The sequence below is a fragment of the Alligator mississippiensis genome, chromosome 7 (genome assembly GCF_030867095.1).
Source record: "Alligator mississippiensis isolate rAllMis1 chromosome 7, rAllMis1, whole genome shotgun sequence".
Lineage (NCBI taxonomy): Eukaryota > Metazoa > Chordata > Crocodylia > Alligatoridae > Alligator > Alligator mississippiensis.
This window is the reverse complement of record NC_081830.1, coordinates 28,282,158-28,340,245: the sequence shown is the minus strand read 5'-3', so window position 1 is coordinate 28,340,245 and position 58,088 is coordinate 28,282,158. Positions and strand designations below refer to the sequence as shown.

At 45.9% G+C, this 58,088-nt stretch overlaps 1 protein-coding gene and 3 pseudogenes across 1 annotated transcript; all 4 read right to left on the bottom strand.

The window, feature by feature from the left end:
• Positions 1-19,558: 19,558 nt before the first annotated feature.
• Positions 19,559-20,509, bottom strand: LOC132251905 (olfactory receptor 9S13-like; annotated as a pseudogene).
• A 3,177-nt stretch (positions 20,510-23,686) lies between these two features.
• Positions 23,687-24,639, bottom strand: LOC132251904 (olfactory receptor 9S13-like; annotated as a pseudogene).
• Positions 24,640-32,833: 8,194 nt separating this feature from the next.
• LOC102572353 (olfactory receptor 5I1-like) lies at positions 32,834-37,036 on the bottom strand. Its single transcript, XM_014597748.2, has 2 exons — positions 36,112-37,036; positions 32,834-32,910 (listed from the first exon to the last, which is right to left on the bottom strand). Exons 1-2 carry the CDS (start codon positions 37,034-37,036, stop codon positions 32,834-32,836), a joined length of 1,002 nt encoding a protein of 333 aa, XP_014453234.2.
• An 11,680-nt stretch (positions 37,037-48,716) lies between these two features.
• On the bottom strand, positions 48,717-49,664 carry LOC102572585 (olfactory receptor 9S13-like; annotated as a pseudogene).
• Positions 49,665-58,088: the final 8,424 nt, after the last annotated feature.

Genomic DNA, 58,088 nt, shown 5'->3' with positions numbered 1-58,088 from the left:
GTTTTGGGGAATTCCTGCAGTTTTTCAAAACAGAATATTGGGTTTATAATTAGATAACTATTTTTACATACATTTCTGGATTTGTACCATTATGGAAATAGAAACATAGATAATGGAAATAGTAAGATACATAAATAAATGCATAAACCACAAACAGAACCAAAAGAAAATTAAGACCATGGAACTTAAGGAAAACACTAGTTTTTTTTCAATATCATAAAGTATTTGTCTGTGAAATGTTAGTTTTTCAATGAAGATAGAAATTTTCCCTGAAAAAATATGACCAGCTCTTTTACCAAAATTAAACAATACAAAAGTACCCCAGTTAGGTCAGCACACATCTACCTACCAAGCCTTTTGGTACTGAAATGAGAAGTTGAATGAAATGTCTTATGTCACCTTTTCCTCATCCACAGCACTATCAATGACACACTGAAAAGTTTCCCAATGTCTCCGCATCTCGATCTAACAGGTACCTGAAAGCAAGACTTCCCCCAGCTTCATTCCAATTAGTTTCTTTTGGAACCTTCTGAAACCACCTCAGATGTGCTTGTTTCCATGGGTCGGCACCTTTCCCTGCCCCCTAATCCAAGGATTTTGGTAGTAAATTTGCTTTAGCATTGCTGTATGACCTAGGATCTTTACTGCCCTGAGATTCTCTTCTTTTAGGCACTGGCACTCATTTTCCCTGGAGCTATTCAGGTGCAGTGCTTGGACATTTTGGTAGTGATAGCCCTGTTCCAGATGACCGCATGCTTGGCTTTGGTGGTTGGAGGAGTTATATTGAAGGGAATGGAATTCAATCTGGCTAAAAGGCAGAAATTGTGTAGGCAGAGGGGACTGGTGCTTTCCTATTCACAAAGGGCCTTGAGGTCTCCACAGGCAAGGTGCTATGAGATCAATTGGGATTACAGTGAGCTTCTCCCTGGTGACAGAAATGTGTTTTCAGTTCCAGCCCTGTGGACCTGTGCAGGAGAGACCTAGAGAGGCACTAGGTAGAAGTCCCTGGATGAATGCAATGAAAATATCTCATTTACATCAACAGCGTTTAGACAAAGGTGTCATAAGGTCTCTGGTGTGATGTTATTCCCTTTCCTCCACTCTTTGTCTTTCTGCTTGCCTGCCTCTGTTTCAGGCCCTGCTTGACCCTGAATCTATGAGATTTTGGGGACATGGACTGGAGAAGGATGTGGGGAGCATAGCGTATGTGCCAGGGTAGAACAGCATTGTGCTGGAGTGGGCTCTGGGCTGTTCATGTCCTGGAAGTAGATGAACCGGATTTGTTTACAGCTGTTTTCCTTATTTATTTGTTTAGGCTATTCTCTGGCTGGAAAAGGCCCTCAAGAGTCTCTTGTCACCTCTTGTTTTATTCCATTTTGCAGGGAGAATCCTCAACTCCTCAGGGCCTTTCTCACAAGCAGGCATATCTGCCATTGTACATCCTAAGGCAGCCTGCACATCTGGCCCACTACACAGAAGACCAGATACTTCTCAACCCAAGACTGAGAGCAGAGCCTGTCTGTCCCCAGGGCCTCTCTTTCCCAGCAAGATGCTGCTGGAGGAGAGAAGGCAGCTGCCAGTGGAGAAGGGGCTAAAGAAAACTGTGAGATCCTGGAGGGGGAAAGCCAGGTGTGGAGTGGGCAATGGGTAGAAGGAGAAGAGGTCAGAGCTGAACAGTAAAGAAAGGAGAGAGGAATTCTGGTTGGGAAGAAAAGAGATCAGAGACTGTGACACTATCTTTGGTGCCCCCTGCCACAACATTCAGCACCCTTCCTGCCCTCTTTTCACCCAGAGTGACAACATTTGCAGTTACAGCTCTGGCAACACCCAAGACAGACTGATAAATTGAAGTATTGCCCATGTCTAATGGGTGAGGAGACACAGCTGGACACCAAGGCAGATGGGCTTTAGGCCCATCGACAGGCAAGGTGAGTTAATCATAAGGTGAGCCCAGTATTCTCTCCTGCCCATGGCAGGGGGTTGGACTTGATGATCTACTTAGGTCCCTTCTGAACCTACCAACTGTGAATCTATGAATCTTTATAGCCTAGGCTGGCCCTGGGTGTGTAGGAGCTGAAGGATCTCGGAGTCAGTTGGTAGATAATTATGTTCAGGCTGAAATGGATCAAGTGCTGGGATGAATTGTGGCCAGACTAGCGGCCCTTCTTGGTGGAAAAAGGGAAAACACTGACCAATGAACTCTATAATGTGGGACAAAATGTGTCATGGGTATTAGTATGAACCCAAACCAAAGTGGCTTGAATGTTGATGAGAGGCAGAGTTTGTAAAAATGAGAAAAAGCCAAGAGTATGGATGGCCAAATCCATGGGGGGTAACCCAGTTAGGTCTGTCTTCCCTGACACCTTGTGAATTTTATACTCAGGTCCACTGGGAAGGAAAACAAGAGATTTCTCCATTTGTTCCTATTGGATGGGTGCTTATCTGGTCTGAATTAGAGCTTAAGAAAGGGCAGAAATGGCTTTTTAACCAAGACCCTGTGTGAAGACCAGTTCATTATGAGCCAGATGAGCACATGGAAGCATTTGCCATCCTGCTCAGTTTGTGCTGGGTGCATCAGCAGCAGTGTGCTGTAATCAGAAAGTATTGTGTCATAATGAGTATTTTATGTAGGGACAGGTTGAATATGATTTTATTTAGTCTCTCAACAAGATGTTGAATATGTAACTGTGATGGAAAGTGAAGAGATTGAGAGAGTATTGGTTTAGGCATTGGTGAAGATAGTCCAAAGTTGCTTGGTATGTTTACCACCAGACATGTAAATCACATACTGTATTAATAAGGAAAACCCTGTTGAGTTGACAGTAAAACATGTAAATGAAGAGGTCAGAAGTATTTGTGACTAAAATGTAAAACTATTCTGAATGAAGGTGTTGAGAGCCTGTGTTTGGATGGTCAGCTTGTGTCCCTTGCATGTTTAATTGGATGTTGTATCTTATCTTTCTGAATTTTGCAAGGCTGATATTGCTTTGGAGCCTTCTGTTTGCAATGTGGTGTTGGCTAGACAGGCTGTGATTTGTTAGAATGGCAACGGAAAAAGCAGCAGCTTGCACAGTGATTGCTGTAGCCCAGTTGGGGCAAGACTGGATATGCCCTCTGCTTTGCCATCAAGAACTTACTTGGCTGCTTGCTGAAACCTGGTTGGTCTTGAGCACAGATGAAAGACATGGTGGCACCAGAGCAGTGACATGACTACAGTGGGACAATGGGCAACCACTCCAGATGCCAACAAGGATGAGAGGGAAAAAATGGCTTTTTTGCTGCTCCATAATTGTGATTAGGAGGCAGCAGCTTCCCCAAACTTCCTCAGTCCTGATCCGCTGAGCAGGGACCCCCTAGCCCTGACCTCCTACATCCCAGTCATGCCTCTGACACTTAGCCTCTTTAATAGCACTACCATCAGAGCATTGTTGTAAAAAATGTGATGCCTAACTACTTCCAGCATGGGGATACAGGCTGGGAAGAGGGCACCACTGCCTAAACACCTGGTAATGTAAGGGACAATTTGTTAATTTGGTTGTAAAACAAACAAAAAACTCCAAACTTTTTAAAACATTGTAAATATCCAAGTAGTGTGTTCTGGGCTCTTGCCACAACTAGACCTGGGTGCCATGAATGGATCTGATGCAGTTAGGAAATCCAGTACAGGCAAACCCAGGTAGAAGAAGTCCTGCTGTGGAAAAGTGCATGAACCATACTGCCAGCATTTTCTAAATGGCAGAGTACATGATCTAAATGGCCAGTTAAGCTGTGGACTTAACCATGCTTAAGTAGTTAGCAAGAAGCTAGAGGCTGGAGACTATCAAACATTTTGAGATGTCACATGACAAGTTCTATCCACTTCTCAATTGTTTGGGGTAGCCTCATGCTGGGGACTTGCCCCTCGAATAATGGGGCCAGGTCATCACAGATCTCAAGGAGCTGTCCAACCCAGAGTTGTGCTGTCACATTTTATCATTCCAGGTCCTCAGAACTGTCCATTCCCACCAGAGACTGCTCATCTCCTGGACCTAGAAATGGCAGTAAATGGTCTGCAGAAAATCCCTGAACAGGCCATTTTCCGTGGTATGTATCATCTCTCCCTCTTTAGGCATGACACTCATAGGCTTGCCAAGCACATAACACAGATTAAGAAGCTTCCTTTCAAGTGCCACGCTTATGAAGTCTTGAGCAATCAGAGTGTGGCAAATCATTTAGCAAAACTTATGCCGCTGAATTTTCTTGCTAATCCAATGCTTCAGGCCAGTCACCTGAATTTCTGTCAACGTACCCATTCAGGGGGAGGACAGGAGAGGGAGAAGGGGAAGGCATATGCTCTGTGCATTGAGTTTATTTCAATGGGAATCTTGGCTTGTGTAGGTTCATCTCTAGGTGAGAATCATCTTTGCATACCTAATAGTGCTAATATTACATGGCAACCTTGACAAAATCTCAAGGTAACCCAGGGTGCTTTGCCATGATTGCTGAGCATCACTGTCCCAGTGTAAACAACGTAGCACAAACCATGAAATTCCATCTTCTTGCTTCTATTAAAGTAATTTATGAATAAGCTGTATCTACCAGAAGGGCACCCATTATGGATTTAAGACTCCCATAGTGGGAGAAACTATCCTTTCCTCTGGTAGCTGCTTTTAATGGTTATTTTTTCTCATTTTTAACCATATGCATATTATTTTTAATTAGAATTGATTTGGAGTTAATTTATCACTAGTCACTTTTGCTATGTCTCTGGTTTTCTTTCCTTGTCTCAGCTATTTTATATCGAACCAATGATAGATGAATGATTTCTGTGTATTCATATGAAGAGTATAAACAGCTTTATGTAGGCTTCATGAGGAAGTACAGTACTGATCATGCATATTGCCAGGTCCAGAGTTGTTAAATTATTTCAGAACTAGCCAATTGCTCACCAATAATCATAGGGGGGGTGGGGGTTCAGGTGGGGTGCTTTTTACCCACTCATCCAAGCCACTGATGAAGATGTTGAACAGTGCAGGCCTGAGGACAGCCCTGGGGGATACCACTGCCCACATCACTCCAGGTCGAAGAAGGCACATCCACCACCACTCTCTGGGTGTGGCCCTCCAGCCAAGTTGCGACCCATCTGACTGTGTAGGCATTGACGCCAAAGTCACCTAATTTCTTAATGAGAATGGGGTGAGACAGTGTCGAAGGCTTTCCTAAAGTCCAGAAAGACTACGTCCACCACGACACCTGCATCCAAGGATTTTGTGACCTGTTCATAGAAGGCCACAAGGTTGGTCTGACAGGACCTGCCTGAAATGAACACATATTGGTTGCCCCTAAGCATGTTCTGCCCTTGTCGTTCCTCACAGATGTGCTCCTGGATAATTTTCTCAAACAGCTTCCCCAGGACTAAGGTAAGACTAACGGTTCTATAGTTTCCTGGGTCCTCCTTCCTCCCTTTTTTGAAAATGGGGACCATATTGGCCCTTTTCCAGTCCTCCAGCACCTCACCAGAGCACCACAAGTGCTCATAAAGCTGTGTCAGGGGTCCGGCAATGACCTCTGCTAATTGCCTCAGCAGTCTTGGGTGGAGATCATCAGGACCAGCTGACTTGAACACGTTTATACCCACCAGAAGTTCTCTGACTAGGTCCTCATTGACCCTGGGCCTGGCAGTGCCTCCCCTGGGTCCATCAGGGATCCAAGTGTGGGGGATGCCCTGGTCTCTGCTCAAAAAGATGGAGGCAAAGAAATTGTTAAAGAGGTTAGCTTTGGCATCTGGTGTAACCACCAGATTTCCTAGCATATCCTGCAGAGGTCCTACATTACCTGGTACCTTTTTTTTACCCACTACGTATTTAAAAAGGACTTGTTGTCCTTGATCTGGGTCGCTAGTCCCAGTTCCATATCTGCCTTAGCCTTCCTGCAATCTCCCTACAAAAAAGCTTTCCTTCTGTGGATGGTTGCAGAGGAGATGAAGTGACATGGTCATGTCTCCCTTTGGCTGTGTGCACCATGCCCAGTGAGAACTTGGAGCTCACCAGCAAATCGATGCAGCTCCTGCTGTGAGCTCAGCATATGAGGTGAGGCCTATGAGCTCACGGGCTGGTATGCCCAAAGCCCCTGCTTTCCAGTGGCTCTGCAGCCAGGTTGCACTTGTTTTTTTTTTCCCCCTCCTCACCAGGTTCAGTAGCAGAAAGAAGGAGGGGACGAGGGGCAGTTGCAGTGATGGTTAGCCCCTGCTTTCTTGGAGCTGTGGGGCAGTGAACCACTGATGCTCATCCCCTCTTTTCCCATCCTGATGAATTTTAAGGGGTTAGTGGCAGAAGGGGGAAGGGGAAGAACAAACAGAAGTAGCCTGTGGAGCTGTTTGAAAGCAAGGACTCTAGCAGCCCCTGCCCTGGGAAATTCAGATTGCATGCAGAGCTCCACTGACATGCTGGTGATCTCTGAGAGCTCACTGCCATCCAGGAACTGGATGGCACAGATGCTGTGTGGCACAGGTGCAAAAAGGGATCTTCACTGTGTGTCCCAACCAAAGGATTGTGGCTGCGCCCCTGTTGCATCAATCCTGTAACTGCCCATGGATGAGCCCTTACAGTTTCTACTATCAAGCTTTCTTCTCCAACCAGGAGAGCAGTCATCTGAGCTGAGTGCCAAATGTTCCCAGTGGCTGGAGAAACTTCAATGAAGATAATGGTTCAAATCCTCCCAATTGCCACTGTGAACAGTAAACCACAAGGTTTGGATCTAAAAGTGTGAGCCCCTTCTGAAGAACCAGAAGTGGTGGCACACTTGCATACTTCTTGAAATGAATGGGTTTTTGGCTGGCAAGAAATAACCACACTACAGAAGCATTCATGAGAGGCAGAGCTGGTTGGAAATGGGTGGCTGTGTCTACTCAGAAAACTCCTTTTCCATGAAAATCAGTTTCATCCTGTAATCACACTGGCTAAATGCTTTAATTGAAAGAGTCTTTAACTGCTATTACAGCTACTTGAAAAAGGTGGGCACAGCTCTGATCTTGGCCAATAGCTGTCCTATTCTCCTGTGTGTGGCAAGAGGTGCAAGTGACTGGAGGGAAAGAGGGCTATATCCTCTCCCATTTTTGTGCCTAAATGGGCACTATTTTCTGACTCCAGGTTTGGCACTTGTGGATCATTTGTAACTCAATTTCCGCCATGGCAAAATAAATTCATCCTACTCGGTACCTGCTTGTAGTAGTGCTGCTCTCCACCTTCTCTGTTTGAAGTGCTGACTTGGAGGGAGGGTGGAAAAAGAGCAGCTGCCCCTGCAACTACACAGCCATGCTGGAGACACCAGCGGGCACAGGTTGTTGCTGACCCAATGTGTCATTGTTATGCCTCAGGGCTCACTTTTCCTCCAGTTACTAATTCTGGAACAAAGCACAGTTCATATTTGCCAGCAGCACTTACTTTCCTTTGAAAACTGAGTAACTAACTCACATGGGAAAACCTGAAATACCAGCTGAAGAATTCAAATGGTTTTGGTTGACATAAACTATATACCTGGTGTCACTAGTAAAACTGTAGTAGACTGTGAGAATGAATGGTTTTGCTAATTCCTTCTGAAGTCCCTTATGAAATAGCAGAGTCTTTAGGTGTGGAGTCAGCAATTACAAGAAGATGGCCACACATGCAAGTAATTTCACCTAACCATGGAAAGGGAAATACATTTGGATTCCAGAATGTGGATCAGCATTGTCTTGTGAGGATTTCAGGGGTGGTGAGAAATGTGTTCAGCTAACAAATGTTCCTTAACACTCAAGGAAGTTTGGATTCACAGTTTGGGTAAGACGTACTTTTTAAGGCAAGTGAATGGATTAAAAATGTGAAAGAAAATATTTAAAAAAAATGGGGGGTCACTTTCAGGAATAGGACATTCAGTCTTATAATGACTCAATATAATGTTAGGAGTGTGGCAGAATGCTGCCTCTGTCTCTCCCCAAAAAGTCTGCTCTGTGACACTTTGGTTAGTATGGGCCTTTGTGAGAGTCCAGAGGACACTCACCTAGGGTGCGTCCCCAACCAGGAGCATGAACCGTGACACATCACAATGTCCCCGCTGAGATTGGTGCTAATCCTCAGTGGGGGCAATATCCGGAGGCCAGGGGTGGAACCCCAGAGAGGCAGAGAAGGATGACTGAAGAACAGGAGAGAGAAGCCGGGGAGCTGGAAAAGCGGGGTGAAGACAGGGATGATTGGGTAAGTCTGTGGTTGGACCCTGAAGATTCAGTGGCACTCTTGCAGTGGGGGTGAAGAGGAGGGTGGAAGAGGCAAGGCGGCGGAAGGCGGGCCAGGAAAAGACCTTCAGAGGGGGCAGAGATAGCCCAGCTGCTGATACCCACCCAGTTTAGACTTCCCCTCCTAAAGTTAGCACACGGAAACCCGCTATGGAGACATATGGGGCACCGTAAAACGAAAGCTAGATTAACTAGGTGGTTCTTCTGGGCCGGGGTGTATGAGCAGGTTGAGAAGTTTTACCATGCTTACCCTGCATGCCAAATGATAAGAGGGAACTGGCTAGCATGAGCCCCATTACAGCCCATGCCAATAATCAAGGTCTTTTTTTCATGCATTGCAATGAACATAGTAGGTCCCCTCTCCAAGAGCTCAGCAGGCCACCAGTATCTGCTGGTCATTGTAGACTATGCAACCAGGTTCCCAGAAGCAGTCCCAATGTGGTCAGTCACAGGGCCCTGGGTAGCAGAAGAGATTATGAGGTGGATTGCCTGGGTGGGCATCCCAAAAGAAATCACCACCGATCAGGGGTCAAACTTTATTTCGAACATCATCTGTGGTCTGTGCAAGGTGCTGCATATTAAACAGCTCTGCACAACTGTCTACCACCCACAGACTAATGGGGTGGTAGAGAGGTTTAACTAGACCCTAAAGAATATGCTGAGGCAGTGTGTGCAGACAGAACCCCTCCAGTAGGACCTGATGGTCCCTCCCTTGTTATTTGTGGCACAGGAGGCCCCTCAGTCATTGTTAGGGTGTGCCCTGTTTGACCTAATGTATGGGTACCTGTCTCGAGGCCTGCTGGATCTAGTTAAGGAAGGATGGGAGACCAGACAGGAGGAAGAGTTAAGCTCCTCTGTATATGTGCAGAACATGCAGCAACGTCTATGGAGGGTGGGAGCATTGGCTCATGAGTGCCTGAAAGCAGCCCAACAATCACAAAAGGCTGTATATGATAAAAGGGCCCAGGAAAGGGGCCTCCGGGCAGGTCAAAAGGTCTTGGTGTTACTCCCCAACACTGAGATCAAACTTATGAAGTGCTGGCAGGGACCTTTTGTGATAACTCACCAAATGGGCCCCATAGACTATGAGATTGTTAAGCTGGGGTCATGCAGGGAGAAGGAAATTTACCATGTCAACCTAGTTAAAGAATGGCGGGAGCAGGAAGGCCTATTAATTATCCCTTTGCCTCTGGAGGATGAGTTTGGCTGAGAGCTCAGTTCAAGGGCTGGGTTAGAGACCAAAGATCTAGTTGTCCCAGTGGGACCCGAACTTGATCCTGGACAACGGTGCCAGGTAGAGGCCCTTGTGAAAGAATTTTGCGATGTCTTTAGTGAAAACCCCAGGTGTGCATTGCATAATTACACCCCCTGGACAAGTTGTCAGGGAAAAATGCAGGAGGATTCCCCACTGCCAGCACAAGGCCATTCACACTGAGCTGGCCAGGATGCTGGAACAGGGAATAATGCAGGAATCACGTAGCCCTTGGCGGAGTCCCGTTGTGGTGGTTACCAAGCTCGATGGGTCTTTATGGCTATGGATCGATTTTTAGGAAGGTGAACGCTATTTCCAAGTTTGATGCTTTCCCAATGCCCCCGGTCAGTGAGTGTCTTGAGAGGGTGGGGCAAGCCCGATTTATCTCCATGTTAGATCTGTCAAAGGGGTATTGGCAGGTGCCATTATGAAGGGAAGACAGGGCTAAGACATCCCATGGGGCTTATATAAGTTCAGAAAAATGCCCTTTGGTCTGCACGGAGCAGCCGCTACTTTCCAACAGTTAGTTGAGTGGGTGGTAGCCCCGCACCAACAATACACAGCTGCCTATATAGACATCATTATCTATACCCAGGGGTGGGAAGAACACCTCAGGATGGTGAGGGCAGTGCTGCGTGAGCTACACCAAGTTGGTCAGACAGCCAACCCAAGAAAATGCATTGCCCATGACGCAGAGACCAAATACCTGGGATTTTTGCTATGAAGAGGCCAAGTCCAACCATTAGCTGACAAGGTAGAGGCCTTACACCAATTCAAGCCACCACTGAGGGCTTTCCTGGGGTTACCAGGTTATTATAGGTGATTTATAACCAAGTTCACTGACATCACTGGCATCACCGCACCCCTCACCGACCTGTTAAGAGGAAAGAGGCGGGTCTCTCTTATGGAACCCAGAAAGCACACTCACCTTTGAAAGCATCAAGAGGACCCTCTGCCAGGAGGCGGTATTAGACACCCCATACTTCAAGTTGCCTTTCACCTTACAGACAGACGCTTCAGAGCGGGCATTAGGTGCCGTGCTGTCCCAGGAAGTCTAGGGAGCCTCCCGACCCATAGCCTACACCTGTTGAAAACTAAATACACAAGAAAGAAGGTATGCTACAATTGAACGTGAGTGCCTCGCCATTAAGTGGGGAATCCAGTACTTCCTGTACTACTTACTGGGGCAGGAGTTCACCCTTATAACTTATCATGCTCCCTTAAGGTGGCTGAATATTAAACAAACAGACTATGGATGCATTACCTGATGGGCTTTGGCCTTGCAAACTTTTAATTTTAAGATCACATACAGGCCAGGCAAAACTAATACAGTTACTGATTTCCTGTTAAGATGTCACGAGAATGAAGACAGAAAAGAGCATGGGGCAACAAAAGCAGATCTTGTTGCACCGAAACCCCAGGACATAAGTACGCCTGATGTCAAGTTAAGGGGGGATGCATGTGAAAGTCCGGAGGGCGTCCCCAATCAGGGGTCTGAACCATGACACATCACAACGTCCCTGCTGCGATGGGAGCTCCCCATCCACACCTGCTCGGCTTTACCCCCTTGGCAGCTGAAGCAGATTGGTGCTAATCCGCAGCAGGGGCAATATCCGGAGGCCGGGGTGGAACCCCAGAGAGGCTGAGAAGGACAATGGAAGAACAGGAGAGAGAAGCCAGGGAGCTGGAAATGAAGGGTGAAGATGGGGAAGATTGGTTAAGCTTGTGGTTGGACCTTGAAGACGTGTTGGCACGCTCACTGTCGGAGTGAAGAGGAGGGTAGAAGAGGCAAGGTGGCAGAAGGTCACCAGGGAGAGACCTTAGGAGTGGCATAGGTGGTGAATCCACCTGAATTGTTCACTCTGGGGATTTTTTTCTTTCCCCCCCGCACCCATCTCCTTGCTGCCTCCCTGCCGGGTAGAGAGTCCAGATCAGGGCCAGACATTCTCTCAAGAAGAAGAGGATAGCAGGCACCCAGAGGATCCTCACCACTGGACCAGGAGCGGGCAGAGAACCCCAACCTGTGAGGACTGTGCCCCTGCCCAGCTGATCGCCCCAGTGGGGATTCCCCTCCTCATTAAGCAATGCGCACCATCAATTAAGCCTGGCATGCTGTCAATTAAGCCAGAAAGGACCTGATACAAGCTATCTGGGAGGAATTCAGAGTGGGGAAAGTAAGCTGCTGAAGACTCCTGGAGAGGGGGTTACCGACCTTAAGTGCAGGAACCAGACTTAGACAACGTCCAGAACATGAGCAGGACAAAGGTCATAAGATTTCAGTGAACCCGAAAGAAATAAAGTGAACACAAGTAAAGAGATTGATTTATGTTGGTTCTTCCTGAGCATGCATTTTTAGACTCCGGGCACTGGGGCAGCCCCTCCCATCAATCCGGGTGTGGGATGGGTAGTCACCACCTCCCTTTTCATAAAACTTGTTCTTATCATCAAAGTTGTGGCAGGAGGGAAAAGAAAGGGCATCAGACCCCACCCAAATTGACTATAAGGGATGCAGCCACCTTGAGGGGCCATTGAATGCCAGCAGGGTGAAGGGGTACACCTTGGTATCTGGAGACTACCCAACAGCCTTGCAGAGGGTACATACCCTACCCTATCTCTTTAGGTAACCTGAGTTGGATACATTCCTGACGGAGGGAGGAAACCTGCTCCATCTGCCTACGTGAGTGGCATCACATACCTGGGCGAGGGGCTTGGGTTCCCTAGTGTTCTACAGACTCTGCCACTCTGCCCAGCATCCAGTGATGCATTTAAAATTGGTTGGCTGGCAGCCAACAGGTGCTCGCCTCCATTGGGCCAGGTAAATGAGGTCAAAAGTGCTATATTAGTTCAGGACTGCCCAGAAGGAGGGGTGTTAGCCATGACGAAAACTCAGAGAGAAGAGCTGGACCATCTTTAACTTGCTCTTTCTGGAAACTCATGGTCAATGAACTGCCTGCCTCCAGAGAGAATGTCCACCTGAGTCTGGATGATACTTGTAAGTAAGCTACCTGAGATCTAACTAGATATACAGCTTGCAGGAACTCAGATGTGTGATCAAATGCCACCCTGTTTGCTGTATGGGATTTCTCTGATATTGGTCTACTCTGTACCCTATTCGAACCCTGCTCCTTGTAACCAATAAAGTTCTTTGTACCTAGTGTGGAAGACTGATTGGGAGTGGGTCTAGCTTACGCCTTGGGGTCCCCTTGGTTCGGCTGGCTAAGGGAAACCACTATTTGTTCTTCAGACTGTGGGAAGCCCCACAAGTTCTTGAAGTGAGTCGAGTACCCTTGAGGGCTACTAGGCCTGTGTTTCCCAGGGGGCACAGTGCCAGGATCAGGCCAGTCCCTGGGTGGTGGCATCACTACCCCCAGGCTAGCGGGTATGCTCTTGGAAGGGAGTTGGCTAGACGTAAGGTGCCCCTGAGGGAGGAACTCAAAGTCTGGAAGGTGGTCGGGAGTGGTGAGGTGGGTGGCTCAGTGCAGGAGCACCCCCTACTGGATCAACACAATGAGAGGTGTAAAAATGTAGATAGATATGAAAAAGAATGTATAAGATGAGATTATTATGAATCAAAATTAGAGAGAGAGCTGTACCGATTCATGCAAATATTTAGTAATTATTTCTCAGTGTGTTACTCTCAAGTGTAGCTTAGCTCCATATTCATAAAAGAGACTTATTTAAATGTCATTTTCCTACTTATAATCCTCCTGAAAGCATCTTTCACATCCTTGTTCCTGAGGCTGTAGATGATGGGATTCAACATGGGGATGACAAGGTGTCATAGAGCACTGAGGTGCTCTGCTCCTGAAGAGGGGAAACTGCTAGGGAGGGAGCCTTAGCAGTGACTAAGGAGCCCAGCTGTGGGTTGCCAGGGCAACCAAAGAAGGTCAGCTGACCAGAGGGGGCAGGGCCTGGCTCCCTTATAAACCCTAGGGGCTGGGGCAGTTCCTTGCCAGAGAGGCAGGAGTTCCCTAAGCCAGGATGCAGGAAGAAGCCTGGCTGCAGGTACAGCTTATGGCAGCTCTAAGATGCTTGAGCAATATTGTTATAGCCAGGAGGCTTATGTTTAAGTTATAGCCAGGAGGTTTGAGTTTGTGTTGCTGTTTGTTACACTGGTGGTTTGGGTGAGGCTATTAGGGGTTGGAGGAGGTGTCATAGGGAACCCACAGTAGCGTGGGGACCCCAGTGCCAGCAAGGGTGCAGCGTATGGGGTACATAGACCCCAGCCCAAGCAGGGACACTGTTGAGATGTCCCAGTGTGGGTGTGCAGAGCCTCAGGAGAAAGCTGCATTATTGAGAAGCCCCAGTGTGGGCCCGGCGAGCCCAGATAGGGGGCAGCCTTACTGGGAAGCTCAAATTGGGCATGTTGAGCCCCAGATAGGGGGCAGCATTATTAAGCAGCCCCAGTGTGGGCACAGAGAGCCCCAGGTAGGGGGCAGCCTTACAGAGAAGCCCAAGTGTGGGCATGGTGAGCCCCAGATAGGGGGCAGTCTTATTAAGGAGCCCTGGTGTGGGCATGGAGAGCCCCAGGAGAGGGCAGCATTATTGGTAAGCCCCAGGCCAGGTGTGGTGAGCCCCAGGAGAGGGCATAGCATCACTGAGAAGGCCCCAGAGCAGAGGCAGCATTGTAGATAAGGCCCTGGAGAAAAGGGCACAGAGTGAGATAGAGCCCTAGCACTGGAGGGAATGCATCCACGGAAGGAAGGCCCAGAGAGAACAGGAAGGGGCCAAAATAGTGATAGACCTGAGTCAATGACTATTCCATCGGCAAGGTGTGGACTGCGGTGTAGGGGAGGAAGCGGAGCTGCAGATAGTGCCCCCTAGCAGTGGGGCAGTACAAAGGTAGCCTCCTGCTAATTAACACTGATTAATCAATTATCAACAAGGCATGGCAGATGAGTAGGTGGGCGGTTGCCCCAGGAACAGGTGTGTGGGCCACATTAAGGTCAGCCCAGAGTGGATACCTGTCACACAAGGGTATAAAACAAAGAGAAGTGTGCTCAGATGTGGGGAAGAGAGGAAACCTGAATGGGCATACATAAAGGAAAGTGTCCCAGAAAATAAACCCGCAAGCACCATGTGGGAGGACCAGGCGGGTAAGGTCCTGAGCCTGTCCTTGGCTGAGTGGATCCTGAGAATGGCATAAAGGATGTAAGGTGTAGGAGATGAGAGTGATTCCTGAGGTGTTCGTTATGATGAGGCCAGATAAAACTAACTACCAGTTCATTGATGTGCATATCAGTGGTACAGGTCAGGTTTAGCAAGTGGGGAATGTCGCAAAAGAAATGGCTGATCTCTTTAGGTCCACAGTAGCTCAGTGCAAAGGTGAAGCCACTTTGCACTATAGAATTGGTATTGCCACAAATATAGGAGCTCACAATGAGCTGAGCGCAGACCCTTTTGGACGTGGTGACATAATAGGGGAGTGGGTTGCAGATGGCTATGTATCGATCATATGCCATTGCTGCAAGGATGAAGGCTTCCATGCTGCCAAAGAGAACAAAAAAATCTCCCAAAAAACCTATGCAGCACATCAAAAGTAGGAAATGGTTTTGTTGCTTTGTAGGAAGGTGGTCATGGCTTTGGGGGCCGTGGCTGAGGTGTAACAGAGGTCTGAGAGAGACAGGTTCATGAGGAAGAACTACATGGAGGCGTGAAGGCGAGGGTTGATTCAAATGATGAGAAGCATGATAGTGTTCCTGAGCATGGTTGCCATGTAAATCACAAGGAACACCACAAAGGGCAGCACCTGCATCCCAGGTCCACTCCCAAATCCCAGCAGGATGAAATCTGTCACCTTTGTGTGGTTCTTCTCTGCCTTTGTCTCCATAGCTATTCTGTCCTGTAAGGGGGGGGGGGGGGGGGAACAGAGTAAGGACGAGAGACAAAGCTAAGTGACAAAACAGATTGCAGAATGCTTTATGTCTCTTTGGTGTGGATTCTCACTGAGGTAAAGTGCAGGAAACCAAAGGGCTTTGTGACATAGCCCTTTAGACAATTACTTAAGCATAGACTTAATATATCTACAGCAATGCTGTGGAAATCCTGAGTTTTCTACAATGAAGCTATTTCTCCATATAACTTCTCCTTACATTAACAATAGGTAAAAGAGACCTTGGGATAATATTAGCACAGTCTTCTAGTGTCCCTTGTCATTCAAGAGTCTCCTGGAATGAAGTGTTAGTCTGCATTATTTTGTGGAATGTGGCTCCCAGTTTATACAAGCATATATCTTAAACTGAGAGTGCGTAATATGGGGATTCAGTGGAACTATCTTTGAGCTCCAAACTCAATATTTTTTCATTGAACCACTTCATATATCTGTCTATGGGTGCCAGGATGCACGAGTACTCAACAAGCACTCAAAAAGATGAGTCCATGGGTTCATCGGATGTCATCTTAGCAACCATGGCACATGTCAAACAGCGGCATTACCTTAATGCTATAATTATGTCAATGGAACCTCGGCTCAGTGGGAATGAACTCGCTGGAGGCTGGAATCAAGGTGAATTGAAAATGTCCCTTGTTGCCTACCAGTACCTTGAGGTATTTAAGTGCTTTGACAAATGTGGCCCAAAGTCCTTTGGTGCCTCTGAAAACACCAACCTCATGTAAGCAGAAGTGAATGGATTGGGATCTTGATAAAGATTGGCCCATTAAGCTCACATTCCCACTTCCCTCTTTTACATCCACAGATATTTGCGTGATATACCCCATCTTTTTGTTTTCACATACATGGCTGACTTTCCAGAATTAAGTAAGTAAATACATGGAAAATAAATTCAGAGAAACTTATTAAAAAAGAAAAGAGCAATAAATTAAGAACATTCTAATTAAGCTGTTAGCTCCTTGGGACAGGGACTGGAGAAGGAAGCAGTAGGTCAAATTTGACCTTTTGTAGGGCATATCTCTGAAATTCAACCATTCAGGGCCTGGCCTGCAAGCAGGTAGCTGTCACTGCATGCCCTGAGGCAGCCAACAGATGTTGCCTACTTATCAGAAATGCATATACTTCTTACCCCAAGATTGAGACTAAAGCCTGTGTGTCCCCAGGGCCTCTCATTCCCAGGAAGATGGTGCTGGAGGAGAGAAGGCAGGGGCAGTGGAGAAGTGTCTGAAGAAAACAGTGATTCTAGAGGGGTAAAACCAGCTAGGGAGTTGGCAATGGGGGACAGGACCAAATGTTAGGGCTGGTGAGCAAAAGGTACCAAGAAGCACTGGCAAAGGCAAACCTAAATTTATGTGAACTTTAGAAAATCATTTGAAAGCCTGGTTGAAAATACTGAGTGGTAGTCAAATCTGAAAGGAAGGTTAGAGAGAGCGAGCACTGGCCAAGGTTGAGGAGCAGTTAGTTGAGGGACTAGAGTCTGAAGTGCCATGGACCTAGAGATTGTAAAGAATAAGCTAAACAGTCCAGCTCTCTGTGGAGGTGATGGATTCTAGAGTCAGCATGTCATTAATAATCCTGAGGGTGAAATGCACCAAGTGACAGTATGAATCGCTGAAATGGCACTTTGGCTGTTTTCTGGCTGGCAGAGGCCCTTACCTCTTGTTTTACTCCCTTTTGCAGTGGAAAACACCAATCCCCAAGTCCTCAAGGCCTGGCTCGCAAGCAGGCTGTTCCTTCGCTGTGCAGGTTCTGAGGCAGTCTACAGATCTTAGGTACTTTTCAGAAGAGCAGATGCCTCTCACCCCAAGACAGTAAATCCTCTGGGTCCTTAGGACCTCTCATTCCCAAGATAATGGTTCTGGAGGAGACAAAAGCATGGGACCAGTGAAGAAGGGGCTAAAGAAAACAGAGATCCTGGAAGGGGAAAGCCAGATGGGGAGTGGGCAATGGGTAGGAAGAGAAGAGCTCAGGGCTGGACAGCAAAGGAAGGAGAGAGGCTTTCCGGGTGTGGTAAGAAAAAGACCAGAGGCAGATCCTTGACTCTATCCTTGGTGCCCCCCACCACAGCCCTCAGCACACTCCCTGCCCAGGTGGACAAAAATTGCAGTGACAGCTCTGGAGTACCCAAGGCAGACTAAAATGAAGTGTTGCCCATGTCTAATGGGTGAGAAGACACAGCTGGACATCCAGGCAGATGGGCTTTAGCCTGATCCAAGGCAAGATGAAGCAATCTCATAGCCTAGGCTGTCCCAAAATATGTTACATATGTGGCCCAAATATGAATGCATGCATTCTGTTACCATATATAACGAACTGTTCCAACAGGAAATTTTTACCACACTTTCTACTCTCCTATGAAATTATGTACTTTCATTCCTACGTGGGAGAACTTTTATAATCTTTTATCCAATGCCTGATGAAGGGTGCCCAAAAACTTTCAATTAAAGAACCTTTTTTGGGGGAAAAAAAAAATCTAGTTGGTCTAATAAAAGATATCACCTCCACCATGATTTATGATTCTACTCTATTACTATGCTTTCATCCTAAGTCATAAAAAGCAGTGAGGAATACAAGACCCATGTCCATCCTGTAAAGAATTTGAACACGTCTGTGTCAGAGTCCTGTGGGTGTCTGTCACTCTCTCAGGGGCAGCTTCTACCTTCTGACAATCCACTTTCCAGTCTGCTTTCCCCAAGTCTTCCTCCTGTAGGTTTTGGATTCCTTGTTATCCTAAGCTAGCCTTGAAAAAATAGACCCTTTTAGTTGGAATGCATATACTTGTGGAGTTCCTCAGTAATTTTTTTTTTTTTTCAATTTCTTCCTGATGTGGTCTATCCTCCATTTATAGCCTCCTTTGATTTAAACCCTGGTGTTTTATAGGTATAATAAAAACACACACAAAGCCTTCACTTTCCTAGGGCTGAAGTGGCAAGGTAATAACTTCCTTTGGCTGTGGTTGGCACACACACTGAGCACTCAGAGCTCACCAGCAAATTGGCACAGTTTCTGCTGGGGGTCCCACATATGTCCTGCCCAGAGTCCCTGCTTTCCAGCAGCTCTGGAGTGAGCCGCCTCATGCACTTCCTTTCTCTCCTCACCAGATGCAGCAGCAGGAGAAAGGAGGGCACGAGGGGCAGTGGCAGTGATGCTCAGCCTCTAGCTCCACACAGCTCAGGGCCTGTGAGCTGCGGATGCTCATCGCCTCCTTTGCCATTGTGCTGAACTTTGGGGGAGTGGTGGGAGAAGGCAAGAGGGGAAGAGCAAACAGTAGGAGGCTGTGGAGATGTTTGAAAGCGGGGGCACTAGGCAGTCCCTGCTCTGGTAAGTTCACAGCACATGCAGAGCTCCACTGATATGCTGGTGAGCTCTGAGAGCTCACTGCCATCCAGGATCACAGTGAGAGGACATGGCAATGCTCTTTAGCTGTGTGATACAGGAACAATATGCTGTTTTCACTTAAGATGTGCCATACAGCCAAAGGATTAGGGCAGCACCCTTGTTGGGGTGGATGAGCCGTTACAGTTCCTGATCTCAAGCTTTCTTTTCCAACCAGGACAGTCAGCCATTGCTGAGTGCCAAATGCTTCCAGTGGATGGAGAAACTTCAAGGAAGATAGTGGTTCAAATCCTCCCAACTGCCACTGTTTAACAGCCCAAGCAGTGTGGCTGCACCCCTGTTGCAGCTATCCTGGATACATTTTATGAAATATCAGGGTGGGTAGCTGGAGATTCAACCCTGAAAGGAAATTGCCATATATACACACAGGCGTGGAAGGGGAAATACAATTGGATTCTAAAATCCAGATCGGCAAGGTCTTGTGGTGATTTCAGTTATGAAATTTGTGCTTTGATAACAAGTAGTTTTTACTGCTCAAGCAAGTTTACATGCAGAGTTTTGGATGAGATGCACTTAAAAAAATTAAAGGATTAACAGTTTAAGAAAAAGATTAAAAAATAAGCGGCGATGTACTGTATTCAAACACTCATTTTTATCACAGCACACCACATAATAAGGAGAGGACTAAAAATATCAGTAGATATAAATATAGAGGAAGAGATGGTGGTGAATGAAAAATATGTAGAGAGATGTACAGATGGATGTAAATACTTATCAATTATTTCTCAGTTTACTTTGAAGAGTCATTTAGCTCCATATTCACAAAAGAGGCTTACTTTGAAATCATTATCCTACCTATGGTCCTCTTCAATGCATCTTTCACATTTTTGTCCCTGAGGCTGTCAATGAAAGGATTCAACATGGGGATGACAAGGGTATAGAGCACCGACACCACCTTGCTCTGATGGGGGGAAGACAGAGAACCTGGCTGGGCATACATAAAGGAAACGGTCCCAAAAAATAAAGCCACAGCCACCATGTGGGAGGAGCAGGTGGATAAAGTCCTGAGCCTGCCCTTGGCCGAGTGAATACTGAGAATAGCATAGATGATGTAGGTGTAAGAGATGAGAATGATTCCCGAGGTGATCACTATAATGAGGCCAGATATAATAGTCAGCACCATTTCATTGGTGTGAATGTCACTGGTGCAGGACAGGTTTAGCAAGGGGGGAAAGTCACAGAAAAAATGGTTGATCTATTTGGGCCCACAGTAGCTGAGTGCAAAGGTGAAGCTGGTTTGTACTATAGAATTGGTGCTACTACAGGTATAAGAGCCCACAATGAGCTGAACACAGACCCTTTTGGACATGGTGACAGGGTAGAGGAGTGGGTAGCAGATGGCTATGTATCGATCATATGCCATTGCTGCCAGAATAAATGTTTCTGTGCTACAAAAGAGAACAAAAAAGAACAACTGAGCAGCACATCCATTGTAGGAAAAGGTTTTGCTGTCTTGTAGGAAGGTGGCCATGGCTTTGGGGGCAATGGCTGAGTAGCAGCAGAGGTCTGAAAGGGACAGGTCCATGAGGAAGAAATACGTGGGGGTGTGAAGACGAGGGTCAATTCGAATGATGAGAATCATGATAGTGTTCCCTAGCACGGTGGCCATGTAAATCACAAGGAACACCACAAAGGGAAGCACCTGGGTCCCAGGTCCACTCCCGAATCCCAGCAGGATGAATTCTGTCAGTGCTGTGTGGTTCTGCTCCCCCATAGACTCCATAGCTCACTTCTCCTAGGGCAAAGAAATAACATAAAGATGAAGGAAGTAGCAAAGTGCAAGACAGATTGCAGAATGCTTCAAGTCCCTTTGGGCTGATTGTGACAGAGCCCTTCAAGGGTTACTTAAACCTTGAATTAATAAATCTACAGTAAGTCTATTGAAATTTGGAGTTTTCTACAATGATGCTATTTCTATATATAAGTTCTCCTTATAATAACAATTGGGAAAAGTGTCCGTGGGAGAATATTAGCAAAATCTTCTAGTGTCTTATTCAGTGGTCTCTTTTTGGAATGAAGTATTATTATGCCTTACTATGGTTGGAGGAATGTGGCCCCCAGTCTGTACATGAATATATTTCAAACAGAGGCTGCAGAAGGTGGATGTAGTGTAACTATTTTCATGCCCCAAACCCTGCTAATTTTCATTGAGCTAGAACATATTAATGCTATAGATGCCAGGATGAACAAACTCTCAACAACAACTAAAAAGGATAAGTCCACACTTCAGAGGATGCCACTTTAGCAACCGTGGCTCATGTACAATAGTCAAATGTAAGCAATAGCCATATCCTATAATGATGTCCATGGAATATCAGCTCAGTAGTAATGAAATGAGTGGAGGTTGGAACCAAGGTGATTGTGAAAATATCTCTGGGTGCCTGTCTGTATCTTGAGGTACTTCAGTGCTGTGAAAAATGTGCCCCAAAGTCCTTTCATGCCTCTGAAAATGCCAACTTCATGTAAGCAAAAGGGAAAGGGCTGGGTTCTCAGTAAAGACTGGCTCATTAAGCTCATCTTCCCAACTTCCTTTCTCACATTAACAGAGTTTTGCACAATATGCCTAGACATTTTGTTTTTGGGAGTCCCAGCAATTGTTTTAAAAGAATATTGGGTTTATAATGAAATAAATATTTTCACATATATTACTGGTTTTCCATATCTATCTATCTATCTATCTATCTATCTATCTATCTATCTATCTATCTATCAACTGCACAGCAAGTAAATAAAGAGGTCAAAGGTATCTGTCACCAAAATGCAAAGCAGTGATGTATGGCAGTGGTAGGAGCCTGTGTTTGGATGGTCAGCTTGTGTCCCTTGCATGTTTAATTTGTTGTTGTACCTTATCATTCTAAATTTTGCAAGGCTGATATTGCTTTGTAGCCTTCTGTTTGCAATGTGGTGTTGGATCGCCTAGGCTTTATGGTTTGTTAGAATGGCAAAGGAAAAAGTAGCAGCTTCCGCAGTGATTGCCATAGCCCAGTTGGGGCAAGATTGGATGTGCCCTCTGCTTTGCCCTCAAAAACTTACTTGGTTGCTTGCTGAAACCTGGTAAGCCTTGAGAACAGATGGAAGACATGGTGGCACCAGAGCAGTGACATGACCAGAGTGGGGCAATGGGTTACTTCTCCAGGCACCAACAGAGGTTTGGGGGGTGGGGGAATGGCTTTTTTTGCAGCACCATAATTGTGGTCAAGGGGCAACAGCTTTCCCAAATTTCTCAGTCCTGATCCCATGGGCTAAGACTCCGTAGGGTGAAGCCCTGACCTCCTACATCCCAGTCATGCCTCTAGTTGTCAGTCTCCTGAACACCACAGCCATCAGAGCATCCTTGTAAGGAACACCTTGTCTAACTACTTTCAGTGTGGGGACAGATACTGGCAGTAGGGCACCATTGTCTAAACACCTACTAACGTAAGGGACAGTTTATTTTGCATTAAAATCAATTGGGTTATTTCCCCTCCTTTCTAACCACGAGTGTTTTATCTTTAATTGGAATTGATTTGGATTTAATTTCCTGCTAGTGGCTTTTGTTACATCCACGGTTTTCTTTTCTTGTGTCAGGTATTTTGCATTATACCAATGATAAAAGCTTCCAGTGAATGATTTCTATGTCTATAGCTATAATAAAAATGCATACAAAGCTTTCATTCTCCTAGGGGTGAAGTGGAAAGGTCATAACTTCCTTTGGCTGTGGTTGGCACACACACTGAGCACTCAGAGCTCACCAGCAAATTGGCACAGTTTCTGCTGGGGGTCCCACATATGTCCTGCCCAGAGTCTCTGCTTTCCAGCAGCTCTGGAGTGAGCTGCCTCATGCACTTCCTTTCTCTCCTCACCAGATGTGGCAGCAGGAGAAAGGAGGGCATGAGGGGCAGTGGCAGTGATGCTCAGCCCCTACCTCCACACAGCTCAGGGCCTGTGAGCTGCTGATGCTCATCGCCTCCTTTGCCATTGTGCTGAACTTTGGGGGAGTGGTGGGAGAAGGCAAGAGGGGAAGAGCAAACAGTAGGAGGCTGTGGAGATGTTTGAAAGCGGGGGCACTAGGCAGTCCCTGCTCTGGTAAGTTCACAGCACATGCAGAGCTCCACTGATATGCTGGTGAGCTCCGAGATCTCACTGCCATCCAGGATTACAGTGAGAGGACATGGCAAAGCCCTGTTTAGCTGTGTGACACAGGAACAATATGCTGTTTTCACTTAAGATGTGCCATACAGCCAAAGGATTAGGGCAGCACCCTTGTTGGGGTGGATGAGCCATTACAGTTCCTGATCTCAAGCTTTCTTTTCCAACCAGGACAGTCAGCCATTGCTGAGTGCCAAATGCTTCCAGTGGATGGAGAAACTTCAAGGAAGATAGTGGTTCAAATCCTCCCAACTGCCACTGTTTAACAGCCCAAGCAGTGTGGCTGCACCCCTGTTGCAGCTATCCTGGATACATTTTATGAAATATCAGGGTGGGTAGCTGGAGAGTCAACCCTGAAAGGAAATTGCCATATATACACACAGGCGTGGAAGGGGAAATACAATTGGATTCTAAAATCCAGATCGGCAAGGTCTTGTGGTGATTTCAGTTATGAAATTTGTGCTTTGATAACAACTACTTTTTCCTGCTCAAGGAAGTTTGGATGCAGAGTTTTGGATGAGATGAAATGAAAGGATTAACAGTTTAAAGAAAAGATGAAAAAATAAGGGGTGATGTACTGTATTCAAACACTCATTTTTATCACAGCACACCATATCATAAGGAGAGGACTAAAAATGCCAGTAGATATAAATATAGAGGAAGAGATGGTGGTGAATGAAAAATATGTAGAGAGATGTACCGATGCATGGAAATACTTATTATTTCTCAGTTCACTATGAAGAGTCTTTAGCTCTATGTTCACAGAAGAGGCTTACTTTGAAATCATTATCCTACCTATGGTCCTCCTCAATGCATCTTTCACATCTTTGTTCCTGAGGCTGTAGATGAAAGGATTCAACATGGGGATGACAAGGGTATAGAGCATCGACGCTACCTTGCTCTGATGGGGGGAAGACAGAGAACCTGGCTGGGCATACATAAAGGAAATGGTCCCAAAAAATAAAGCCACAGCCACCATGTGGGAGGAGCAGGTGGATAAAGTCCTGAGCCTGCCCTTGGCCGAGTGAATTCTGAGAATAGCATAGATGATGTAGGTGTAAGAGATGAGAATGATTCCTGAGGTGATCACTATGATGAGGGCAGATATAATAACCAGCACCATTTCATTGATGTCAATGTCACTGGTGCAGGACAGGTTTAGCAAGGGGGGGGATGTCACAGAAAAAAATGGTTGATCTCTTTAGGCCCACAGTAGCTGAGTGCAAAGGTGAAGCTGGTTTGCACTATAGAATTGGTGCTACTACAGGTATAAGAGCCCACAATGAGCTGAACACAGACCCTTTTGGACATGGCGACAGGGTAGAGGAGTGGGTTACAGATGGCTATGTATCGATCATATGCCATTGCTGCCAGGATGAAGGCTTCTGTGCTGCAAAAGAGAACAAAAAAGAACAACTGTGCAGCACATCCATTGTAGGAAATGGTTTTGCTGTCTTGTAGGAAGGTGGCCATGGCTTTGGGGGCAATGGCTGAGGAGTAGCAGAGGTCTGAAAGGGACAGGTTCATGAGGAAGAAATACGTGGGGGTGTGAAGACGAGGGTCAATTCGAATGATGAGAATCATGATAGTGTTCCCTAGCATGGTGGCCATGTAAATCACAAGGAACGCCACAAAGGAAAGCACCTGGGTCCCAGGTCCACTCCCGAATCCCAGCAGGATGAATTCTGTCAGTGCTGTGTGGTTCTGCTCCCCCATAGACTCCATAGCTCACTTCTCCTAGGGCAAAGAAATAACATAAAGATGAAGGAAGTAGCAAAGTGCAAGACAGATTGCAGAATGCTTCAAGTCCCTTTGGGCTGATTGTGACAGAGCCCTTCAAGGGTTACTTAAACCTTGAATTAATAAATCTACAGTAAGTCTATTGAAATTTGGAGTTTTCTACAATGATGCTATTTCTATATATAAGTTCTCCTTATAATAACAATTGGGAAAAGTGTCCTTGGGAGAATATTAGCAAAATCTTCTAATGTCTTATTCAGTGGTCTCTTTTTGGAAAGAAGTATTATTACGCCTTACTATGCTTGGAGGAATGTGGCCCCCAGTCTGTACATGAATATATTTTAAACAGGCTGCAAAAGGGGGTGTAGTGTAACTATTTTCATGGCCCAAACCCTGCTAATTTTCATTGAACTAGAATATATTAATGCCTATAGATGCCAGGATGAACAAACACTCAACAACAACTAAAAAGGATAAATCCACACTTCAAAGGATGCCACTTTAGCAACCGTGGCTCATGTACAATAGACAAATGTAAGCAATAGCCATATCCTATAATGATGTCCATGGAATATCAGCTCAGTAGTAATGAAATGAGTGGAGGTTGGAACCAAGGTGATTGTGGAAAATCTCTCTGGGTGCCTGTCTGTATCTTGAGGTACTTCAGTGCTGTGAAAAATGTGCCCCAAAGTCCTTTCATGCCTCTGAAAATGCCAACTTCATGTAAGCAAAAGGGAAAGGGCTGGGTTCTCAGTAAAGACTGGCTCATTAAGCTCATCTTCCCAACTTCCTTTCTCTCATTAACAGAGTTTTGCACAATATGCCTAGACATTTTGTTTTTGGGAGTCCCAGCAATTGTTTTAAAAGAATATTGGGTTTATAATGAAATAAATATTTTCACATATATTACTGGTTTTCCAAATCTATCTATCTATCTATCTATCTATCTATCTATCTATCTATCTATCTATCTAAGCCAAACAGAGAAAAAAAGAACACTGATTTAACAATGTGGTAATTAGCAGAAACACTCATATATTTCAATAAAGTGTTTGGCTGTGTACTTTTAGCTTTTCAGTGAAAATAACAATTTTCATTGAAAAAAAATTATAACCAGGTCTGTTACCAAAATATAAAAATAGAAAAAAATTGCCAGGTTGAGTCAGCATATACTTACTCACCAAAAGCTTTCTTGTATGGAAGAGGAGGTAAATGAAAAGTCTTCTTCATTTTGTCATCATCCATACTATCAATACAAACACTATCAATACAACACTGAAAAGCTTCCCAATGCCTTCAGTTTCCAGCTGACAGGTATTTGAAAGTACGACTTACTCCAGCTTCATTCAGCTGAGTCTCATACAAATTCTTCTGGAATCACCTCAGATACTCTTGTATTCACAGGTCAGCACTTTTCACTGCCACGTAATCCAAGGGTTTGGGTAGTATTTGCCTTAACATTGACAACTGACCTGGGATCTTTACTGCCATAGAAATCTTTTCTGCCAAGCTCAAGTGTTGGGACTGTTCTAGCAGTTCTATTGAAGTGAATGGTATTGAATCTGGGCAAAAGGCAAAAGTTGTTATAAGGAGGAGACTGGTGCTTCTTTTCCTTGCAAAGGGCCTTGAGTTCTCTGGAGGAAAGGTGCTATGAGATCACTCAGGACTACAGTGAAGCTCTCCCTGGTGACAGAGATGTGGTTTCAGTCCCAGTCCTGTGGACCTGTCAAGGAGAGACCTAGACAGCCACTAGACGGAATCCCCTGGATGAATGCAATGAAATTTGTTTTCTCATTCACATGAACAGCAGTCCAACCAGGCTGGAATTAAGGTCCCCATGGTGATATTATTCCCTCTCCTCTGCTTTTTCTCTCTGTGCCTACCTGCCTGTGTTTCAGGCACTGCCTGACCCTGAGGCTGTGAGCTCCTTTGGACATAGACTGAAGAAGGAAGCAGTAGGTCAAATGTGATGTTTTGAAGGTCATATCTCCAAGCACGAACCACCCGGGGCCTGGCTCAGAAGCAGGCAGCTCTGTCACTGTGCTCTTCCTGAGGCAGCCCGCAGATCTTGCCCTCTTTGCAGAAGAGCAGATACTTCTTACCTCATGTTGGAGAGAAAAGCCTATGTGTCCCCAGGGCCTGTCTTCTCCAGGAAGATGCTGCAGAAGAAGGCAGGGTTCAGTGGAGAAGGGGCTAAAGAAAATGGAGAGGTAGTGGAGGTGAAGAGTCAGGTGTGGAGTGGGCAATGGAGAATAGGAGAAGATATGGGAGCTGGACAGCAAAGGGAGGAGAGAGACACTGGCCAATGGGCATTCCAGGAAAGCAGACCAGGGGCTGATCCCTGCCTCTTCCCTCAGTATCCCCTTGCCACAGCCCTCACCACCCTCCTTGCCCACTTGCCACCCCTCACCCTGGGTGCCATAATATCTAGTTAAGGCTCTGGCATCACCAAGGGCAGACTGATAAGATGAAGTGTTGCTCATGTTGAGTGGGTGACAGACACAACTGGACATGCAGACAGATGGCTATAACCCCATTTATGGACAAAGGGAGGAAATCCCACAGTCTAGGGTGGGCAGGCCTTGGGCTAGGGGTAGTAGTAAGTTTCTCTGAGCCTTAAAAAGTCCTTTGAAACCCTGGGTGAAAATAATTAATGGTATTCAAAACCTGAAAGGAAGGTTAGAGAGAGTGAGCACTGGCCAAGGTTTAGGAGCAGTTTTGTTCAGACAATGGAGTTTGAAGTGCCATGGACCCAGAGAGTGTACCAAATTAGTTACCATTTGGCAAACCCTGGAACTGATGGATTCTAGAGTCAGTATGTAATTAATAAGGCTGTGTGAAATTTCACCGGGTGTTTCGCTTCGACACTGTTTCGACTCATTTCGAGCTTGAAACAGTAAAACCTAAACAAAATGAAAATCTTTGAAACTGTCTCAAAACAAAACGAGGGCAATTGAAACATTTTGAAAGGACTACTCTGATATTGACATGTGTAGCTAGCCAGTGACAGTGATCCTTCCCTAAGGTCCCTTCCAGTCTCAGTGCTTTGGGGGAGGGATGGAAAAACAGCTGCTCATTAGCGCGCACGCACACAGTCAAATGTCACAAGTTTTGCTTGTCAGCAGTTTGAGGTGCAAATTTCCAGAAACCCCTGTACCTATCTCCTTGAAACCTGTTAGGTTTCATGGCCTCAGCAGGGGCTACCATCTCAGATGTTTTCACACTGCTGTGCCTTAACACGCAGACGTGACATGAGATTTGCTTGTCAGCAGTTTGAGGTGCAGTTTCCCAGAAACCACTGCACCTATCTCCTTGAAATTTGGAAGTCTTTGTGGCCTCATAAGGGGCTACCATCTATGAAATTTTCACCCCACTGTGCCTTCACACTTACAAGTGGCATGAGTTTTGCTTTCAAGATTTTGAGGTGCAGTTTCCCAGAAACCCCTGCACCTATCTCCTTGAAACATGGCAGGCTTCATGCCCTCAGAAGTGCCTACTCTTCCTGTTGTTTTCATCCAAATCTGCCAATAAATGACCGTTTTAGGCAATTTTGTGCCTCCCCAGTATAGTCTATGGGCAAAACATCGAAACTTGCGTCGAAACAGTGAACCAGTTTTGGTGAAATGAAATGGAACCGTGCTTTAGAAATGAAATGAAACTTAAAACAAAACAGTGTCCCGTCAAAACAGAAGTCAAAATGAAGCGGTGCCATTTTGCACAGCCCTATTAATGCTGTTCAGGCTACAATTCACTGAGTGACAGTATGGACCGTAGCTGTACTAGAGGCCTCTCAAGGGAAACACAGGGAAAACACTGACCTATGAATAATTGGATCTGGGACAAAATATGTCATGTGTATTACTACACACCCAAGCCAAACTGGTTTAAGCACTGATGTGAGAGAGATCATGTGAAAATGGGAAAATGGCCAAGAGGATAAATCCCCAAACTTAAGCCCCTGATGAGTAACCCCACTAAGTCCATGTTCCATGATAGTTTGTGAATTTTATGCTTGGGTCCTTGGAAATCCAGTTGTCCCTATTGGATAGGTGCTTGGCTGGTCAGGATTTGGCTGTGAGAAAGGGCACACATGGCTTCTAAGGAAACACTCTGCATGGACACCAGTTCATTATGAACCAGCCAGGTAAACAGACATCACCATTTGCAAACCTGATCAGTTTGTGTTGGATGCATCAGAAGAAGTGTGCTGTAATCCGACTGTGTCATCTGCGAGAATGAGTATTTTATATGGGGAAAGGTTGAGTGTAGAGGTGCATGGATATATCAGCAGCATATTGGATTGGGACTTAAAAAAGGAAAATCAGCATTATCGGCAATCAGCCTTTTTTGACTGGTGTAGCCAATAATATCACCGATAACTGCTACATGCATGCACACATCTGCCATGCATATAGCCAGGAATGTAGCCCAGCAGCTTGGAGAGCAGTGTCTGGCCAGTAATTTGGTGGGGAAGAAGGGACATGGGGAGAGAAAATTGAGGACCCCATGGTGAGGGAGGGAGTGGGGCAGGGGAAGATGATGCCCATTAAGGGCATTTAACACAACCCTGGGAGCAGGACAGAACTGTGGGTGGCTCATTTGGATGGGGGAAGAGGGGCTCCCTGCCACTGTGTGCACCCCCAGGGGAGGCATGGGGGGCATATGCCCCCCCTGGATTTGTGCACAGGGTGAGGGTGGGCTGCCTGCTGTGGGCTTGTGGCCAGGGACTATTCTGGGCTCTTCCCAGTGGTGGGCCTGGCCTGGGGCTGGGGCTGGGTGTGGAGTAGCCAGGGGCAGGGCTGGGAGGGATGGGTATGGGGTGGGCTATAGTCACCCAAAAATTCACCATAGCCATCCCTCCTAGTGTGGCTGCTGTCCACTGGGCCCCCAACTGCTTTAAGCGCAGCACTGGTCCAACCCCCCCTCTGGGAAAGGCCAGTGCAGCCCTGGGGCCCAAGCAAGCAGCAGGCAGCCCTCCTTTGCCACACGCACAAACCCAGGGGGGCACATGCCCCCCATGCCTCCCCCAGGGGTGCACACAGCAGCGGGGAGCCCCCTGCGAGCCTCTTGCCCTCCAGTCAAACCACCCACAGCTCTGTGCCACTCCGAATGATGCATTCATTGCCCTGGCTGGGCAGTGCCTACTGCTGCCCCCACCCCAATCCCTCCTTCACCATGGGGGCCTCAATCTGCACCCCCTATGCCAGTTCACCCCAACAGCCTTACTGGCCAGACAGTGCTCTCCAAGCTCCTGGGCTGCATTCCTGTAAATCAGCTATTGGATTGGTCTTGGCCGATATGGCTGGTTAATAATTGGCCATTGTTATCGGCCAAGAAAATCTTTTTCAGTACAACCCTAATTGAATGTGTTTTCATTTGTTCAGTCAATAAGATGTTGAATATATAACTCTAAAAGAAACTGAAGAGATTGAGAGAGTTAAAGCTGGTACCTGGAACAATAGTCAACTACTGAAAGCCTCACAATTGATGGGCAGGGCCACAGTGTTTCAGTCATAGGAATCATTACCATTTCCACCAATTGGACTATTAACTTAGACCAACTAAAGTTAGGCATGGGGTAAGATAGTCTAAAGTAATTTTCTAGGTTTACTACCAAATGTAGGTTAAAACATGTAAATGAAGAGGTCAAAGCAATTTGTGACTAACTCACAAAGCAATCCTGAATTAAGGTGGTAGGAGCCTGTGGTCAGATGGTCATCTTTTGTCTGCATGTTTAATTTGATATTCATTGAATCATACAAAATTAGGGTTGAAAAGGACCTGAGGGGGTCATCTAGTCCAATCCCCGCTCAAAGCAGGACCAGCACCAATTAGATCATTTCAGCCAAGGCTTTTTCTGGCCAGATCTTAAAAACCTCCAAGAATGGAGATTCCACCATCTCTCTAGGTAACCTGCTCCAGTGCTTCACTACCTTCCTAGTGAAAAAGTTTTTCTAATATCCATCCAAAACTTCTCTTGCTGCAACTTGAGACAATTGCTCCTTGTTTTTAATCCACCACTACTGAGAACAATCTAGCTCCACCCTCTTTGAAACCACTCTTCAGGTAATTGAAGGCTGCCATTTAACCTCCCTTATGTCTTCTCTTCTTAAAACTGAATATGCCCTATCACCTCCGCCTCTCCTCAGAAGTCATGTGCCCCATCCCCATAACCAGACCCTGTGTTTGGATGGTCACATTTTTTCCTGGTGTGTTTAATTTGATGTTGTATGCACTCATTCCAAGTTTTGCATGGCAGATATTGTTTTGTACTCTTCTGTTTGCAATCTGGTGTTGGATAGAAAGGTTGTATAATAGATTAGAATGGCAAAGGAAAAATCAGGAGTTTGCAGCAATTGCGGTAGCCCAGTTGGGGCAGGACTGGATCTGTCCTATGCTTTGGCATCAGAAGCTTGACTTCTTGCAGAAACCCAGCAGGCCTTGAGCACAGATGGAAGACCTGGTGGTACCAGAGCAGTTACATGACTAGAGCAGGACAATGATAATCTCTCCAGGCACCGACAGGGGTGAGGGGAGAAAAAATGGCTTTTTTGCAGCTCTGTAACTATGGTCAGGGGGCAGAAGGTTTCCCAAACTTTCTCAGTCTCAATCCTCTGTGTAGGGACCCGCTATGGTCAAGCCCTGACCTCTTACATCCCAGTCATACCTCTGACACTCAGTTTCCTGAACATCACAACTATCAGAGCATTCTTGTAAGAATCTTGGTTAACTACTTCCAGTGCAGGGACACAGGTTAGGAGTAAGACACCATCTAGTAATGTAAGGGACAATATATTAATGTGGTTGTAAACCAAGAAAACAAGCATTTTTAAACATTATAAACATCCAAATGATTTGTGCTGGGCTCTTGGCCACAAATGTACTTGGATGCCTTGAATGAAACTCATACACTCTGGAAATGCAGTACTGGCAAATCCAGGCATAAGAAGCCCTGTGATGGTGAAGTGGATGAACTATGGTGCTAACTTCTTCTAGATGGCAGGGTACACGATCCAAATGGCCACTATAGCTGTGGACTTAACCATGCTTAAGCAGTTATCAACAAACTAGAGGCTGGAGGCTGTCAGGCATTTTGAGATGTCAAATGACAATTTCTACCCACTTCTTAATGGTCTGGGGTGCCCTCATGCTGGTGACTTGTCATGCAAATAATGGGGCCAGGTCAGCACAAATCTCAAGGATCTGTCCATCCCAAAGGTGTGCTGTCACATATCATGCCAGCTCCTAAGATCTATCCATTCCCACCAAAGTCTGCTTATCTCCTGGGCCTGGAAATGGCAGTACACGGTTTACAGATGAGGTCTGAAAAGCACATCCTCCATGGAATGTCTCATTTCTTTGCCTTGGGGCATCAAGCTCTTAGGCTTCCAGAGCACATAACACAGGTTAAGGAGTGCCATGCTCAGTGAAGTCTTGAATGATGATGCTGTGGCACATCAGTTAGTATAGGTGGGACTTATGCAGATGAATTTTCTTGCTAATCAAATGCTTCAGGCCAGCTCCCTGAGTGACTGCCAACATACCCATTCTGGGGGTGGAGAGACAAGGGAGAAGGGGAAGGCATATGCTCTGCCCATTGGGTTTATCTAGGTGGGAATCTAGGTTTGTGTAGGTGAGAATATTCTATCTCTAGGTGAGAATTTCCATTGCAGACCTAATAGTGCTAATATGACATGGCACCATTGAAAATATCTCAAGGTAACCCAGGGTGCATGCCACCCTGGCTGAGAATCACTGTCCCAGTATAAGCAATGTGGCACAGACCATGAACCTCCCTCCCCTTGCTTCTATTTGACTAACATGTGAGTAAGCCGCATCTACCAGAAGGGAACCCAATATGGATTTAAGACTTCCATAGGGGGACAATATATCCCTTCCTCTAGTAGCTCCTTCTAATGGTTGCTTCCCCTCTTTTTTTAACAATGTGGACCTTATTTTTAATTGGAATTGATTTGGTTTGGTTTTAATTCACCACTAGTGGCTTTCATTACATCAATGGTTTTCTATTCTTGTATCATGGAAACTATATTTTACCAATTATAAAAGTCCCCAGTGAATGATTTCTGTGTCTTCATAACAACAGTATAAACACTTCTATGCAGGCTTCATGAGGCAGGATGAACAGTACTGTTCATGCATATTGGTGGAACTAGAGATGTTAAATGATTTGGGCACGAGCTATGTTATGTGCAGGATGTACGAAATGCAGCAGCCCTGAGAGGACAGCTCTTGATACTTCATCTCTCAGAAGACTGATACATTGTAATATGTGTGTGTTTATTAGATGTGCAACTTGTATCTGAGTCTCAAACCAGAAAAAAAAGATAGAAATAGGGCCCTAACTTCCTATGGCATTTCAATACCATGGTTTTTGTTTCTTGTGACTTCTGAAAATCCAAACATCCTGAATCTCTGTCTTTCAGGCAAGCACCGAGTTTCCAACATGAAAATTTCTGGTTTGCTTTAGGATTTTTCTGAATAGCAGTGACATCCAGTGACCATCTGAAGCAATCATCATTTGCCCTGTCCCACAACACAACTCTTCAAAGAACTTTTCTATACTTCTATAGGGGTAGAAATCAAACCTAGCTTCATTTATATGCTCTTGCAAAGGAACAAAATATAGTTTAATCTTGGCAACATCTTCCATGGCAGCAGCAAATTGCACACCTATTACCAACTTCATCCTGGTTGGATTCAGCAAACTCTAAGAGCTGCAGCTCCTCCTCATCTTTCTCCTCAAATCTTTGCCGGAAGGAAGAGAACAGATTTCCAGGACAGTTGTTTCACTCCCAACTCCTCAGCCCCTAGTTTGTTACAGTCTGTACCTCTGTTTTCTATCCAGTTTGAGTCCCTGAATATCTATTGATTGATACACACTATTACCATGCTGTCATCCTAAGCCATAAGAAGAAGTGAGGAATAGGAGACACTGCCCATCCTGGACATTTTCAGGGACTCAAGGAAGTTGATGTCAGAGTCCTGTGGGTGTCTGTCCCTCTGAGAGGCAGCTTCTCCCTTCTCACAATCCACTCCCTACACTGCTTTCCTCAAGCCAACCCTTTGTAGGTGCTGGACTCCTTCTTATCCTAAGCTCAGCTTTGAAAAGAGCAGACCATTGCAGCCTGAACAGATCCAAACTGGGGGAATTCCTCAAGAAAGATTTTTTTCATTTTCTTCCTACTGGTGTCTCTTCTCCATTTACAGTTTTCTTTGATTTAAATCCTGGTGTATAATAGTTATACTAGAAATACACACAAAGCCTTCCTCCTCCAGATGGATCCAGAGGGGATGGAGCGACATGGTCACATCTCCCTTTGTCTGTGTGTGGCATGCACAGAGAGCATCTAGAGCTCACAGGCAAGTTAGCACAGCTCCCGCTGGGAGCTCCCCATATGATGTGAACACTATGAGCTCACAGGCTGATCTGCCTAAAGTCCCTGCTTTCCAGCAGCTCCAAAGCCAGCTACTCTTTGCTCTTCCTGCCCCTCCTCACTAGATTTGGTAGCAGGAGAAAGGAGGGGATGAGGAGCAGCAGCCCCTGCCCCTGCTTTCACAGAGCTCAGGGGCTTTTACTTAAATGATAAGTTGCCGATGCTCATCCCCTTCTTTTCCATTCTGCTGAATTTCAAGGGGCTGCAGGAGTGGGGAGAAGGAGAAGGAGGGAGGGGAAGAATGAACAGAAGTAGGCTCTGGAACTGTGAAAGCAGGGACTCCAGGCAGCCCCTGCCCTGGGAAGTTCACAGCACACGCAGAGCTGCAGTGATGTGCTGGTGAGCTCTGAGAGCTCACTGGCATCCAGGATCATAGTGAGGGGCCTTGGCAACACCCTGTTTGGCTTTGTGGCACAGATATAATGGGCAGTCTTCACTGAGCATGTGTCACTGAACAGCCAAAAGTTTGGGACTGCACCTCTATTGCAGCAATCCTGGATCTGCTAATGGTTAAACCCTTGCAGTTTCTGATCTCAAAGCTTTCTTCTCCAACCAGGAGGGCAGTCAGCCAGAGCTGAGTGCTCAATGCTTCCAGTGGCTGGAGAAACTCCAAGGAAGATAATGATTCAAATCCTTTGCACTCCCAGTGCTAAACTGCAAGGTTTGGATCTTGGGAAGGGAAGTGTTAGTCCCTGCTGAATAACCAGAAGCTGTGGCACACTGACATGCTTCTTTCAATGAATAGGTTGTTGGATGACAATGAATAAGCATGCTACAAAATCATGCCTGACAGGTAGAGCTGGTTATAAATTGGTCGATGCTCAGAGCACTAGTTTTGCATCCAATTGAGTTTTCATGGAAGGATTTAGCCAGTGTGATTACCTGGATAAAAAAGTTTCTAAGTGCCACTGTGGCTAGTTTAAAAAGCTGGGCACAAGCATGGGTCTTGGCCCATAGAGATGCTATTCTCCCATGGGAAGGGGTGTTGGTGTCCTGCGGGACAGAGGGTAATTCCTCTTGCAGTTTTTATGCGTAAATGGGCACTATTGTCTTCCTACAAGTTTTAGTACCTTTGGGCAGTTTGTAAATCTATTTCCCCCTTGGCAAAATAATTTCATCCTGCATGTGTACCTGCTGGTAGTAAAGCAGAGGAGGTGGAGAGAGAGCAGCCCTAGGTGCTGAGTTGGAGCGAGGATGGAAAAAGAACAGCTGCCCATGCAGGTACACAGCCATGCTGGAAGCACTAGTGGCCAGATGTCCCAGCTGTTCCAATGTGTAGTAGCTGCCCAGCTTCCCTGTTTGCCTCTGGGCTCAGTTTTCCTAAGTCCTGAACAAAGGACAATGCTTGTTTGCCAGCCACAGTTATGTTCCACTGAGAACTGAGCAACTACCTCCAGTGGGGAAACCTGAAAATACCAGCTGAAGAATTAAAATACTCTTTGTTTGCATAACAGAGTCCCATTGGAGTAAATGGTAAAACTGTAGCTGACTGCAAGGATGAATACTTGTGCTAATCCTTTCTTAAGCCCTTCTTGAAATGATAGGGTTTTTAGCTGTGGAGTCAGCCACTAAAGGAAATGGCCATACATACACATAAGCAGAGAAGGGGAAATACAATTAGATTCAAGATCAGCATTATCTTGTAATGATTTCAGGTGTGATATCTGTGCTTAGAAAGCAAGTGTTTCTTAAAACTCAAGGCAGTTTTGATCTACACTTTGGGGTGAGAAGCACTTAAAAAAATAAAAGGAATTAAAATTTGAAAGAAAAAATGTCAATCAAAATGTTATACTGTAATAAAACATTTATACATTTAATTACACATTTAATTATTAGGAGAGGCCTAAAAATGTATGAATATAGAGGGAGAGTTGGGCACTAATGAAAATTCAGAGAGACAGACAGATGCATGCAAATATTTATTATTTCTCACTTGAGTGTTCTGAGGTGTAGTTTAGCTCTTTATTCACAGAACAGCCTTACTTTGAAGTCATTATCCCACTTATAGTCTTCCTCAAAGCATCTTTCACATCTTTGTTCCTGAGGCTGTAGATGAAAGGATTCAACATGGGGATGACAAGGGTGTAGAACACAGACACCACCTTGCTCCGATGTGGGGAAGACAGAGAACCCGGCTGGGCATACATAAAGGAGATAGTCCCAAAAAATAAAGCCACAGCCACCATGTGGGAGGAGCAGGTGGATAAGGTCTTGAGCCTTCCCTTGGCAGAGCGAATCCTGAGAATGGCATAGATGATGTAGGCATAGGAGATGAGGATGATTCCTGAGGTGCACACTATGACGAGGCCAGATAAAACAAATAATAGCAGTACGTTGATGTGTTTATCAGTGCAGGAGAGGCTTAGCAAGGGGAGAACATCACAGAAGAAATGGTTGATTTCTTTAGCTCTACAGTAGCTCAGTGCAAAGGTGAAGCTGGTTTGCACTATAGAAGTTGTGCCAGCACTGATATAGGATCCCATGATGAGCTGAAAGCAGACTCTTTTGGACATGGTGACAGGATAGAGGAGTGGGTTGCAGATGGCTATGTATCGGTCATATGCCATTGCTGCCAGGATGAATGTTTCTGTGCTGCCAAAGAGAGCAAAAAAGAATAACTGTGCAGCACATCCATTGTAGGAAATGGTTTTCCTGCCTCGCAGGAAGCTGTCCATGGCTTTGGGGGCAATGGTAGAGGAGTAGCAGAGGTCTAAGAGAGACAGGTTCATGAGGAAGAAATACATGGGGGTGTGAAGGCGAGGGTCGATGCGAATGATGAGAACCAAGATAATGTTCCCTAGCACGGTTGTCATGTAAATCACAAAGAACACCACAAAAGGCAGCACCTGATTCCCAGGACCACTCCTAAATCCCAGGAGGATGAATTCTGTCAGTGCTGTTTGGTTCTCCTCTCCCACAGATGCCATAGCTCATCTCTCCTGTGCGGGAAAAAATAGGGTAAGGACAACAGACAAAGCAAAGTGGCGAAAGAGACTGCAGATTACTTAATGTCCTGTTGAAACTGATTCTTGCGGAGGTAAAGTGTAAGAAAGCAAAGGGCATTGTGACAGAACCCTTAGAAAGTTTCTTCAATTTAGACTTGTGTGCCTCAGGATAATAGTAGAACAATCTTATAGTACCTTTCGTCATTCTCAGGTTTCCTTTTGGAATTAAGTATTATTCAGCCTTGTTCTGTTTGGCAGAATGTGACTTCCCATCTTTACATGCATATATCTCAAACTGAGAGGCTGCAATATGGGGATGTGGTGTGACTGTTTTTGTGCTCCAAACCCAGTAACTTTTCAATGAAGTAGAGCATATTTCTTTCTGTGGATGCCAGAATGAACAAGTACTCAACAAATACTCAAAAGGATGAGTCTGCAGGTTCAATGGATGGCAGCTGAACAAGTGTGGCGCATGTACCATAACCAAACAGTGGGTTATATCCTATAATTACCTCCATGGACTCTCAGCTCAGTATGAGTGAAATCAATGCAGGTTGGAACCAAGATGATTTTGAACATCTGCCTGCGTGCCTACCTATATCTACCTGGGTTCTTGTGCTTAGAAAAGTCTGCCCCAAACTCCTTTGGTGCCCCTGAAAATACCAACCTCTTGTAAGCAGAAGGGAAAGGACTGGTTGCTCAGTAAAGACTGGCCCATTAAGCTCACCTTTCTACCTTCTTTTCTCATATTCATGGAGAAATATGCAGTATGCCTAGATGTTTTGTTTTGAGCAATTCCAGCATTTTTTTCTGATGGAATCCTGGGATAAGATGAAAGAAATATTTTCACATGCACTGATGACTTTCCAATGCTAGGAAAATAGATACACACATTAATTAATGCATAACCCCTCCCCCCTAAAAACTAAATAAAGAACAGTGTCCTTAGGAATAGCAGTAGTTGGGGTTTTATTAATTATACAGTTTTTGGCTGAGAAATCATTGTTTTTCAATTAAAAGTAAGAATTTTCAGTAAAGAAAGAAATGAACAGCTGTATTACCAAAACATAACAACACAAAAAAAAAAGCCAGATTCAGTCGGCATACACATACTCATCAAAAGCCTTCCTCTATGGAAAAGAGAAGGCGAATGAAATGTCTTCTGTTTTTTGTCACTTTTTCCTCTTCCACAGCACTATCACTAGCACACTGAAAAGCTTCCCAGTGCCTTCTCCTCCCTATCTGACAGGTATCTGAAAGGAAAACTTACCCCAGCTTCATTCAGCTCAATCTCATGCAACGCCTTCTGGAACTGGGTCAGCTGCTCTTGTATTCAAAGGTTGGCACATTTCACTGCCACCTAATCCAAGGATTCGAGTAGCAAATATACCTTAACATTGCTAAATGACCTGGGATCTTTACTGCCCTAGAATTCCTTTCTGTCAAGCTCAAGTGCCGGGACTGGTAACGCAGTTATATTGAAGGGAATGGTATTAAATGTGGCTGAAAGGTAGAATTTGTGCAACAGGAGGAGACTGGTTCTTCCCTTCCTTGCAAAGGGCCTTGAGGTCCCTGGAGGAAAGGTGCTCCATGAGCACTCAGGACTACACTGAGGCACTCCCTGATGACAGAAGTGTGTTTTCAGTCTCAGCCCTACGGACCAGCTCAAGAGAGACCTAGAGAGGCACTAGATAGAAGTCCCTGGATGAATGCAATGAAAACATATCTCATCCATAGGAACAGCAGTCAGACAAAGCTGGCATTAAGATCCTCATGGTGATCTTATTCTCTCTCCTTGGCCCTTTTTCTCTGTGCCTACCTGCCTGTGTTTCAGGTGCTGCCTGCCCTTGAGGCTGTGAGCTTTTTGGGAAATGGACTGGAGAAGAAAGTAGGAAGTTAGATTTGACCTTTTGTAGGTCATATCTTCAAGCCCCAACTCCTCAGGGCCTGGCTCACAAGCAGGCAGCTCTGTCACTGTGCACGTCCTGAGGCAGCTCCCAGATCTTGCCCAAATTACAGACGAGCAGATACTTCTCACCCCAAGACTGAGAGCAAAGCCTTTGTTTCCCCAGAGCCTCTCTTCCCCAGAAAGATGCTGCTGGAGGAGAGAATGCAGGGGACAGGAGACAGTGGGGAACTGGCCAAAGAAAACAGAGAGGTAGTGGAGGAGGAAAGCCAGCTGGAGAGTGGGCAATGGGAAGAAGGAGCAGATGTGGTGGCTGGAGAGGAAAGGAAGGGGAGAGGCACTGGCTAATGGGCATTCTGTGAGTGGTAAGGAAAGGAGACCAGAGGCTGATCCCAGACTCTCCCCTTGGTACCCCCTTGCCACAGTCCTCAGTAATCTTTTTGCTCACTCACCACCCATTGCCTGTTACAGCTCTGGCAGTAGCTAAGACCAATCACTTAGAACTATGTTCCCCACATTTAGTGGGTGTGCACACACAGCTGGACATCCAGGCAGATTGGCTTTAGCCCCATGTAAGATGAGGAAATCCCACAGCCCAGGGTGGCTAGGAGCCAGACTAGAAGTAGTAGTAGTAGATTTCTCTGAACTTTACAAAGTCCTTTGAAACCCTGGGTGAAAATACTGACTGGTAGTCAAAACCTGAAAGGAAGGTTGGAGAGAGACAGCACTGGCCAAGGTTTGGGAGCAGTTAATACAGACCCTGGAGTTTGAAGAGCATGGACCTAGAGATTGTAAGGAATAAGCTAAACAATGTGCCAGTCCACGGAACTGAAGGTTTCTAGAGTCAGCGTGTGATTAATACTGTTCAAGCTAAAATTCATCAAGTGACAGTATGAACTCTGGCTGTAGGGAGAAAAGGGAAAATACTGACCTAAGAGACGTAGAACTGGGACAAAATATGCTATGGGTATTAGAGTGCACCCAAGTAAAAGTGTTTTAAGTCTTCACGTAAGACAGAACATGTGAAAATGGGGAAGTGGACAAGAGGGTTAAACCCCCAGAGCTAAGGCCAGGGTGGGTAACCTAGCTAGATCCGTATCCCATGACAGCTTGTGAATTTTTTGCTTGGGTCACGTGGGAACGTAAAGAACCAGAAATGTATCCCATTGTTCCTCTTGGATGGGTGCTTGGCTGGTCAGTCTGAGACCCTAAGAAAGAGCACCAATGTCTTCTTAAGCAACACCCTGCATGCAAACCAGCTCATTATGTGGCAATTGATCACATGGCACTATTTGCCAACCTGCTGAGCTTGTACTGGATGCATATAAGCAGGAATGTGCCTTAATCGGAAGGCGCCATGTGTTACAATGCATATATAGGGAAAGGTTGAATGTGTTTTCATTTGTTCAGTCAACAAGATGTGGAATATGTAACTGTGAAAGAAACTAAAGAGCTGAAGAAAATAAAAACTAATGGTGTACAAACTGCCACCTGGTGCAGAAGTAAACCTTTGAAAGCCTCACAATTGATGGGCAGGTTCACAAGTCTTAATTGAGAAATCATGACCATTCCCACCCCTTGCACAATTAGCTTAGAGCAAATAAAGTTAGGCATGGGTCCAGACAGTCCATAGTCACTTGCTAATTTTACCACCAAATGTAGGTTAATGACATACTGCACTAATGATGAAAACCATATTGAGTTGAGTGTAAAACATGTAAATAAGGAGTTCAAAGAAATTTGTCACTAAATCACAAAACAATGCTGAATGAAGGTCAAGGGAGCATGCTTTTGGATGGTCACCTTTTGTCTGCATGTTTAATTTGATGGTGATAGAGCCATAGAAACATAGAAAATACGAGTTGAAAGGGACCTGCCAGGAGGTCACATCTAGTCCAAACCCCTGTTCAAAACAGAGTCATCCCCCACTAGACCATCTCATCCAAGGCTTTTTATGTCCAGGTTTTAAAAAACCTCCAAGGGTGGAGATTCCACCACCCCTCTATCCATTCCAGTGCTTCACTATCCTCCTAGTGAGAATTTTTTTCCTCATATCCAGCCTAAATTTCCCTTGCTGTAACTTGAGACCATTGTTTCTTGTTCTGTCATCCACCATAACTGAGAACCATCCTGTTCCATGATCTTCTGTAACAGCTTTAAGGTAGTTGAAGGCTGCTATTTAATCTCTCCTCAGTGTTTTCTTCTCCAGACTAAATATACCCAGTTCCCTCAGCTTCTCCTCAAAAGTCATGTGCTGCAACCCCCTAACCATTTCCATTGTCCATTTCTCTGCTTCCTTTGTGTATTGTGGGGCCTGAAACTAGACATAGTACTCCAAGTGTGGCCTCATCAGTGCCAAATAGAGTGGAAGAATCACTTGCCTCGATCTACTGGCAGTGCTCCTACTAAAGAAGCCCAGTCTTACATTAGCCTACTTTGCAAGAAAGGCAGACTGTTATTTATCACTCATATTTATCTTATTGTCCACTGTAACCCCCAGATCCTTTTCTGCAGAGCTGCTGGTTAGCCAGTCAGGCCCCAGCATGGGATTGTTTCATCCCAAGTCCAGGACTTTGCACTTGCCCTTACTGAACCTCATGAGATTTTTTTCATTCAATACTCTTGATTGTTGAGGTCTCTCTGAATCTCAGCCCTACCCCCAGTTTATCTGCTACCCCCCAGCTTGGTGTCATCTGCAGACTTGCTGAGGGTGCAATCTATATCATCTTCCAGGTTGTTGATGAAGATATTAAAATAAACCAGCCGAAGGACCAGGCCCCTGGGCATTCCAGTTGATACAAGCTGCCAAGTAGACTTTTAATCATTGATTACTACCTTTTCAGCCTGATAAAATCATACAAGATGAGGGTTGGAAAGGACCTCAGGAGGCCATCTAGTCTAACCCCCTGATCAAAACAGGACCATTCCCAATTAGATCATCCCAAGCAGGGCTTTATCCAGCTTGGCCTTGAAAACCTCCAAGGATAGACATTCCACCACTTCTCTAGATAACCCATTCCAGTGCTTCACCATCCTCCAAGTGAGAGTGTTCCCTAGTATTTCCTAGTATCTAACTTCAACTTCTCTTGCTGCAACTTGAGACCACTGCTCCTTGTTCTGTCATTTGCCACCACTGAGAATAGTCTTGCTCCATCCTCTTTGGAGCCACCCTTCAGGACGTTAAAAAGCTGCTATCATATCCCCCTTCCATCTTCTCTTCACACTAAATACAGTGCTGTAACAAGGCAGGGGCAAGTGGGGCAAGTGCCCCAGGTGCCAAAGCAAAGGGGTGCTAACAGGCCTTGCCCAGCAAGGGCAGGGCATGGGACAGAGCCGTGAGCTGCTCATTTGGGGGAGTGGGGGTTGTTAGGATGGGGGAAGGGAGTCTCCTGCTGTTGCGTGCACTCCCAGGCAAGCATGGGGGACATGTGCCCCCAGATCTGTGTGTAGGGTAAGGGTGGGCTGCCAGTGCAAGCTTGCCCAGGTGCCAAACTTCTTTGCTATGGCACTGACTAAATAAGCCCAGTTCCCCCAGTCTCTCCTCAGAAGTCACATCCCACAGCTCATTGACCATTTCTGTTGCCCTCTGCTGGACTCTCTTCAACTAGTCCACCTCGTTTCTTTAATAGGAGGCCCCAAACTAGACACAATACTACAGATGTGGCCTGCCTGCTGGCTAGCTCCACAATGAAGCACCCTCATGCCCCAGCCAGCCCCTCCACAACACATCGACACAGGTTGGAGCAGCCCTGGGATGGAAAGATGACCCTCTGGGCCCCTGCCAGTCAGGGCTGCTCTGACCTTGCTCAATGTGCTGTGGTCTGAGGCACACATGTAACTGGAGCATATTAATTTCACATCTAGATGTATCCAGTGAGTGTAAAAGCAGATCCTTCAGTGACATTTTACAGTCAGGAAATTGAATTATCTAGGGTGTGAAAGGTAATTGGATAGATGGGCAGAAAAGCAGTGGCCTTTCAGTAGCTCTTTATCTGCTCTAAGAGAAGTCTCACTTACCTTTGACAAAGAAACAGCAGGAGAAGTTGCTGCTGCTTCTGCTGCCAGTGATGATACTGGAAGTATAGAAGGTAAATCAACACAGACTTATGAAAGTTTCAGGTGATATGACAAAATAGACTTTATATGTGTAAACCTTCTGCTGAGCACCTGTCAGCAGCAACAAGGGCTGAGTGTAAGTTTGGGGATTTTTACCTTGGCTTGAGTCCCCACCCAGTCTACCTGGGAAACACTAGATAAAACACTAGGGTGTCCAATAAAACCAACCACCCTTCCCCTGTAAGCAGTGTAAACACAAAAACCTAATTTATTACAAAGCATAAAGAAAAACAAAAGTAAACACTACCTATAACTTTAAAACATTACAGACTACAAAATAAAGTCTATAGGTGGCACCCTCTTTGCGGGGTCTTTACTCATGCCCAGGCAGTCTGGGATTTGGGACTCCGCAGAGGGTAGTTCCGGGGTCCTGCACCCGTATACCTGCCCTTTGGCAATGGGCTGGAAAGCGGGTCCCACACCGGAGAGTCCAATGAGCTGCTCCATGCTCTACTGTACCGTAGAGAGCTGCTAAACAGCGTAGGTCCTTCTGCGTTGCAAAGGGTCCCTGGTTGCTCCCTGTGAAACTGTAGCACTGATCCTCACTTCCACATGGTGGGCTTGAGGGGTGAACTCCATTTTGCATCAGCATATCGCACCCCAAAGTTTTTAGTCATAAACCAAGTTCTGCTGGGTCAGGAAACTGAAGGAGTACTCAAAGAAAAAACAGCCAAACAGCAAAAGAGCCTGATCAGCAACCAGTACCAACCATGCTGCATTGGTTGGGACACAGAGCCACAAAAACAACCTGTGCCAGGCCCAAAATGTGCCAGGCCCAGACATACAGGAAACAAATGTACAGCAGGGCTCAGCAATACAGATATGCTGAGACAAGTTCTGTAAAACAGTAAAAGGGGGACTCAGGTCTGTCTTGCACCCAGGCCTGACCGTACAATGAAAGAGCACCAGGCCTACTTGGCTGTGGCCTGCACATATAACCTCAGCCACACTGCTAGGCTAAGACCAGCACCTAGAAGACAACAAAACAGGGGGTCGGGCCTATTTCGGCTTGGGCCTGAACTAGCACTAGCGCCCAACCACAGTACTTGGTTGGGGAATAAACTGCAAAAGGGACAATAGAAAGCCCAGGCCTATTTCACTTGGCCTGGACTGGGCAACAAAAAGCTAACCAGGCCTATACACTACTGAGGTCTGAATAAGCAACAAAAAGTGCCATGGCTTCACCCTGGCCCAAGTCTGCCAGCCAACATATGGCTGGGGTTCAGCTCCACACCAGTGAGCTGAAATGCAGCAGCTGTAAAAAGCAGAAAGGGCCCAGGCTTATGGCTGCAGCCTGGACATGTCATCTCAGCTTTACCACCAAGATGAGACACTACAATCCTCAACACAGTGACTACCAGGACTCTGTTTCCTAGTCAGTCTCCATTAGGGAATGATACTCTCGTGGCATCATCCCAATCAAGGCCTGCATGGCTGGTAGTGGACAGGACCCCATTCCTGGGCAACGTGCACTAGGGAAGGATATACTCATGGCATCCTCCCACTTGAGGCCTGCGTGGCCAAAACAGCCAACAAGACACATGCTAGGTTTCAGTGACACACCTATGCTGAACCCCAAAAAGTTGCAAAAGCAACTAAAACATGCCAGGCTCTCAAGCCCTGTCTCAGAGTGTGACAGCAAAACTGCCAGGCTTCAACCTTGGCCAGTTTGATGCAGGGATTGATGCCCTCCACACATCATTATCCCACTCAAAACCCAGAAGACGAGGGGAAAGGAGAGGGAGAGAACAGGGGTCTCAGGCCATGAGACAGATCTTCCCTCCCTGTACCTGAGGCTTTCCCTTCACATAGCTTCAGTTTGCTTCACCAGTGAAGAGTGGGGGGTGACCCTGTCCCATAAGAAGCAGGCTCCTCTGGCTCCTAAATCAGTGCTCAGGCTTCAGTAGCCCCAGGAGGAAGAAAGAGAGACCAGACCAGGTGGCCTCAACCTTAAATACTTTTCTGACCTCATGACAGGGCCCCAAGTCAAAAAGCAGCCTCATTGGAATGCTGCTACAGGCAACCCTCGCTTAATGCGGTTTCGCTTACTGCAGTTTCGTTATAATGCTCATTTAAAATACCAACCTAGTTTCGCTCAGCACTGAGTGTGTTTTGCTATAACGCTCAGTGTGGGCATGGGGAGAAGCAGTGGCAGTGAGTAAGGGTGAGGGAAGTGGTGACTGGCAGCGGGTGGGAGCCCAGGGAGGGGTGGCAGAAGCCTGGGGTCTGCTCCAGCATGTGGTGCTGGAGCAGATGGGGAGGAGCAGTAGCAGTGAGAAGGGGAGGGTGGGGGTCATGAGCTTGGAGCCCAGGCTAGCAGGGCCTTGGAGTACAGGGTCCGCTCCGGCACATAGTGCTGGAGCGGCCTGCGGGTGGGGAGGAACGGCGGCAGCAGGGAGAAGGGGCAGATTGGGGGCATGAACATGGGGCCTGCGCCAGCGGGGCAGCAGGAGCCAGTGCAAGCCGAGCCCACAGAGCTCCCCCGCCCCTGAGCCTGCAGTGAACTGGTGATTGTGGCTTGTCCCTGTGCTGGGTGCCCTGGAGGGCGCCCCCACTGGGCAAAGCGGGATGTGGGCAGGTGGGTGGCCTGGCTGCTTACCCCACACCAGAGCCCCAACTCAGGCCCCACGAGTGGGGCAGCTGGGGCTGTGCACAGGTGCACTGGTGTCCGGTGGGTGCGGGCCGGCAGGGGCCATCACAGCGGGGGAACAATGAGGCTAAGAGGAGCTGATGCCTTCTCTGGCAGAGCCCGTGTGGTGCCTTGCCGGGAGCGGCCCAGCCAGGGCCAGAAGGAGCACAGGGCCTGGGTTGGCAGGACTCAGGGTGGGGCTCCAGGAGCGCGGGGTCTGGGTCGGTGAGTGGTGTGGAACCAATTATCTTTATTTACATTAAATCCTATGGGGAAACGGGTTCTGCTTAACGCTGTTTCGCTTAGCGCTCGGTTTTTCTGGAACCAATTAGGAGCGCTAAGTGGAGGTTGCCTGTATTGCAGACCAATCAATGCAAAGGTGGTCAGAAACCCCTGGTGAAATGGTCACAGTTACCAAACTGGTTCCACAGGTTCCTTGGAAGGAAGCTTACGACAAAGGGCCTGGACACAATAAATGGTGCTGGGAGGATGGTTCTCTCCAGTCCTAAAAGAAACAAGAAATGCAGCACAAACACGATACACAACAAAATAAAACCAGAACACACTTGACCACACACAACCCCAAGTGTGACATACGTGTGCATATGTTGATTTGGTGAAGAGACAATTCCCTGAAGGATTGTTTGCTTTTAGACAGTGGTGCCAGAATATATGGGGCTTGTTTTTTTGGAAGGACAGAAAACAAATCCCAATGCCGTGCTAAGTCTTTCAATGAACGTTGCCTATGTATAGGGCCTGGTGTAAAGCACAGGCCCAACTCGCTGACATTGTGGCCTGATTGTGGTGGGGGCTGCCATTTTTGTGCCCAGAGTGTAGCACCTCCCCACACCCCCTGAATGGCTGAGGGGGCAGGTTTAGGACCAAGTTTAATTGCAGCAGCAGACGCCTTTCTCCCAAGGCCTCTGACCACTGCTCAAAAACTCACCCCACTCCAGCCTCACTGGAAGAGGCAGGCATGGTGGTAGGAAGGGGAGGGCTGTTTGCTACTTGGGGCAGGAAAACTGAGGCTTAGGGGATTGGGGTACCTGGGGAATGCCTTGGGAGGCACCTGTGGCACCCAGTAGGAAAGGGGTTGTTTGATCCTCCATGTGTGTGTTCTCCTCCCACACACCCAACCCCCGATGCCCCAGTTTTCCCACCCAGAGAAGTGAACAGTGCCTCCTCTATCTGGTGCCAGGGCAGTCTGCCAAGGCAGCTGCCAGGTGCTCCCAACCACCCGTGCCCAATTTTTCCCACGTGGAGGAGGATACATCCCCTCCCCAACCCAACACCCAGTTCTGCACTCCTCCTGTCCCTTTTGTGAACCTTTCCCCTTCCACTGGGCTGCTAGGCTTTGGCTTCTGGCTGGGGAGGTTTTCCCTAGCCTGCATCAGCCGTCTTGTTGCAATGAAATGTCATGATATGGCTGCTTGTTGGGGAACTCCCCAGCAAGTGGCCATACCATGACATTTTGTTACAAATTGCATTTTTCATGAAAATAACTTAAATGTAATGATTTTCATAAAAAATACATATCACAACTTTATCGAGGCCCTACCCATTAATCACGGGCTTTCATTAAAGGATACTGATTAAATGCTGATTGGGAACTATTGTATGTAATACAGCTCGTTTCTCTGTAGAAATCCTCTTCTCTCAGGTGTCTTAGTGTGCTCCTAGTCCACACTCCTCAAGTCTTTGAGTCAATTTAGTCTTTCCCCATTGCTCCAGGTTTAACTAAGAGGCCTGGTTTCTGATTTAGGTGAAAGCATGTTGCATTTTTTTAAAAACCTGAAACGTTCAAATGATATTTGTTGACATAAAACAGTCCTTTTGGAGTCAGTGGTAAGACCTTAGGTGACTGCAAGGGTGAATGCTTTTTCTAATCCTTTCTTAAGCCCTTCATGAAATATCAGGGTGTATTGCTCTACAGTAAAGCATTAAAAGGAGGTCACCTTTAGGGCTGTGTGAAGAATCGGATGCTGATTTGATTTGGAGGCATGATTCGGTGGCTGAATCTTGAAATCTGAATCAAATTAGGGGACCAATAAAAAGGTCTGAATCGATTCAAAGCTCTCTGAATCTTCAGAAAAGATTCAGAGAGCTTCAATGATTTGGGCATTCCCCAGTGGCTGCAGCAGGGAGCTGCATCCAGATTTGGAGCTGGTAAGTAGAGGGTGGGGGCAGGATAGAGGGGAGGGGACCATGGAGGGGACCATGGGGGGACCCCTGCCAGGCCCCATCCCCTGCCTGCTCCCCCAGCCCCTCCCCCCATGCCTGCCCTGCCTGCCCCAGCTGACAGTGCTTTTAGAAAAAAGTCCCAATTCCCTGGATGCTGCCAGGGAAAGATATTAAAAAAAATATGGGGTAATAAAACATTTATACCTATAATGATGCACCATAATTTAGGAAAGCTCTAAAAAAGGCAGATAGATATGAATATAAAGGGAAAATGGTTGTGAATGAAAATTATATAGAGACAAACAGATGAACAGAAGCATGCAAATACTTCTTAGTTATTTCTGATTTGGTTGCTCTGAAGTGTAGTTTAGGTCTACATTCATAGAAGAGGCTTATTTTAAATAACTAGCCAACTGCCCATCAAGAATGATTGCGGGGGGTGGGTGTCGGAGTGCCACCACCCACTGCCTTGCGCTGCCGCTGCTCTGCCTCCGGCCCTGTGTGTCCCCCTGTCCGGCTCCGTGAACTCCCCCTGCCACTCCACCACCTCCCAGGCAGAGGGGATGAGGGCAAGCTTGCCCCACAATCCCCGCATCCCCCTTGGCCAGCACCCAATGTTGCCACTGCCTCCAGTGCCACTGTCCTTGTTCCCACGCTCCAGCCATGCTGGGGGACAGTAGGGATAGCACTGCCATGACAGCGGGGACTGAGGGGCCACACCGCCGCCCCCTGTCTGGAACACTGTTGGAGCACTCTAATTGGTTCTTTCAGACAACCAATCAGAGTGCAAATAAAGTGTTATGGACAGACAGAAGGACAGACTAATGCTTTTATAATGTTAGAATTTTCCTACCCATGATTCTCCTCAAAGCATCTTTCACATCCTTGTTCCTGAGACTGTAGATGATGGGATTCAACATGGGAGTAACAAGGCTATAAAACACAGATACTACCTTGCTCTGATGTGGGGAAGACAGAGAACCCGGCTGGGCATACATAAAGGAAACAGTCCCAAAAAATAAAGCGACAGCCACCATGTGGGAGGAGCAGGTGGATAAGGTCTTGAGCCTGCCCTTGGCAGAGCGAATCCTAAGAATGGCATAGATGATGTAGGCGTAGGATACGAGGATGATTCCTGAGGTGATCACTATGAGGAGACCAGATAAAACAAACATTTCCAGTTCATTAATGTGCATATCTGTGCAGGACAGGCTTAGCAAGGGGAGAACATCATAGAACTAATGGTTGATTTCTTTAGCTCCACAGTAGCTCAGTGCAAAGGTGAAGCTTGTTTGCACTATAGAATTGGTGCCACCACAGATATAGGAGCCCAAAATTAACTGAACACAGGCCCTTTTGGACATGGTGACAGGATAGAGGAGTGGGTTACAGATGGCTGTGTAACGATCGTATGCCATTGCTGCCAGGATGAAGGCCTCTGTGGTGATAAAGAGAACAAAAAAGAACAGCTGAGCAGCACATCCATAGTAGGAAATGGTTTTGCTGCCTTGTAAGAAGGTGGCCATGGCTTTGGGGGCAATGGTTGAGGAGTAGCAGAGGTCTAAGAGAGATAGATTCATGAGGAAGAAATACATGGGAGTGTGAAGGCGAAGGTCGATTCGAATCATGAGAAGCATGGTGGTGTTCCCCAGCACAGTTGCCATGTAAATCAGAAGGAACACCATAAAAGGCAGGACCTGAGTCCCAGGACCACTCCTGAATCCCAGCAGGATGAATTCTATCACAGCTATGTGGTTCTCCTCTCCCATAGACTCCATAGCTCGTCCTTCCTTGTAGGGAAATAGTATAAGGATGAAGGAAATAACTAAGTGGTAAAACAGATTGCAGAATGCTTAAAGTGCCTTTGGGGATGATTTTTACTGAGGGAAAACACAAGAAACCAAGGGGCATTGTGACATAGCCGTTAGAAGCATACTTAAACATAGATTTAATAAATCTACAGCAATGCTGTCGACATTCTGACTTTTCTACAGTGAAGACTTTTCTCCATACAACTTCTCCATGTAATAACAAGTGGCAAAAATGCCCTTTGAATAATATTAGCACAGTCTTCTAGTGTCTCCTATTATTCACAGGTCTCCTTTTGGAATGAAGTGTTATTCAGCCTTGTGATGTTTGGTTGAATGTGACTGCCAGTCTATATATGTATATATCTTAAGCTGAAAGGATGCAACATGGGGTTGCTGCTGGACTGTTTTTGTGCTCCACACCCAAGTATGTGTTACTCTCTATGGATGCCAAGATGAACAAACACTCAACAAATAATCAAAAGGATAAGTCTGCAGGTTCACCATATCGCTTCTTAGCCAGTGTGGCACACGTATAACCAAACCAAACACATGTATAAGCATAACCAAACACTGGCATTGCCTATATCTATTAATTAACTCCATCAAATCTCAAGTAGGAATGAACTCAATGGAGTCTGGAATCCAAATGCTTTTGAAAAACTCCCTGGGTGCCTACCGGTATCTTATGTACTATGAAGAATGTGCCCGAAACCATTTGGTAACTCTAAAATTACAAACCTCATGGAAGCAGATGTGAAAAGACTGGGTTTTTGGTGAAAACTGGCCTATTCAGCTCTCCTGCTCACCTTCCTTTCTTACATTCACAGAGACTTGTACAAAATGCCTCCTCCTACTCTTTTGAGAATCTCAGCAATTGTTTTAACAGAATATTGGCTTTATGATGAAATTATTAACATACATTGTTGGCTTTCGACAACTAAGTAAAAAGATATACATTAAATTGCATAAAACCCAAACAAACATACACCAAAAAAATTAAGAACATGGTACTGAGAATTAAAAGTAATAATTTTCATTTAAAAATAGTACCACCTGTATTACAAAATAAATAAATAAATAAATAAATATATACACTAAGTGGAGTTAGCATACACCTACCCACCAAATCCTTCATGTATGGAAAAGAGATGGTGAATGACAAGTTTTCTGTATTTTGTCACCTTTTTCACATCCACAATACTAGCAATAAAACTGAAAACTTCCCAGAGCCTTCATTTCCCAATCTGACAGGTACCTGAAAGCAAGACTTAACCTATTTTCATTCAGCTCAGTCTCATATAAAGCCTTCTAGAACCACCTCAGATGCTTTTGTATCCAAAGGTCGGTGCATTTCACTGCCACCTAGTACAAGGATTCAAGTAGCAAATTTGCCTTATCATTGCTAAATGACCTGCCATGTTTTCCACCCTAGGATTTTTTTTCTGTCAAGCTCAAGTGCTGGGACTGTTCTAGCAGTTATATTGAAGGGAATGGGATTAAATCTGGGTGAAAGGCAGAAGTTGTGTAAGAGGAGGAGACTGGTATTTTCCTGGTGCTTTCCTTGCTCACAAAGGGCCTGGAGGTCTCTGGAGGACCTGGGCGATGTGAACCCTTGAGATTGCAGTGAAGGTCTCCCTAGTGACAGAGATGTGTTTTCAGTCCAAGCCTTGTGGACCTGTACAGGAGAGACCTAGAGAAGCACTAGATAGAAGCCCCTGGATGAAGGAAATGAGAATATTCTCTCATTCACATCAACAGCACTCAGAGAAAGTAGGCATTAAGGTTCCCCTGGGGATATTTTTCACTTTCCTCTGCTCTTTCTCTGTCTGCCTACTTGCCTGTGTTTCTGGGTGAAAATAATGACTGGAAATCAAACCCTGAAAGGAACGTTAGAGGGAGATAGTAGCACTGGCCAAGGTTTACGAGTAAATAGTAGAGGCACTGGAGTTGGAAGTGTATGGACCTAGAGACTGTAAGGAATAAGCTTAGTGGTTTGGTAGTCCATGGAGCTGAAGGATTCTAGAGTCAGCATGTAATTAATAATGTTCAGGCTGAAAAGCACGAGATGATAGTATAAATTGTGGCCAGATTAGAGGTCCCTGTAGGGAAAGAAGGGAAAACACTGACCCATGAATTATATGAGCTGGGACAAAATGTCTCCTCTATTAATATGCACCCAAAGCCAAAGTGGTTTGAGCATTGATACCTGACAGCATATGAAAATGGGAAAGTGGCCAAGAGGGTTAAACTCCCAGACTGAAGCCCAATGTGGGTGATCCAGCTAAGGCCGTGTTCTGTGCCAGCTTGTGAATTTTATATTCGGGTCTTTGGGGAAGTTAAAGAACAAGAGATCTCATCCAGTTGTTCCTATCAGATAGATGCTTGGCTGGTCAGGATTGGAGCCTGGAAGGGGCACAGATGGCATCTTAAGCAACACCCTGGATGGAAACCAGTTCATTATATGCCAGTTGAGCACATGGCATCATTTGCCAATGTGTTCAGTTTGTACCGGATATGTCAGCATGAGTGTGGTCTAATCAGAAAACTATTAAGTCACAATGAGTATTTTATGTAGGGAAAGCTTGAATGTTTTTTCATTTGTTCGGTTAACAAGATGTTGAATATGTAATAGAGAAGTGCAAAACGGGCTGTATTCGATTCAGATTTGGCCCTAATTGGTGACATTGATTTGATTTGTTGATTCAGATCACTGTTCCTGATTCGATTTGGCCAAGTCTGAATATGAAGATTTGATTCTGATTCAGAGAATCAGAGATTTGGACATTGATGCAGGTTTAAATGTGTTTTCTACATACCTTGAGGTACCAGGAACGGATGAAGTGTCCCAGAGGAGTGTACCCCCCCCCACCCCCGCGTGCTCAGCAATGAACCCAGAAGTGGAACGGAAGTACTTCTGGTCCACTTCTGGGTCTGCTGGGGAGTGCATGGGGGGGGGGGGTGGGGCCCATGCCCTCCTGGCTCAGCAATCAGCAGCAGGGGGACCTTGGGTGCCTCCCTCAGACCCAGGAGGCACCAATCGCTGAGCCGGGGGGTTGCATGGGGGCTCCCACGCACTCCCCGGCAGATCCAGAGGTGGACCAGAAGTGTTTTTGATCCACTTCCAGGTTCACCACCAAGCACGCGGGGGTTGCGGGGGGGCGCACTCCTGTGGGAAGCCCCATCTGCCCCAGCATTGCAGCGTTCATGAGCTGCCTGGTACCTTGAGTTATGCAGAAAAAACATTTAAAGCTGTGTCTATATCTGAATCACTGAATCTTTCCAAATCTCTCCAAACTGATTCAGAGGGTTCCAATTTGATGAGGAGAGATTAAAGGGTCTCCTGATTTGAGTCGGATTCAGAGATTTGGCCACCAAATCGGGCCGAAACTCCACCAAATCGAATCAGTGACCGAAGCTTCACACAGCCCTAATATGTCACTGTGATAGACAACAAAGAGATCGAGAGAGTAAAAGCTGGGAGCTGGTGAAGTAGTCAATGTTTGAAAGCCTCCCTATTTATGGGCAGGTTCACAAGATTTCAGTCAAAGGAATCATGACCAGTTCCAACAATTGGACTACTGACTTAGAGCAAATAAATTTAGGGATGGGACAAAGTAGTCTAAGGTTCCTTGATAAGTTTGCCATCAAACATAGGTTAATCACTTACTGTGTTAATAAACAAAACCATGTTCAGTTTAAATGAAGAGGTAAAAGAAATTTGTGACTAAATCACAAAACAATGCTAGCTTAAGGTGGTGGGAGCCTGTGTTTGGATAGTCACATTCTGTTCTTGGCAAATTTAGTTTACTGTTTCCCCATATCATTGTATGTTTTGCAGTACAGATATTGCTTTGTAGTTTTATATTTACCATGTGTTGTTGGATAAATGCTTGCATAATTGGTTAGAATGACAAGTGAAAAGGGAAAATCCTGTGCAGTGATTGCTGTATCCCAGTTAGGGATAAGGCTGAATATGTCCTCTTTTTTCTCATCAAGAACTTGCTCAGTTTCTGGCTGAAACCTGGTCTTCCTTGAGTACAGATGGAAAACATGGTGGGACTAGAGAATTGACATAACTAGGGCCAGGCAATGGGTAACCTTCCCAGGTGCCAACAAGGGTGAAAGGAGAAAACATACAGCTTTTACTGCAGTTCCAGAATTTTGATCAGGGGGTAGCAGCTTCCCTGAACTTGCTCATTCCTGATCCTCTGGGCTGTGACACCTAGGGTCCAGCCCTGACCTCTTGCATTGCAGTCAGGCCTCTAACAGAGCCTCCTGAACACCAAAACAATCAGAGCACTCTTATAAGGAAGTCTTGCCTAACTGTTTCCAGAGGTGAGACACAGACTTTGGGTAGGGCACCACTGTCTAAAGACCTAGTAATGTAAATGATAATTAATTAATGTTGTTGTAAACCAAAAAACATATGTTTTTGAACACCATAAATGTCCAAATACTGTGTGCTGTGCTGTGCTGTTGGCAGAAATGGACTTAAGTTCCATGAATAGATTTGATTCAGTTAGGAAATTCAATACAGTGAATCCAGCTATAAGCAACCCTGTAGTGAAGAAGTGGGTAAAACATAGTGACAGAATCTTCTTTGATGGCTCAGTGTACCATGTAAACAGCCAGTACACCTGTGGACTTGACCATGCTGCAGCAGTGAACAACAAATTAGAGGCTGGTGGCTGTCAAGCATTTTCAGATGTCAAGTGACAATTTCTATCTATTTCTCAATGATCTGGGCCACCTTCATGCTAGTGACTTGTCTCTCGAGTAATTGAGCCAGCTCAACACAGATCTCAAAGAACCTGTCTCTGTTTATCCCAAAGTTGTACTGTCACATATTATCATACCAGGTCCTCAGAACTATCCATTTCTACCGGAAACTGCTTGTCTCCTGGGCCTGGAAATGGCAGCGCATGGTCTCTGAAAATGCCATCATCCATGGAATTTCTTATTTCTTCCTCCTTGGGCAAGAAGCTCTTAGGCTTGCAGAGCACATAACACATGTCAAGGAGGTGCCTTTCAAGTTCCAGACTCATGAAGTCTTGAGTGACGATGATGTGGCACACCAGTTGGCATAGGCGGGACTTATGCAGCTGAATTTTGTTGTTAATTGAATGTTTTAGGTCAGCTCCCTGAGTTTCTGTGAAAATACCCATTCAGGTGGAGGAGAGAAGAGGGAGAAGAAGAATGCATATGACCTTCCACTTAGGTATATTTGTTTCAAAGGGCATCATTAATCAATAACAGTATTTTATAGGACTGCTGCTGAGGTTTGTCAGCCAATTACTCCTAAGTAGTCAATGGCCATATCCTCACTGTTGACCTGATTCCTTTGAGGAAAAGACCCTTTGTACCTACCTACCCTTTTGGGCCCATGGACTGTACTTTGAAATCCATGCTGTAATAGTATTGGCAAATAATAGGTACCAAGGAATATTTGTTGTCCTAGTGCAGGGACTCTCAACCTTTTCAGACTCAAGGCACCTGTTGATGGGCTTGAGGTACCCATCCAAAAATGCCAGCTCTGTTTTCACTTGGGTTTTGTTTGACTAGAGAAGAATAATAAAGCAATCCTTTTGTTGCCAAAAAAAAAAAAATAAAAAATCATGAACACTGCAACAGGACAACATGGTTTTTAACCTTATTTTAAATCTCCAGGTTTATGTCTAGGTGTGAATCAAGTTTGTACACCTAATAGTGCTAATGTTGCTTGGCACTCTGGCACCCAATGACATCTATCAAGGCAACCCAGGGTAACATGGCAGCCTGGTTGAGAATCACTGTCCTAGTATAAGTAACATAGCACAGACCATCTCCTTACTTCTGTATTGAGTAACTCATGAGTAGGCCATATCTACTAGAAGGGCAGCCAGTATGGATTTAAGACTTCCATAAGGGGGAATATGTCTTTTCTTCTGCTAGCTGCTTCTAATGGTTATTTCCCCTCAGTTTTAACAGTGTGCCTTATTTCTAATTTGTATTTATTTTGGTTTAACTAACCACTAGTGGCTTTTGTTGCATCTGTGGTTTTCTTTCCTTGTGTCAGGTATGTGGCATTGTACCAATGATAAAAGCTTCCTGATGAATGATTTCCATGTATTTATATGAAGAGTATAAACAATTTTATGCAAGCTTCATGAAGCAGGAATGACAGTACTTTTTTCATGTATATTGTGGACCTAGAGATGTTAAATGAGTTCTGAGTTATGGGCATGAGTTATGCTACATGCAGAGAGTACAATGTGCAGCAGCCCAGTGAGCACAGACCTTGATGCTTAATCTCTATGAAGACTGATATGGTGTAACGTGCGTGTGTATTCTAAGTGAAACTTTTGTGAGCCTCAAACCAGAAAATAATGAAAGACAGAGGGCCCGAAATCCCTATGGTGTTTTGATAGTTAGCTTATCTATCTCTTGTGACTTCCTAAGACTCAAACATCCTGACTCTCTCTCTTTCAGGGGGATACCCCATTTCTAACATGAAAATTACTTGCTTGCTGCCAGATTTTTTTCAGAATAGTAGTGATATTCAGTGACCATTTCAGGTGATCATCATCTGCCTTGTCACATGGCATGGTTCTTTGAAGAATTTTTCTAGATTTCTGTGGGGGTAAAAAATGAACCTGGGTTCATTTGTATACTATTACAAAAGAACAAGCTAAATAGTTAACTCTTTGCAATGTCTTTCATGGGAGCAGAAAATTGCACACCTGTTATCAACTTCAATCTGTTTGGATTCAGCAAGCACTCAGAGCTGCAGCTCCTGCTCATCTTCCTCCTCAAACATGTCTGAAGAAAGAGACGAGATTCCCAGGATGGTTGTTTCATTCCCAGCTCTTCAGCCACCATTTTTTTTCCACCATGTACCCCTGCTCTTCTATCCAGTTTTGAGTCCCTGAAAATCTATTAATGCTTCCACTCTATTACCATGCTGCCATCCTAAGTCATAAAAAGCAGTGGGGAGTCGATTTCATAGATTTCATAGACTGGAATGGAAGGGACCTCAAAGATCATCAAGTCCAGCCCCCTGCCCCAGGGGCAGGAAGTCAGCTAGGGTCAAAGGACCGCAGCAAGATAAGCATCCAAGCATTTCTTGAATAAGTCCAGAGTAGCTGCCTGCACCACATCTGGAAGGAGTCTATTCCAGGTCTTGCAGGTTCAGACGGTAAAGACATTTTTTCTTACGTTCAGCCTAAAATGGTCTTGTAGGAACTTATGACCATTGGTTCATGTTTTTCCTTGGGGTGCTCTGGTGAAGAGATGCTCTCCCAGATCCTGATGTACATCCTTTGTGTACTTATAGGTAGTCACCAGGTCCCCCCTGAGCCTACACTTTTCCAGACTGAAGAGCCCCATGGCTCTCTTCATAAGGCCTATTCTCTTGCCCTCTGATCATGCGCGTGGCTCTCCTCTGCACTCTCTGAAGCTTCTCGACATCCTTCTTGAATTGCGGAGCCCAGAACTGAATGCAGTACTCCAGCTGCGGCCTCACCAAGGCCGAGCACAGTGAGAGGATGACATCCTGAGATTTACTTGAGAACCATCTATAGATGCAGGCCAAGGTTTTGCTTGTTTTACCAGCTGCGACATTGCATTGGTGGCTCATGTTCATCTTGTGGCCAATCATGACCCCAAAGTCTTTTTCAGCAGTGCTGCTAGCCAAGCGTACCACTGCTTTGCATATAATTATGCCACAGTTTTTTTTCTTGAGGTGAAGTACCTTGCATTTATCAGTATTGAACATAATCCGGTTTGTGTCTGCCCACTTACTAAGCCTATCCAAGCCATCCTGGATCACTAGGCTGTCCTCAGGTGTGGACGCTATGCCCCAAAGTTTAATGTCATTGGCAAAATTAGCCAGTGCGCTTCTGACACCAATGTCCACATCGGTGACAAAAATGTTGAAGAAAACCAGTCCAAGGACAGAGCCTTGGGGGATGCCACTGGTTATGGAGCACCATAATGACTCACTGCCATCAACCACTACTGTCTGTGTCCAACCTCAGAGCCAATTTTTGAGCCATCGGACTGTGGTATAGCCGAGGCCGCAGTTGGTCAATTTTTCCATGAGGAGGTCATGGGACACCAAATCAAAGGCCTTTTTAAAGTCCAGGTATAAGACATCAATCTCTTCTCCCTTGTCCAGGTGATATGTCACCTGGTCATAGAAGGAGATGAGATTGGTAGGAGACCCTGTCCATCCTGAAAGTTTTCCAGGGACTCAAGCAAGTCTTCGTCAGAGTCCTGTGTGTGTCTGTCCCTCTGAGGGGCAACTTTTACCTTCTTACAATCCACTTCCTACTCTGCTTTCTCCAAGTCAGACTTTGTAGGTGTTGAATTCCTTCTTACCCTAGGCACAGCCTTGAAAAAAGGAGACCATTC

Coding starts and splice junctions, on each gene's coding strand:
- LOC102572353 (XM_014597748.2), bottom strand. CDS start 37,036: ATGGCATCTGTGGGAGAGGAGAACCAAACAGCACTGACAGAATTCATC. Junction 32,911..36,111: donor TGCTTTGAGGAAGACTATAA/GTGGGATAATGA, acceptor TGAGAGATGAAG/TATCAAGAGCTGTCCTCTCA.